This window comes from Bos grunniens, chromosome 17 (genome assembly GCF_055505025.1).
Source record: "Bos grunniens cultivar Pamir isolate PY7600 chromosome 17, Bosgru_T2T1.0, whole genome shotgun sequence".
Taxonomy (NCBI): domain Eukaryota; kingdom Metazoa; phylum Chordata; class Mammalia; order Artiodactyla; family Bovidae; genus Bos; species Bos grunniens.
In genome coordinates, this window is record NC_141181.1 from 51438141 (window position 1) to 51510229 (window position 72089).

Below are 72089 nucleotides of genomic sequence, written 5' to 3' on the forward strand. Positions count from 1 at the left end.
AAAATCCCCTGGAGGAGGGCATGGCAACCTACTCCAGTATTCTTGCCTGGAGAATCCCATGGACAGAGGAGCCTAGTGGACTACAGTCCATAGCGTTGCAAAGAGTCTGACATGACGGAAGCAACATAGCACTCATGCACACGTAGTCACTCCCATAGTTATGTTATATAAAAATCTATCTTATAGTAGCAGATAGTAGTGAGATGAACCCCTCCCTGCTGGCTTTGAGGAATTAAATTGCAGGGTCTCTGAGAGCCAAGAGCCAGCCCCAGCTCACCACCAGCAAGAAAGTGAGGCTTTCAGTCCTAGTGAATTCTGCCAACTGGAGGGGCTTGCAAGAGGAACCAGAGTCTCAGCAACCCTGCTGACACCTGGCTTCCAGCCTGGTGAGACCCTGAGCAGGGGGTCAAGCTAGCCTGGGCTTGCATTCCTGCCCCACAGAAACAATGAGGTAATCACTAGATGTTCTGAGCTCATAAACTTGTGATGATTTGTTACCCAGTCTTCGAAACTAATACATTCTCTGAACTGGGAGAATCCCAGTTTGGAAGGAGCAAGAAGGAATGGCCAACTGGCTTGGAGGGTCCTTTGTCCTCTGACTCTTGACTCTGTCTCATGTAATGGTCTTCTCTTCTATCTAAAGTGTATATCCCTCCAACATCCTTCCCTTTTCCTGGAGAAATTCATAAGGTGAGGGAGCAAAGAAGTTTAGACTTTGCTTGGTGTTTGAGTAGATTTGGCTGTGAGTAGCAGAAAATCATTTAAGAGTTGATTAGATAAAAGAACTTCTTTTCCCATAGGAAGTCTGGGGACTCCCCTGATAGTACAGTGGATAAGAATCTGCCTGCCAGTTCAGGGACACAAGTTCAATCCCTGGTCCAGGAAGATTCCACATCTTTGGAGCAACTAAGCCTGTGTACCACAACTACTGAGCCCATGCTCTAGCCCCCATGAGCCACAACTACTGAGCTAGTGCACTGCAGCTACTGAAGCCTGTGTGTGGGACAGCCTGTGCTCCAAGTCAAGAGAAGCCACCCAGTGAGAAGCCCAGGCACTGTGACAATGAGTAGCCCCTGCTCACTGCAACTAGAGGAAGCCCAAGAGCAACACTGAAGACCCAGTGCAACCAGAAAAATACACAAATAAATAAAAATAAATTATTTAAGAAAAAAAAAGTCTGGAGGCAGGTGGGGCTCAACTGGAAGACAGTTGAATGCTGCTGTCTTCAGGCTCCTCCTACCATTTTATACTACCATTCTTATCATTGTCGCTATTTGTCTCATGGTGACAGAATGGCTGCTGTAGCTCCAGTCATTATATCTATATGAAGACAGGAAGGAGGTGAAAGGGGCAAGGGGAGATTCAATAGGTGAACAGATAAATAAGCTATAATGTATCCATACAACGAAATACTACTTGGTGTTAAATAAGAACAAGACACTCATTCATACAGCAATATGGGTACATCTCAAGTTCATTTTGCTAAATGAAAGAAGATATGTAATTTCATTTACATGACATTCTGGGAAAGGCCACACTACAAGAACAGGGGAAAGATCAGTGGTTGGTATGGACTAGGGTGGGGAAAGGACTGACTAGAAACGAACAGGAGAATTTGGAGGGTGATGATATACATTCTGTATTTTGATCATGATGGATATACAAACTTTAATTGCATTTTTAAGTCAAAGTTTTGGAGTGTAGGGGAAGTAGGGCAGGTAGCTGGAAGCCCTGATGTATAGCGTTTGCCCATTTCCATGGTGTAAATACTCCCACCACTGCAGCTTTCACAAGGCCAACAGTTTAACAGCTGCACAAAATTCCTGAAAATTGGTAGAATGCTACTGAATACAGTATATAAATTATGCTTCAATAAACCTGACTTTAAAAAAAAAGTTTTCTGAGAAGTCTGTCCTAACAACTCCTGCTCACCACTTATGTCCACAAAGGAGGCTGGAAAAGGAATTCTAGCCAGGAACAAGTTCTGCCCCCTCCAGCCCCAATACCCAGGAAAAAATTGTGGTTCTGATACTTGATGCAGCAACTACAGTCAAAGACAGCTTCTTAACTGCTCCACCTGCCTCCAGGGTTTCCAGAAAGAGTAAATTTCCACTAAGAAAGCCCAGAGTCCTTCTGGCCTGATCTGACTTTTAATATCCAGACCCTCCAATCATACCCAGAGCCTCAGAGGGGCACACACACTGCCCCCTAAACTCAGAGGCTTTCCTTTTTTTCCCCTTGGTTAATTTCCCACTTTGGGGCTTTTGTGTTAAATGTACTTTCCACCCGAAACCAGCCTCCCCAAGCTCTTAGCACAGCTGGCTCCTTCTTACCTAGTTTTTGGCTCAGACATCAGCTGCCCAGAGAGGACTGCTCTGGCCTTTTAGGCAGAAGAGTCCAAGACTTTGTCAGGCTCTCGTTGCATCCCAGCATGGAGAAGTGTTATCTAAAATGACCCCACTTGTTTTCTTATATATTGTATCTCTCTTTTTTTGGAGAAAGTAAGCCTGCTAATTGGGGTGAATCTTGTTCTGCTATTTTCTTGGAAACTCCGAGATGCACCAGGCTTGTAGTGGGTTGTTAGTCAATCCTGGCCAAATGAATGAAGGTAGCAGCACATACCTGTTAAGTGCAGTCCACACCCCCTGCAAACACAGACCCACTCCCCCTGTGCACACACAACTGCAGATGTGGACAGACTCTTGTACACAAACCCAGCCGGGCTCCCCTCACCTGGGAGGGGTTGATGAGTCCTGTTGTATGCTGACCTTCCTCTTCAGAGCTGCACTCTGGAATTGCTGAGATGTTTCCCATAGGGAAGTGAAAAAAAAAGAGCTTTGCAAGAGAGAAAGAGGGGACTGACTGAGTGCCAGCAGCTGGCTGGGCTGAGATCTGTGCCAAGGAGGATTTGAACTGCCACCCAGCCCAGCTCCCAGTTCCACTCCAGATGTCTCAGTGGGGCATGGAGAGAGGGGGCTCTGGACCCTCATTCAGAAAACCTCATGAGTGGGCTCTTGTAACTCAACCCTTGCTTCCAGCTGCGCCACCTGGATCATCCCTCCGTTTTCGCCATGTCACCTTGGATGAATTCTCTCAGGCCAGTGACGTAAACATTCCTAAACTGGCAGCCAGTTCAGTTAAACAGTAATCTGTGAGCCAGGTGGGTCCTGGGGCCAGCAACTGTTCCCCGTTTTACTTTTTCAACAGAGCCTGGATTTTATCTGGGAGATGAGCAACCCTCTCCCGGGAGACCAATCAGATAGGCCTAAGGAAATCCTACTTCTTGTTGATCTTAAGTGGGCATGAGAATCAACTCTAGCCAAGGAGATGTTAGGGCAACTCTGCTGAGGACAGATTTTTCCCCTTAAGAAGAGAGAAGCACATGAGAAAAAAGCTTGTCTTGCTGTCTCATCCTTCTTTCCTGCTTGGTTCACTGTTGTGTGAGGGAGTGTTGCCTGGAGCCACAGCAACCATTTTATGACTGTGAGGCTAACTTGGCTGACCTATTGAGGATAGTAGGGCAGAAAGTTGATAAGCTCCTAGGTTCTTGATTGTAGAACCAAAATCATGCTGAAACTGATGCTCTCCAGGCTTCTTATTTCTTATGAGATAATTAAATTTCTTCATAGCTGTTACTTGCAGCCAAAAAACATTCCAACTCATTCACAGGCAGCCCTCCCCCCACCCCCCAACTCAACTAGGTAGTTCTTCCTCTATGCAGAGCTTAGCTCCAATGTCACTTCCTCAGAGGAGCTTGCCCTGCTTCCCTCCTCCCAAGAGCAGATCATGCTTCCTGGCTTCACACACGCCTGGCATCATGTGCCTTTAAAGCCCCTGTAGTTCAACAATTCCTGGAGGAGGAAATGGCAACCCATTCCAGTTTTCTTGCCTGGAGGATCCCTCGGACAGAAGAGTCTGGTGGGCTATGGTCCATAGGGTCGCACATGAGTGAGACAAAGCATGCAGTTCAATAATTGGTAAATGTCAATCTCATACACAAAACTGAGTATGCCATAAGATTGTGCTTGCTTTCACTAAAAGCTGTGCATAGCACAGGCACAGTGCTTGGGGCTTTGTGAACCCTCAGCAAATATTTGTTGAATGCATGAGTGAATGTTCTGGACCTGAAAGATCGTGTAGTCCAAACTCATGATGAGATACCACTGCACGCCAACTAGAATGACTAAAATTAAAAAGACTGACAGTGTCAAGGGTTGATGAGAACATGGAGGCACTGGAACTCTCATGCTGCTGCTGCTAAGTCGCTTCAGTCGTGTCCGACTCTGTGCGACCCCATAGATGGCAGCCCACCAGGCTCCCCCATCCCTGGGATTCTCCGGGCAAGAACACTGGAGTGGGTTGCCGTTTCCTTCTCCAATGCATGAAAATGAAAAGTGAAAGTGAAGTCGCTCAGTTGTGTCCGACCTTCCAGGCTCCTCCGTCCATGGGATTTTCCAGGCAACAGTACTGGAGTAGGGTGCCATTGCCTTCTCCGGAACTCTCATACACAGCTGGAAAGAGAGTAAAATGGTGCAGCCACTTTGGAAAACAGTTTGGGAATTTAAAAGATTAAACGTATATCTGCCATTGAACCAAACAATCCTACTCTTAGGTAGTTACCTAGCAGAAATGAAAGCATGTACATGGAGACTTTTACATGAATGTTCAGAGTTACTTTTTTGTGATAACCAAAAACTGGAAATAGACCAATGGTCCATCAATAAGCAAATGGATAAACACACAAAGGTTTATCCACACCACAGAATACTGTTCAGCAAGAATAAAAAATGAACTATTGATACACGTAAGTATATGGACGACTCTCAGCATAACTATGCAGCAGAGAAAGACAAGGAGAGGGGAAACCGGGCTGAGCTGCCCTGGCTAGAGGGCCGCGCACACCACCAGCGAGGGGACTGTGGCTCTCAGAGTAGGAGCCCGAGTCCTTATGGAATCCCACGAGATCCACAAGATTGGCCCCAAGACCCTTCTATTTTCATTTTCTCCCCTGCCTGCCTTTGCCCTGCTGCCCGAACCCACCAGGTGTACTCCTACCTCAGGACCTTTGCACTGCCTGGTTTCCACTCCCCTAGATCCAAACATGGCTCAGACCTTTACCGGCTTCCAGCTTCTTTCCAAAGGTCACCTCCACAGAGAGGCCTGCACAAATCTCTGCTCTGTCTAAAAGAACTCCAGACTCCTCTCTGTCTTGCCTTTTGCTTTATTTCCTTGTTAGTGCTAACCTCCATTTGGTTAAAACTATATGTATATAAGGGCTTCCCTGGTGGCTCAGATGGTAAAGCATCTGCCTGCAGTGTGACAGGCTCACATTCCATCCCTGAGTTGGGAAGATCCCCTGGAGAAGAGAATGGCAAACCCCCTCCAGTATTCTTGCCTGGAGAATTCCATGGACAGAGGAACCTGGCAGGCTACAGTCCATGGGGTCACAAAGAGCTGGACATGACTGAGCAACCAACACTTTCATATGTATATAAACACACAAAGGAGCGACATGGATAACTCTCAAAATATGTTAAGTGAAAGAAGTTAGATACAAAAGGAGGACCTACTGTGTGATTCCATTTACATGAAATGATTCTATTTATATGTATTTTAATGTCTCTCTCCAGCCTTGCCCCCCAGTAATAGCTGCACGTGGCTACTGGAACACCTGAATTGCAGCTGGTGAAACTGCAGAACTGAAATTTCAATTTAATTAATTTTAATCCATTTAAATTTTAAATGAAAAAATCCAGCTGGTTTCAACAAATGTGGTCACAAATATTAAAGCAAAAGGGCTTTTGAATACTCAGTGCTTGAAAGACTAAAGTCTCTGCAGGACAACCTGGGTGGGTCCATCCACCTTTCTAACTGTCCGTTTTATGAAACTGAAATACAGATCAAGTATTTCCAATGGGAACTGATGGTCTACAGTGAGATGGGCTGCAAATGTAGAACATAGAGGGCATTCCAAAGAGTTCATATGAAAAATAAAATAATGTAAAGATCTCACTGATAATTTTTCATGTGGCTTGGATGCTGATATATTTTGGGGACTTCCCTGGCAGTCTAGTGGTTAGGACTCCCTGCTTCCAGAGCACGGTGTGTGGGTTCGATCCCTGGCCAGGGAACTAAGATCCCACATGCTGCGTAGTATGGGACCGGGGGGGGGGTCCTCCCCTCCAAAATAAAAAAAAAAGAAATATTTTGGATCCATTAAGTTAAATAAAACATTACACTTAATTTCATCAGTTTTATTTTTATAATTTAATTTCATTGGTATATAGTCGGTGGGGCCACACAGAGTCGGACGCGACTGAAGCGACTTGGCACGCATGCACAGTTGATGCACAATGTTGTGTTAGTTTCAGGTGTACAACAAAGTGATTCATATGTTCGTTCTTTTTTAGATTCTCATATGCATGCCTGCATGCATCCTTAGTCGCTCAGTTCAGTTCAGTTCAGTCGCTCAGTCATGTCCGACTCTTTGTGACCCCATGAATCGCAGCACGCCAGGCTTCCCTGTCCATCACCAACTCCCGGAGTTCACTTAAACTCATGTCCATCAAGTCAGTGATGCCATCCAGCCATCTCATCCTCTGTCGTCCCCTTCTTCTCCTGCCCCCAATCCCTCCCGGCATCAGAGTCTTTTCCAATGAGTCAACTCTTTGCATGAGGTGGCCAAAGTACTGGAGTTTCAGCTTCAGCATCATTCCTTCCAAAGAAATCCCAGGGCTGATCTTTAGAATCGACTGGTTGGATCTCCTTGCAGTCCAAGAGACTCTCAAGAGTATTCTCCAACACCACAGTTCAAAAGCATCAATTCTTCGGCACTCAGCTTTCTTCACAGTTCAACTCTCACATCCATACGTGACCACTGGAAAAACCATAGCCTTGACTAGACGGACCTTTGTTGGCAAAGTAATGTCTCTGCTTTTTAATATGTTATCTAGGTTGGTCACAACATTCCTTCCAAGGAGTAAGTGTCTTTTAATTTCATGGCTGCAATCACCATCTGCAGTGATTTTGGAGCCCAGAAAAATAAAGTCTGACACTGTTTCCACTGTTTCCCCATCTACTTCTCATGAAGTGATGGGACCAGATGCCATGATCTTAGTTTTCTAAATATTGAGCTTTAAGCCAACCTTTTCACTCTCTTCTTTCACTTTCATCAAGAGGCTCTTTAGCTCCTCTTCACTTTCTGCCATAAGGGTGGTGTCATCTGCATATCTGAGGTTATTGACATTTCTCCTGGCAATCTTGATTCCAGCTTGTGTTTCTTCCAGTCCAGCATTTCTCATGATGTACTCTGCATAGAAGTTAAATAAGCAGGGTGACAATATACTGCCTTGACATACTCCTTTTCCTATTTGGAACCAGTCTGTTGTTCCACGTCCAGTTCTAACTGTTGCTTCCTGACCTGCATACAGATTTCTCAAGAGGCAGGTCAGGTAGTCTGGTATTCCCATCTCTTTCAGAATTTTCCACAGTTTATTGTGATCCACACAGTCAAAGTCTTTGGCATAGTCAATAAAGCAGAAATAGATGTTTTTCTGGAACTCTCTTGCTTTTTCGATGATCCAGAGGATGTTGGCAACTTGATCTCTGGTTCCTCTGCCTTTTCTAAAACCAGCTTGAACATTTGCAAGTTCACGGTTCACGTATTGCTGAAGCCTGGCTTGGAGAATTTTGAGCATTACTTTACTAGCGTGTGAGATGAGTGCAATTGTGCGGTAGTTTGAGCATTCTTTGGCATTGCCTTTCTTTGGGATTGGAATGAAAACTGACCTTTTCCCGTGGCCGCTGCTGAGTTTTCCAAATTTGCTGGCATATTGAGTGCAGCATTTTCACAGCATCATCTTTCAGGATTTGAAACAGCTCAACTGGAATTCCATCACCTCCACTAGCTTTGTTCATAGTGATGCTTTCTAAGGCCCACTTTACTTCACATTCCAGGATGTCTGGCTCTAGGTGGGTGATTACACCATCATGATTATTTGGGTCGTGAAGATCTTTTTTGTAGTCATGCCCAAATCTCTGGGACCCTTTGGACCCTGCCAGGCTCTTCAGTCCATGGGATTCTCCAGGCAAGACTACTGGAATGAGTTGCCATTCCTTTCTCCAGGAGATCTTCCTGACCCAGGGATCGAACCTGGGTCTCCTGTGTCTCCTGCACTGCAGGTGAATTCTGTTCAGCAGAGCTCCCTGTGCTATACAATTTCATGTTTCTTTTTCCTTTTTAACGTGGCTACAGGGAGTTTTTAATTGTACATGTGGCTCACTGCCTTTTCCCAGCTGCTCTGGAATGCCAGCTGGGTGAAGCCAGCCACTAGTCTCCGGGCTCACTTACTTATCAGGGACGTCTCGGGTCTGGGCTGCCCTGTGCTCTGGGTCCCCATCTCTCTCAGCGGAAGGACCATCATTGATTTGCTGACCGTGGGCGTGTGTCCTCAGAAACAGGGCATTCCCAGCCCACAGGAGGAAGAGCAGCTGCTGGAGGGCGCGGGCAGGGTGACTCAGTTCCTGCGCTGGGAAGGGGAACTTGGGCGTCTGCTGAGACCTTGTCACCATGGCTCCTTCCCAAGTCGCGGTTGCCAAACGCGTTTCTCCCTGCCCGCCGCCCCCGGACAGCCACGACCGAGCCGGTGGGACGCCTCCCACTTGGCTGCGGAAACGGTTTGCATCATTTTGTACCCGAGGCGTGGGGGCATCTGAAGTTCAGATCCACTGGAAGGAAATCAGCCTGTGCCTTGTTCTCTGCACAAAACAAGAATCAATACGGCATTGATTCCGAGAAGACCGCCTCCCTCATCAAGTGCCTCGGAGTAGGACTTCTCCAGCACCCAACCTCGGGGGCGGGGGGGGGGGGGGTCAGAAATGGGCCACTGGGTGGAGAAGGCTCTGTGTGTATTGGCTTTTTTTTCTCCCTAAGCATTTAAACAAATTATGGTAAAACAGAACATAAAATTTACCATTTCCCCCAAATTTACGCGTACAGCTCAGTGGCATTAAGTTACATTCACACTGGTTCACCATCAGCCTCCAGAACTTTTTGGTCTTCCCCAACTCACTGGCTTTTCAGATTTGGGGGAAGGTCAGGTGGGGATGGGGTGCCTGGGGGCAGGGCCTGTGCAAGAGGATCATGGGAGAAGCCAGGTGTCCCAGCCGGGATTGGATTACTTCTCGGCATCTCTCTTGGAGCCAGGCTTCAGGAAATGTAGGCGCAGTCACAGAAGGGTAATTCCAAGACAGCTGGATAAAGGGGCTATTTGCAAGGGCGTGGGCAGACCTAGGGGAAATCCTGGGCTAGACGTGGAGGAGCTGTTATCACCGGGGGCTGGAAGGGAGGAGGGAGGGAAAATTCCAGAAACCAGCAGGAGAGAGGATGTAACATCTCCTGCCTGCAGAGGCGTGGTGTCCTTCAGTGGAAGCAAACAGCCAGCCCTGGGGAGCGCCTGACCTCGGTCTCCTCCAGAGTCCTGCAGGGGCTCCGAATCGGCCAAGCCTATCCATACCACGGAGAGCAGCGGGCTGCGGGTGGTGTGGGTCAGCCTCCAGGCAGAGAGCCCGGGGCAGGAAGGAAGAGAGTGAGGCAGGCAAACAGAAGATGCCGGCACAAAGGGTCTGATTCGTTTCTTAGTCTAGTGAAAACCTGTGTCTGTCTTCACAGCACCTGTTCCTCCTCCTTCTGGCAGTAGCCAGATTTGTCTTCGGGGAGCCAGGCTTCCACCCACAGGCCAAAGATGGTGCACCTCCAACTCAAGGGAGGAGGAGCCTGGTTTAAGCCAACCAGCTTATTGCATTCCTCTGGCCTCTGTGATTGGTCCAGGATGCCCAATTAGAGCCGATTGTGGCGACTTGCCTGTGAGGGCAGACTGTCTTTCCTGTTAGACCCCAAGCCGGGGAATGTGGCATAAGACTCCTGCAGCCATTTTGCCACCATGTGGCATCTGTGAATGAAGCCGACATATAGACAGACAGACACTCATAGCTAATGACATTATCTAAGCCCCTGGATCCATCTCTGCCTGAAGCTGAAACTATTCCTGGAATCTTAGTTACTTGAACCAATGCATTCCCCTTTTGCTGAAGCTGGTTTGATTTGCATTGGCTTGCAAGAAAGATTCCTGACATTATCAGTTTTTTCTTTTCTTTTCATTTTAAGCAAGCAACAGCTCTGCTTCTGGCATTCTTAAGGATTTTTTTTTTTTTTTTTTTTTGAGTTCAGCAAAAATGCTGAGCAAGCAGCAGATGTGGAGAGCACCAAGCCATCGTCTGCCTGTGATCTTTTGGGTTAGCATTATTTAAGCAGATAGTGGTGATGGGCCTAGACAAGGTGGGGTCCATCAGGACCTGTCCAGCCAAGCTGGATGTGGCACTGGGAAGGTGAAACCCACCTCAGGCCTGGCATCAGGTGCTGCAGGGAAGTGATAGGGGTGCCTGGTGGTTAGAACACTGGCTCTGGGTGAGATAGGTATCAGGTCTCCTTCCAAGTAGTTGGGTGGTCATGTGCAACCTGCATCACCTTGCAGAGCCTCAGTTTCTGCCTCTACAAAATGGGCCAGCAGGGGAAAGAAAGGAAATAAGGCCCAGAGAGGCGGTGGAGCACAAGGCTAAGGGCACAGGGCTCTGGGCTGGCGTCCCAGCTCTGCACTTTGTAGCCGCAGAACCTTAGGCATGGCACTCCACTTTTCTGTGCCTTAGTTTCATCATCAGGAAAATGGGGAGGATGATAACACGTCTTCCCTTCTTGGATTCATGGGAACTCAACAACTGCAGCTAGACAAAGCCTTGAAAACAGGACCAGGCACGTGGTAAAAACAGCTGTTGTTGCTAACCAAGGCCCGGTAGTCAATGTTATTATAATATTGGCAGAGATCATGATCTCTCATACTCTTGGCAGCTCTCTATAAAATCTCACGGATGTCCCTCCCGCTGTGTCTGAAGGCCATTTGCCTCTTGTTTCTAGCCCAGTATTTCCTCATCTGCAAAATGAAATATGAATACCCCTCACTTCACAGGGTTCTTGTCGGGGTTAAGTAAGACACTGCTGTCCCATGCTTAGCACAGCATGCACCCCACGCACGTACGAGAGCTCAATAGCTATGAGCCATTACTAATAATGGTATGACTATTCCCAGCAAAACCTCCAGAGGAAAAAGCACATGTTAGTCTAATAGGCACCAGAGTCCAGACGAGTTCCTTCATTTCATCTCATTTTAGAGAAAATAAAAAATTTTAAAATATAGATGAATTTGTGGTTCTTAAAGAGGAGATGGTTGGAATTTCACCCAGAGGACGTTTTCAGCCGACAAAACATCCGACTTGGCCCCCAAGTCAGTCCCTGCTCTTGTTCCAGCAAATTTTTTGGCAGAGAGTGACATGTGGAATCTTAGTTCCCCAACTAAGGATCAAACCCACGCCCCCTGCATTGGAAGGCAAAGTCTTAACTACTGGACTGCCAGGAAAGTCCCTGTTCCAGCAAATTCTTGACCTTTGCCACCCCCTTAAGCTCCACCAAAGCCTTATTCAATTCGTTGAGTGGCTTAAGAAGTCATATGGGACCAGGCTTTGGTGTACCCAGGCTGGGTCTGACTCCCAGCCTGACTATATTAACTGGGGGACGTTGGGCAAGGCACTAGAATAAGCCTCGATGTTCTTATCTGTAAAGTAGGCATAATTTTACCTACCCTGCAAGGTCACCATGTGCAACACAGCCACATTCGTCTAAAGGCATTGAAGTGCTTTCTTCCTGTGCTGGGCTTATCAGTGCCTTTGATATACCCGAAGTGCATCTCTAAGCAGTGCTGAGAACATTCGGTTGTCCATGAAATCCGCTTTTCAAAGAGCGTCTTTGTGCTCCAACAGGGTTGCTGCAGAGCACTCTGGATTAGTGACGTGAAAGGTACCCAGAGGATGGAGTCTATTGCACTGATTACATCACCTCTCTGACCTTCACCTTCCCAGCTGCATTTAGGAGGCAACAGCTATCTTGTGTGACTGGAGAGATGATAAAAACCCAACAAGCAAAAACGGATTGATTAACAAAGCATACAAAAGCACTTTGATAAAAACAAAATTCCGTCCCTTCAGCGAAGGATTAGGAGCCCAGTGGGATGAGTTATCAGGTTAAACAGAAGAGGAGCCTGAAGAATAAGTACTTGAAGTCCTTCCAGAAGAACATCTTGAGAATATGGGAATAGAGGCTTTTGTGCTGGGCATCAGCAGAAAGCAACGACGTTGGACAAGGGTGCTGATATGACTCAGTGTTTTCATTGTGTACTGCTGCATTTCAAATCACCACAAAGTGAGCAGCTTAAAATGACCCACACTGCTTATCTCACAGTTTCTATGGGTCAGGAGCTTGGACATGGCTTAGTTGGTTCCTCTGCAAGGCTGCAGTCCCATGTTGGCTGGACAGAGTCTCATCTGGAGGCCCAATTGGGGAAGGATAACTTGTATTAGGGGTCTTCAACCTCAGGGATCTAATGTCTGATGATCTGAGATGGAGCTGATGTAATAATAATAAATAAAGTGCACAATCAATATAAAGACTTGAATCATCCCCAAACCGTCCCCACCCCACTGACCATGGACAAAACTGTCTTCCACAAAACCTGTCCCTGGTACCAAAAAGGTTGGGGACAATTGGCTTATATGCTTACATAGTTGTTGGCAGGGTTTCAGTTCCTTGTGGGCTGTTAGGTAGGGTAACCAACCACCATGAGCTGAATTGTGTCTCTTCCAAAATCCGTATGTTGAAAACCCGTCAATATCTCAGGATGTGACTGTATTTGGAAACAGGGTCTTTGAAAAGGTAATTAAGTTAAAATGAGGTCATTAGTGTGGCCCTAATCCCACAGGACTGCTGTCCTTAAAGGAGAGGAAATGATTACACTGAGTGAAATAAATCAGACAGAGAAAGACAAATATATGATATCCCTTATATGTGGAAAGGGCTTCCCAGGTGGCTCAGTGGGGAAAGAATCTACCTGCAATGCAGGAGACGCAGGAGATGCAGGTTTGATTCCTGAGTCGGGGAGATCCCCTGGAGGAGGGCACAGCAACCCACTCCAGTATGCTTGCCTGGAGAATCCTGTGGACAGAGGAGCCCGGCAGGCTACAGTCCAGAGGGTCGCAAAGAGTCAGACACGACTGAGGGACTGAGCACACCCACACATATGTGGAATCTAAAAAAATGATACATATAAACTTATTTACAAAACAGAAATAAACTCACAGACACAGAAAACACATTTATGGTTACCAAAGGGGAAGGGGAGAGGGATAAATTAGGAGTTTGGGATTAACAGATACATACTACTGTATATAAAATAGATAACCAGCAAGGACCTACTGTATAGCACAGGGAACTATACTCAATATATTGTAGTAACCTATAATGGAAAAGACTGAAAAGAGATACATATACATATATATATATATATTCTTGAGCAGCTGTCTCTTGGTAAACAGAGTATTTGAAGGGACATGAATGCAGTGAATCATGCTGTACTGTGCATGGGCTCTTAAAGCAATACTATCAATCTATTCATATTTCATAGGTGGAAGCATGTCACATGACTTCACCTAAATTCAAGGGGTAGGGAAATGCAATCTTACTGTGTGCTGGGCAGGAGAACCAGAAAGACAACAAATGGTTTAGGGATGAATGGCTCACACATCCTTCCCAGCTGTGTTTCGAAGTAGGTCCAGTTATTATCTACATTTTTCAGATGAGAAAACCGAGGCTCAGGGAGGTCAGATAACTTGCTCAAGGACACACAGCTTTAAAGTCTCTAAGCAAAGAAATCCTCTGATGTTCTCAAGAAAACCTTCACATTTCTCATTCACGCTGAGTCTGTTGATGGCCTACCCTGGGGTACACACACACACATATACAAACACGTGCACACACACAGCAGGGTGATGAGTTGAAGGATGCGGGGACTGCGAGGGTCCCTCCACCCTCTGCTTATTCTTTCTGCAGCTCAGCTGAGATCACTGTGATTTCCTGTTACTTTATAATAATTTGTGGTAAATCTAATGTGCCTGCTGCTGCGTGAGCTCAGGCGAATCCCCTTCTATTGTCTGAGCTTCATACCAGCAGGTGTCCTGTGAAGGCCCTGGTATCATCACTCGGTGATTTATGGCACCAGCTTCCCCGCCGATGCAGGCCGACCCAGTTGGAGGCTCGCCGCGCTCAGGAGAGACGGCAGAGAAAGATCTGGTCGGTTTGTTTTATCCCCAGAGGAGAACAAATCTGACGAGCAAAGATTTTTTAGAAGCTTCAACCAGACAGTGCATTACATTTGCTGCTGCTGTGTCCTTAGAGGAAAACTTGGCTGGCTGCAGATGCCTCGCGGGCAGCTCAAGCTGATGGTGTTAAAATCGACCTCAGACCCGCTCCTGCTGCTGTCTCCTCATCTCCCTGGATGCTAACTTCATCTTCTGGTTGTTGGACTAACATCCTCGGAATCATTCCGACCCCTCTTTTTTGCTGAGTGCCAACCTGAGCCTGTCATCCTCAGTCTCCAATTTATTACGAAATCCAGTTGTTTCTCTGGTCACAGTAGATCTAGAGTCTGATCGCGTTTCCTCACCACCACTGCTCCTACCCAGGTCCCAACCTGGGCTTTTGCCGTGGCCACTTTCCTGGAATCCTGGCTGCCACCCTGGCCCCATCCCTGAACCTATTCCTCACATGGCAGCCAGAGGGATTCTCCTGAAGCCTACTCCTGGGCTTCTCTGGTGGTCCAGTGGTTAAGAATTCACCTGCCAATGCAGGGGACGTGGGTTCTATCCCTGGTCCGGGAAGATCCTGCATGCCACAAGACAACTAAGCCCGTGAGCCACAACTACTGAGAGCATGAGCTGCAACTGCTGAAGCCGGCATGCCTAGAACCTGTGCTGCACAAGAGAAGCACCACAGTGAGAAGCCTGTACACCGTAACTAAGAGTATAGCCCCCAGTCAGTGCAACTAGAGACAGCCCTTGAGCAGCAAAGAGGACCCAGTGCAGCCAAAGATAAATAAAGTAAAAACAAACAAACAAACCCCACTCCTCTGCTCTAAAGCCTTCCATGGCTCCCACCTCCCTCAGAGTAAAAATCAAAGTTCTCAATGTGGCCTCAAAGCTCACATGCTCTCACCTCCTGTGATGAGAAAAACAACTTTTTTTTCTGAGCTGTTGCCCAGAAAATTTATGGTATGATAACCCTGCTCACAAAGTGGTAAAGAACCTGCCTGCCAATGCAAGAGTCATAAGGGATGTGGGTTGCATCCCTGGGTCGGGAAGATCCCCTGGAGGAGGGCATGGCAACCCTTCTCATGGCACTCTTGCCTGGAGAATCTCATGGACAGAGGACTCTGGCGGGCAATGGTCCATAGGGTTGCAAAGAACTGGACATGACTGAAGCGATGTAGCACACACACAACCCTACTCACACCCAGAGCCTGGACATTTAGATAAGGGCTTGAATTTAGGCTGCCCACCACCAGTTCCCATTTTGATGTTTCTCGGAGCATCTTCCAACCACCGTGTAAGTAATCAGTGCTGGCTACCCTGTTCTCTGTCTCTTTGCCTGGTGATCTGGGACAGAGGCCCACCCTGCTCTCCCCCATCCATCGCACCCCCTTGTTTCTGGGATGTGTGGAAGAAATCTTATGATTCTGCTTCCTCTGTGGGGGTGTATTGAAACTGAATCTTCCATCAGAACAACCCTGTGGGTTTCACTTAACCCAAATGGGAGCTTAGGTGCTGAGAGGGCCACCTGTCTCTGACCCTGGGATCTTAGTTCCCTGACTAGGGATTGAACACGAACCCATGCAGTGAAAGCACAGAGTCTTAACCACTGAACTGCCAGGGTATTCCCAACCCTCACATTCATTCCCTCCCCCCTCAATATTTATTTGTTTAGCTGTGCTGGCAATGGCACCCCACTCCAGTACTCTTGCCTGGAAAATCCCATGGACGGAGGAGCCTGGTAGGCTGCAGTCCATGGGGTCGCTAGGAGTCAGACACAACTGAGCAACTTCACTTTCACTTTTCACTTTCATGCATTGGAGAAGGAAATGGCAACCCACTCCAGTGTTCTTGCCTAGAGAGTCCCAGGGACGGGGGAGCCTGGTGGGCTGCCGTCTATGGGGTTGCACAGAGTCGGACACGACTGAAGTGACTTAGCAGTAGCAGCCAGGTCTTAGTTGCACCATGCGCAATCTTCGATCCTTATTGTGGCTCACAGGATCTTTAGTTGCGGCATGTGGGATCACGTTCCCTGACCAGGGATTGAACCCCGGGCCCCCTTGCATTGGGAGTGTGGAGTCTTAGCCACTGGACCACCAGGAAACTTCCCTAGTCTGCATATTCTTAATGCAATACACCAGCTCAGGTTTCTCAGCATACCTCCCATGCCCTTTCTGCCATCATTTCCCAATACTGACCCCTTCACCGACTCAGCATCAGTCACACTGGCTTCCTACCAGTTCCTGAAACTTGCCAGCCTTGGGCTTTTGCACTGGCTGTGCCCTCGTCCTCTTTCAGGTGAATTGACACCTTCTTGGTGGCAAGGCCTCTGCTACTCTATTTAAAATTGTACGTCCCAGGGACTTCTCCGGTGGTCCAGTGGTTAAGACTGTGAGCTGCCAATGCAGAAGGTAGTTCCATCCCTGGTTTTGGAACTAAGATTCACATGTGGTGTGGTCAAAAAAAAAAAAAGATACACCTCCTAGGTTCCCTGCCCTTCTTTAATTTTTGTCCTTAACACTTAACGACATCTGACTTAGTACGTGGGGGAGGTTCATGAGATTAATATAATGGGCCTTCATAGAGCACTTGACACAGCAGCTGCACCTGAAAAGACTAAATAAGTATAAGCCAGCACTGTGTTCTTTAGTTATATGCAGTAGGAAGAAGGGGCTTCCCTGGGGGCTCAGATGGTCAAGAGTCCGCCTGCAATGCAGGAGACCTGGGTTCGATCCCTGGGTCGGGAAGATCCCCTGGAGAAGGGAAGGGCCACCCACTCCAGTATTCTTGCCTGGAAAATTCCATGGACAGAGGAGCCTTACGGGCTACAGTCCATGGGGTTGCAAAGAGTTAGACACGACTGAGTGACTAACACACACACACACACACACACACACACACACACACGGTAGGAGGAAGACAGGTGAAGTATATCTGGAAGCACCAGTCCTACCAATATCGTGCTTTAAAAGCAGCAACCTCAAAGAGCTCTTTTGAGTTGTATTTGACTTGTTGCCGTTGTTAACAGAATGATAAGTCCTGTCACGATCCAAGTCGACAGTTATTAACTTGGATTCTGCCATTGTCTTTTCTATTTTAGAGGCAGCACATGCTCTGTTTAACGTCCTCGGACATCGTCACCAGCCCTTAGAGCTGTCGGGCTTAGAGTGCTGTGCCCCAGGGCTCAGCAGCCGCCATGCCCTGGGGACTGGTGTTCATAGCAAGTCATCTGCCCTCGTGCATCCCCCACCGGCCTCCCCACCCTTCTTTGCCTCTGCAGGCAAAGTTCTCCTTGCAAGACCTCTGCACCTGCTGAGAGCCCAGCCTAGGATGTTTTCCCCTTCCCTCTTCACAAGGGCATTACGACATATCTCTCAAGTTTCAGCGCCATCATCTTTTTCTTGGGAGAGCGTTCCCTCAGCCCCCAAGGCTGGGTCAGGTCCCTTATTATAGAGGCGCCCCTAGCACAAGCGCCTCTTGTTTAGAATGCTAATCACAGCCAACCGTCAGGCACCAGGCGCATTGTTTCCTGACCTCCTCCCCCTACACACCCTGTGAAGTCCACCAGGGCAGTGACTTATCAGTTTTTGTTGACAAGTGTTTCTCCAACACTCCACCGTGCTGGTTCCACAGTGCTGGCTGGCAGGCACTCAGTAAATATTTGCGGAATGTATGAATAAGTGGCCCACATTCAGTGTCTAATAAACAATGGCCTCCTCAAGCAAACGGTACAGAGTCTGGCAGAGAGGATGTGCAAGCGCCCTATTATGACTTTGGCTCCCATTCCTTGCCCTCCTTGTTGTCATGCCTCTCCAGCTCCTCCCACTCACCTGGCCCCTCCCACTATAGGGGCAGAAAGTGAAAGTCGCTCAATCATGTCAACTCTTTGAGACTATACAGTCCATGGAATTCTCCAGGCCATAGTACTGGAGTGGGTAGCCTTTCCTTTCTCCAGGGCATCTTCCCAACCCAGAGATCGAACCAGGGTCTCCTGCCTTGCAGGTGGATTCTTTACCAGCTGAGCCACAAGAAAAGACCAAGAATACTGGAGCCAGTAGCCTATCCCTTCTCCAGGGGATCTTCCCAACCCAGGAATCAAACCGGGGTCTCCTGCATTGCAGGCGGATTCTTTACCAACTGAGCTATCAGGAAAGCCCATTTTTGCTTTTCTGCCGCTTGATTTTGGCTTTAAACTAGTGCCAGGTCCTAGCTTATCCTTGCCGGATTTTGCACGCAATTTTGCCCATCTTCATCTCCATGAGGAGAGGATGCTGGTCCCAGAGGGAGGAGAAGAGCTGAGCCTCTGAGCCGCTCCATTAGGCGAGCTGCAGAGGCAAGAGCCTGTCCGGGTGACACATCCAGAGCCTGCCAGGTGAGCTAGCCTAGAGCAGCTGGTCCTGACCACCCTTGTGGTTGTTGTTCAGTCGCTAAGTCGTGTCAGACTCTTTGTGACCTCATGGACTCCAGCACGCCAGGCTCCTGTGTCCTCCACTATCTCCCAGAGCTTGCTCAATTTCATGTCCATTGAGTGGGTGATGCTATCTCTCTCCTCCTCTGCCACCCCCCTTCTTCTTTTGCCTTCAGTCTTTCCCAGCATCAGGGTCATTTCCAATGAGTTGGGCCTTTGCAACAAGTGGCCCAAGTATTGGAGCTTCAGCTTCAGCAGCAGTCCTTCCAATGAATATCCAGGGTTGATTTCCTATAGGATTGACTGGTTTGATCTCCTTGCAGTCCAAGGGACTCTCAGGAGTCTTCCCCAGCACAATTTGAAAGCATCAGTTGTTTGGCGCTCAGCGTTTTTTATGATCTAATGCTCATATCCGTACATGACTACTGGAAAAACCATAGCTTTGACTATAGGGACCTTTGTCAGCAAAGTAATGTCTCTGCTTTTTAATATGCTGTCTAGGTTGGTCATAGCTTTCCTTCCAAGGAGCAAGTGCCTTTTCATTTCACGGCTGCAGTCACTGTCCATAGTGATTTTGGAGTTCAAGAAAATAAAATCTGTCACTGCTTCCAATTTTCCCCTTTTCTGTTTGTCATGGAATGATAGGATTGGATGCTGTGATTTTAATTTTTTTAATGTTGAGTTTTAAGCCAGCATATTCATTCTTCTTTCACCCTCATCAAGAGATACTTTAGTTCCTCTTCACTTTCTGTCATTGAAGTGGCATCATCTGCATATCTGAGACTGTTGATATTTCTCCTGGAAATCTTGATTCCAGAATATGATTCCAGTCTGGCACTTCTCGTGATGTACTCTCCATATAAGTTAAATAAGCAGGGTGACAACATATAGGCCTACTTGAAATCCTTTCCCCATTTTGAACCGATCAGTTGTTCCATGTCCAGTTCTAGCTGTTGCTTCTTGGCCTGCATATAGGTTTCTCAGGAGACAGGTAAGATGGTCTGGTATTCCCATCTCTTTAAGAATTTTCCATAGTTTGTTGTGATCTACACAGTCAAGGGGGTTGGCATAGTCAATGAAACAGAAGTAGATGTTTTTCTGGAACTGCCTTGCTTTCTCCATGACCCAGTGAATGTTGGCAGTTTGATCTCTGGTTCCTCTGCCTGTTCAAAACCCAGCTTGTACGTCTGGAAGTTCTTGGTTCGTGTACTGCTGAAGCCTGCCCTAGCTTTAGTACCCAGGTAAGTTGATGTTAATTGTGTTCTGCGCTGAGCTCCTATGATTGTTTGCTCTGCAGCTTATAGTAGGTGTTCACTAAAGATTTACTGAACATACAACCACAGGCAATAAAAGGCATCCTGATAAATCACCCAATATAGACATAGTAGGCAATGGCACCCCACTCCAGTACTCTTGCCTGAAAATCCCATGTACGGAGGGGCCTGGTGGGCTGCAGTCCATGGGGTCGCTGGGAGTCAGACACAACTGAGCGACTTCACTTTCACTTTTCACTTTCATGCATTGGAGAAGGAAATGGCAACCCACTCCAGTGTTCTTGCCTGGAGAATCCCGGGGACGGGGGAGCCTGGGGGGCTGCCGTCTCTGGGGTCGCACAGAGTCGGACACGACTGAAGCGACTTGGCAGCGGCAGCAGCAGGTGCTTAACACGCGGTCTTCCCTTCTCCCCATGCGCTCTTCTCTCAGCACCAGTAGGTTATGGAGGACTGTATTTAGAATATCTTTGCAACCTTTACAGTGTCCACACTTGACTACGATGGAAGGAGACCCAGATTCCACTAGCCAGCTTAGGGCTGCCCTTGGTCAAATAAAGCCGGCCGATCTTTCTCAAATTCTTGTCCGGCAAGGTCTGTTTCCCCCATGGCTAAGAAGCTGGGGTCTGGCCATAAATCACTTCACAGCTCTAACCAGGAGTGGCCAGCCTCCTCTCTGTTAAAAAAAAAAAAACCGGCATGCTTTCTCTTTATCCAACTTACCTCCTGCTATTTACTGTGTGTGTTAGTCACTCAGTTGTGTCCGGCTCTTTGCGACCCGATGGACTGTAGCCTGCCAGGCTCCTCTGTCCATGGAATTCTCCAGCCCATTCCCTTCTCCGGGGGATCTTCCTGACCCAGGAATGGAACCCTGGTCTCCTGCATTGCAGGTAGATTCTTTACCATCTGAGCTACAAATCCCATGTATAGAGGAGTCTGGTGGGCTACAGTCCATGGGGTCACAATGAGTCAGACACAACTTAGCAACTAAACAACAGCGACAATTTCTTGCTGTCTGCCACCCAGAAATGAAACTTCCCACTGCAGGTCCTGGGTCCTTTGCTTCCCTCACCCTTCCCCTGCTTGTGCTCTGTGGCCCTGGCTTCAGCTGGTAACCCGTGGGCGAGGTCAAGGGGCCGTGCTCCTGAGGTCAGAGTCTGGGGCAAACGTGCCGACTGTGGATTTAATAAGACAAGGTTCGCTTCCATCAAGCGGGGCCCTGGGGCAGGTCCCGGGGAGTAGGAGCCTGTCGTTCCTGGCCGTTCCTGGCCATTAGCTCTCAAACCAGATTTTCACAGGCTTGTGAAGGACTTCTGGCCCTCTGGGGACAGGCTGATGTTGCACCAGCTTTATACCTAAATGGCCAAGCCGAACCTGCCGCAAGTAAAGAAGGTTATGGAGAGTCAGGATGCCAAGAGCTGTGGGTCTGAGCCCTGTGTAGTCTCCTGCTCCTGCAGAATCTTGGCCAAGTCAAGGCTCTTCTCTGGTCCTCTGTCCCCTTTTCTCTGAAACGAGAGATTTCAACTCCTCCTTCTCAAAGTTTCCGATGCTGATGGGCTCATGCAAGGCCTTTCTGGATCACCTTGTAATTGCAACCCAAGAGAGAGATTCTTACAGGAGTGATATATAGAGGGATAAGGTGGAAAAGGGAGGCAGGATGGAGCACATGAAAAATACAGGGAAAATAAGCATGTGGTCTCAGCCTGCTTGCACACAGGGCTCTGGGCTCTGGAGCATAAATTGCACCAAGGTCATTCCTGTCTTCAGCCAGACAGGTCAGGGTTTATGCATGTGTGTGTTTTATTATACAGTGTGGGTTTTTGTTGTTTTTTTTTTTTTTGCTCTATTTTTTTCATTGTACTAAAATATACCATGCTGAGATTCCCAGGTGGCTCAGTGATAAAGAATCTGCCTGGATTCGATCTAGGTGAGGTGGGTTCAATCCCTAGGTCAGGAAGATCCCTTGGAGAAGGAAATGGCAACCCATGACAGTATTCTTGCCTGAGAAATCCCATAGACAGAAGATCCTGGCGGGCTACAGTCCATGGGGTCACAAAGATTCAGACACCACTGAGCACGGAGAGCTTATATGCTGTCGACTGAATGTTTGCTTCCCCCACAAAAGTCATACTTGGAATCAGGAAATGTTTGTCCTTTTGCCTCAGCATCGTATTTTCGACATCCATCTATGCCATAGCACGTATCTGTACTTTATTCCTTTCCTCCCGCCTCATATACACTCTCTCTCTATATATATATATATATTTTTTTTTTAAATAGACTTTATTTTTCAGGTTCACAACAACTTTATTACTTTTTATGGCCGAACAATATTCTGTTCGTCCACTGGAGGCCCCTTGGGTTGTTTTCACCTTTTGGCTATTGTGACTACTGCTGCTGTGAACGTGGGTATGTAAGCCTTTGTTCACATCTCTGCTTGTGGAGATGGAGGGTGAGAGGCCAACTTTGGTATCCACCCCCCGACTATGTCACCCATTGGCTATATTGTTATGCTAAAAGAGAACTTCATGTTCAAAGTGAAGATTTTTTAAACACGTTCAATTCAGTTTAGTTCAGTTGCTCAGTTGTGTCTGCCTCTGCATGCCAGGCTTCCCTGTCCATTACCAACTCCAGGAGTTTACTCAAACTCATATCCATTGAGTTGGTGGTGCCGTCCAACCATCTCATCCTCTGTCCTCTCCTTCTCCTCCTGCCTTCAATCTTTCCCAGAATCAGAGTCTATTTTAATGAGTCAGTTCTTCGCATCAGGTGGCCAAAGTATTGGAGTTTCAGCTTCAGCATCAGTCCTTCCAATGAATATTCAGGACTGATTTCCTTTAGGATGGACTGGTTGGATCTTCTTGCACTCCAAAGAACTCTCAAAAGTCTTCTCCAACACCACAGTTCAAAAGCATCAATTCTTTGGCGCTCAGCTTTCTTCACAGTCCAACTCTCACATCCATACATGACTATCAGAAAAATCGTAGCTTTGACTAGAAGAATAATACACAGGAAGGTGCACAGATCTTAAGTGCGCAGTTGGATGGATTTTACATCTTTACACCAATGTCATTAGCATCCTCATCAAGATGTGGAAGATTTCAATCACCCAGAGTTTGCTCAACAGAGCCACCCCTCCCCTCCAGAGGTCGCCCTTACTGGGACCCTCACCACCATAGATAACTTGCACCCATTCCCAAATGTCACTGCAGTGAAACGACAGAGTATGAGCTCTTAAAGCCACAATGTCTGGCTTCTGCTTTCCGTTGGCAATGACAGTCACTCATGCTGATATGTAAACCGACTCTTTGATCTCGTAAATTTTTGTGCAGTTTTCACTTGTGTGAATAGATCAAAATTTATTTTTCATTTTAATGCTGATGGACATTGGGTTGTTTTCAGTGCGGGGCAATTTCAGAGAATGCCTCTGTGGATGTTTTTGTTTATGTCTTTGGATGGCCATTTGTTCTCTTTTTTCTTGGGTGCATGTCTGGAATGGGGATTGCTGAATCATAGACTGGGCGTGGGCTTGCTCTAGTAGCTACTGACAGTTTGGCAAAGTAACTCTTCCAATTTTCACTGCCATCTGTCGTATCTGGGAGTTCCAGTTGCTCCACTTGTCTATACTTGGCATGCCATCCAAAGGCACATATTTTCGATATGATTGGCCCTCAGACATTGTTCAGTGTGTGTCCGTCAGGGTCCAATCAGGAAAGCAGAAGCCATTCTAGGTGTTTTAACAAAAGGAGTTTAATGCAAGGATTTGGTCACACAGGTGATGGAAAAGCCGAGAAGCCCAGCGGTCAGTAACAAGAGGAAGCCACTGCCATTGCTAAACTAGAGAGATGGAGGAGATGGTGGTACCCAAATTAGGAGCTTGGGTCACCCAGTGGAACTACAGTCTTGGCAGGGCCATCTGGCAAGAGCTAGAGACACAATAGAGATGTAGCTGCTGCTGGAGAAAACCACCAAAGGAAGGAATTCCCTGGCAGTCTAGAGGTTAGGATACCATGCTTCCATTGCAAAGGCAGGGGTTCAATCCCTGGTTGGGGAACTAAGATCCCAGAAGCTGCAAAGCCAAAAAACACCAAATAAGAAAGATGGGGAGAAATACTCTGGATGCGTCCTTCCTTTGGCCCTCCAGTTCCAACCAATGCATCCCATTGGCTGACCCTGGGAGGAAGCCAGCTGATTGAAATCTCAGCAAATAAAGGTTGTAGCTCTCTAGGGTAGAGCAAGCAGGCAATGACCCACACCACAGCAGAGGAATCACTTACTGTGCTATACTTCCCATGACATGGTCTACTGCTTATCTTATGGGTGATTTAAGGATAACTTTGATTATATTAATTTTTAATTAATATTCACTGGTTCACTTTATTTTTCAAAACTTTATTTATCTATTAGTTTTGGATGCACTGGGTCTTTGTTGCTGCACTCAGTCTTTCTCTAGTTCCCGCAAACAAGGGGTTACTCTCCAGTTGAGGTGAGTGGGCTTCTCATTGTGGAGCACCAGCTCTAGGGCACAGAGACTTCTGTAATTGTGGTGCACGGGATTAGTTGCCCTGTAGCATGTGGGATCCTCCTGGACTAGGGATCAAACCCATGTCCCGTGCGTTGGAAGGTGGATTCTTAACCATGGACCACCAGGGAAGTCTCTTATTGGCTCACTTTAGAATGTAATCTACAGTTAAAGATTCTTTATAGTATTTAAGTTTGATTTGTTATGGGTGCCCCCTCTCTCAGACCAAATGTTGGCTGGTCTCACGTCATATCCTTTCCCAACATGCCTTAGAAAACAGTGCATGCTCGATCACTCAGTCGTGTCTGACTCTCTGCGACCCTACGGACTACACCCATCAGCCCTTGGACAGCTCTGTGACCTTGATCTTTTCTCAACCTCTCTGAACTTCAGTTGTGAATAAGGATAACAATAATACCACCTCTTGGGCTGTTGTGAGGATTAAATAAATTAGTCTGAGGAGAGCAGCTTAGAATAGGCTTGGAACACAGTAAGCATTTGATAAATGCTTATTTTTGTTCCTCAAGCACCTGGGGTTGGAGGAGTGCCCTCCACACTGGTCACAACTGCAGCGTGAATAAGCCTGGGCTAGCGACTTTAAGATGAAGGTAACAGGGATTAACTGAAGTAACCCTCACGAAATGGACAAGTGGCTTAAACATCTCCCTGCAGAGAAGCGGCAGATGGAGGCTAATTCTAGTAACACAGGTAAGTGGTAAGAAAACAGCCGAGTAATACAAGATGCATAAATTACAAGTTAAGAAATATTCGTTATCACGGAGGTTGGTGCTCAACTTTTATTTTTATTGTCACAAGGTACAATCAGAATTGCCTGGAACGTTCTAGTTTGGCTGACCTTCAGAGGAGACTGGGATCACAGAAGTTAGCTCTCATGGGACTGGTTAGACTGTGTTCCCAATTGATAGTGTACTGTTGGTGGTGCACAGGATATTTTTAGCTGGTATACAGTTCAGCTGTTTCTTTTCATTTGAATAACTTACACATTTACTGTAACATGGACTAGAGAAAAATGAAATAGCACATATGTCTTTGGGTAATATTTGTGGAATAAAACTTCCCCAAAGACCTATATCCTCCCAATGGGCCCAGTAGTCTTACATAAATTGTCATAAAATGATGGCTTCAACTATGTATGAGCAAATGACTTTAACTAGCTGGAGTAAGAAAGTGGTTTTTACCACAGCCTGTGGTTTATGGAGACGTTATGTGTAGGAGAAGTATTGAGACACACAGGAGTGTCATCTGCCACCTCGGGGTTTGGAGGCTGGTGGCGTTCACGGGGTAGGGGTGGTGTAGGAGGAGAGGATGCTCTGTGTGCTTGTGGGAGGAGGAAGGTTTTAGCTGGATCTGCAACCTTTTAATTCTGTAAAGAGAGAGATATGAAGCAAATTTGGCAAAATGTTAATATCTGTTTAACTTGAGTGGTTGGGGTTATACAATCTGTTACTGTTAATAACATTACCCTATGTTGGAAATAGTTTGCAATTTACAAGATATTGAGAAAGTGAATTTGGAATAGGGATGATGTAATAGCTGCTGGAGAAGGCAATGGCAACCCACTCCAGTACTCTTGCCTGGAAAATCCCATGGACGGAGGAGCCTGGTAGGCTGCAGTCCATGGGGTTGCTAAGAGTCGGGTACGACTGAGCGACTTCACTTTCACTTTTCACTTTCATGCACTGAAGAAGGAAATGGCAACCCACTCCAGTATTCTTGCCTGGAGAATCCCAGGGACGGGGGAGCCTGGTGGGCTGCCTTCTATGGGGTTGCACAGAGTCAGATACGACTGAAGCAACTTAGCAGCAGCAATAGCTGCTGGAGTCTAGTTTGCTATTTGAACTATTTTCCCCCAAGGTGGAAAACATTTGTTGTGTTAGAAAAATTTAAATCACATTGCCTGTACAAATGAGTTCATATACAAGCATGGTGGGGTCTTCTGTCATTCCAAGTGCCACCTCTGTGATCAGTGCTAAGGCCTCAGAAATACCCTCAAAAAAAAAAAAAATTTCCTTTCAACCAAAACAAGGCTACTTGGAGGCTATCTCCAAAACCTTGGAACCCTGTGACTGCTTGGACACTTTATTGTCATTATGAGTTAGAGAAGCATTTGACAAAGAACTCCTAGACGAGACAGAAGTTTACTTCTCAGAAGAAAACAAAATTAGGAGGGAGTCGTGGCTTGCATCTCATGGACTACAAGGGCTGCTGCAGCTCCAGTTGTCACATCTGAATTCCAGCCAGCAGAAAGGAAAAATCTGGAAGATAACCATTTATCCTTTAAGGCTCCTCCCCAGACATCAAAGCTATAACTTCCAGTTACATCTTGGTAGCCAGTACTGAAATGGAACAAAGGGCTTGTGTACCTGCAGTGTAGGAAGCCAGACTCTGACAGTGGCAGTTTGCAGCAATGTAAAGATTATCAGAGAGCACCAAGCAAGGGAGTGGGAGACAAGCCTCAGATCCACTCCACCTTGGTCTTTGAGTTAGGGTTTTTTGTTGTTTTTTTTTTAAGGGGAAGAGGCTGAGATTAATCATCATCTTGTGACATTTCTTAATCACAGTTTCAGGAGTCAGAATGTCTCTACTCTATGATTTTCTGGCCAAGTGATCCATGGCTTGGGGATTTGTGAGCTCATCTTGCCCTGGAGAAAAAACCCGAGTTTGTACATTAATGATGAGATCTATAAGAGCAGTTTTTAGTACATTAATGATATTAACAACTGCAATTTTAGCATCTGATTTTGAGTGATTAGTGTTCAATTAGAGCACAAGACTGAGGTCAGAGGGGACAAGAAAGGGAATAAAGTTTGGGATAGAGATATTAATCATAAACTCAGTAAGGGAACTCAGTTTTAGGGGGACTCTGTTTCAGGACTGAGTTGTTCCAGCACACCTAGCTGCAAGGGAGGCTGGAGAAGGTTGTCTTTATTCCTGCCAGCTGTGCACCCAGCTAAAATTCAGAGTTTCTACTACTAAGGAAGAAGGGGCCACTGGATTTGGGAGGACAACTAGAACACTCTCTGCGGCAGTGCTGCCAGAGTGGGGAGCCCTCCTTTAAGGAAGGGTCCCGACTCGTTGCCCTCCAATCACCTCCTTTTCTCCTGGAGTTCAGGGGAGGATTTGGGGGCCATGGCCATGAAGCTTCATCAGAGCGACTCCACACAGCTCTTGGTGAGGATTAGGGCAGTATTTGGAAGGATTCATAGTGTGAAATCCCTATGGTTTTTCCAGTAGTCCTGTATGAATGTGAGGGTTGGACCATAAAGAAGGCTGACTGCCAAAGAATCAATGCTTTTGAACTGTGGTGCTGGAGAAGACTTTTGAGAGTCCCTTGGACTCAAGGAGATCAAACGAGTCAAAATCCTAAAGGAAATCAGTCCTGAATATTCATTGGAAGGACGGATGCTGAAACTGAAGCTCCAATACTTTGGCCACCTGGTGGGAAGAGCCAACTCACTGGAAAAGACCCTGATGCTGGGAAAGATTGAGGGCAGGAGGAGAAGGGGGCGACAGAGGACAAGACAGTTGGATGGCATCACTGACTCGATGGACGTAAGTTTGAGCAAATTCCGGGTGATAGTGGAGGACAGGACAGCCTAGACTGCCACAGACCATGGGGTTGCAAAAAGTCAGCTATGACTTAACAACTGAACAATAACAAAATAGTGTAGAAAGTATGTGGTACTTGGAGGAAACCCTGGATTAGGGACAAAAGGTCACAGGCTTGGAGCCCATCTGCCAGATTCCACCTGCAGATCCTTGGAGGCACTGCCTCATTGTAAAGTGGGAATAAAATTTGCCCCAGCCCCAGAAGATTGTCAATCCATTTTATAGGATGTAACACATAGAACATTAGTGACCGAAAATTAACAGCCTTCCTTCCTTCCAACAAAATGTACATACCTGTGCATTTACATGTATGCAAAAGCAGCTAACCTGCTGGGGCAGCTTGATGAATTTCCTATGTGTTTATTATATACCCAAGTAACTGCCACCCAGCTCAAGATAGAGACCATTTCCAGCCCCCAGAAGGCTCCTTCATGTCCTTGCTGTTTCGATGGCACACACCCTGCTGAGTGAAACATTATTCTGACTTTCTCCCCATAGATGAGTTTCATTGCAGAATTTAATACTAAAGGCATCATCCATGGACTTCCCTGTGGTCCAGTAGTTAAGAATCCACCTGCCAATGCAGAGGACAGGGGTTTGATCCCTGGTCTGGGAAGATCCCAAGTGCTGCAGAAGCAACTAGGCCCGAGTACCACAACTACTGAGCCTGCGAACCCTAGGGCCCACGCTCCCTAACAAGCGAAGCTGCCACAATGAGAAGCCCAGGCACCACAACTGGAAAAAGCCTCCAGTTGCTGAAACTAGAAAAAGCCTACATGCAGCAATGAAGACCCAGTGTAGTCAAAAATAAACAAATAAAAATGTTTTAAAATGACCTCATCCAGAAGATGCTTTTATGTGTGTTTAGCCTCTTCCACTCAACATGATGTCTGTGGGAGCATCCACCTTATGTGTATCCATGGCCCCATTTCACAGAGGAAGAAACAAAGGCTTGGACAGGCTAAGGGAGGTGGGATCAGAGGGAAGCCCCTGGTCTTCGAGGAGGTCCCATTCTCTGTGTGAGCACTGTCCCTGAGGGTCCATGCTGATGGCCAGCCCAAGCATTCCTTCCATGCACAGTCGCTCGGGGATTATCCCATCAGCAAAGGCTCTGACTTGCTAAATCTCATCCGACCCAGTCAGCAACACCTCATCCATCAATCTGGCCATACTTCTTCCAGCTGGGCTGGTAACGTGATCATGTGATCATGCAGTGGAGGCTCGGATCCCAGGGCTCGTTCATCATCGCTTCACACACACTTTCTGTGGACTCGGGTCAAATCCTGTGTCTCAGCATCATGGGCACCCTATTGCACGCACAGGTGACCCTGAAGAAGTTCTTGACCGCATCTGTATGCACAGATGCCAGTCTACTTGCACACACGCCTCTCTCTCTGGCAGAAATTCTTTAAGATGGAGCCTGACTCAGGGACTTCCCTGGTGGCCCAGTGGCTAAGACTCCACACTTCCAGTGCAGGGGCCCTGGGTTCGACCCCTGGTCAGGGAACTAGATCCCACATGCTGCAACTAAGAGTTCATATCCTGCAACTAAAGATCCTGCATGCTGCAACCAAGATCAAAAATCCTGCGTGCTGCAACCAAGATTCAGTGCGGCCAAAAACAAACAAACCAAACCCTGACTCTACAACTTACAGACTGTGCAACTTTGCACTAGTTACTTACCCTCTCTTTGCCTCAGTTTCCCATCTGTAAATAGGGATGATGACAGAACCCACTGCTTGGAATGTAGTCATCTCTGGGGTGCCACATCAAAGTGCCATGGACTTAGTGGCTTCAAACAGCTGAAATCTAATCATTTACGGTTGTAGAGGTTAGAAATCTGAAATCAAGGTTGGGTTCTTCTGGCATCAGTGAGGGAGAATCTGTTCCATGCCCCTTCCCACCTTCTGGGGGTGGCCAGCCATCCTTGACATTCCGTGGCTTGCTGAGGCATTCTTTGAATCTCTGCCTCTGTCAACACATGACGGTCTTACCTGTGTTTCTGTGATCAACGTTCTCTCTTCTTATGAGGACACCGGTCATTGGCTCAGGGCCCACCCCAACTGGTATGATGTCATCTGAGCTTGATTACATCTGCAAACTCTCATTTTCCAAATGAGGTCACATTCACGGGTTTCAGGTGGATGTGAATTTAGAGGATGTTCATCCCGGGACATGTTTTACTGTGAGTTAACCTCACAACATGCTGAGAACCGCCCTGGGCACCTGCGTAGGTCACGTTCCATAGTACCATTTGTTACCATCGCTGGTACACTAAAGAAAATATAAATCCCACACTGCTTAAGTGGCTGTCGGGGCAGGAGTTCCCTGGCGATCCAGTGGTTAGTAGTTGGTGCTTACACTACCAGGGTCCTGGGTTCAATCCTTGACTGGGGATCAAGCCTCGAGTCACAGCCAAAAAAAAGCAGTCTTTGAGGAGAGGGTTCTGTTCCGTGCAGGCAAATAGAACCCTGACAGGGTTGGGAATCTCATGGTGCCTGAGGTTGCCTAGGTTCTGCCCCTTCCCAAGGACCCTCCTCTGTGTTCGGGCTTCTCCCCCACCCCTCAGCGTTCAGCTGCATCATTCAGCTGGGGAGGATGCAGGCAAGCAATGAAACAGAGGACGCTTGCTCCACTTCTGGCTTTCCAACAAGGAGGGCTTAATGAGGCAATTAGGCAGAACTATTCCCTCTTTATCTCCCTCTCCATCTTCCCCAGCAATGTCAGTGTGTGGAGCTGGAGGGCCCTTGAAGATGAGAAGAGCCTGTCCTTCCCCCTTGGTTGCAAGAACAGGCTAGCGGGACTCAGAAAGGGGCATTGGCTGGGCCAAGGTCACACATCAAGTCAGTGGGATCACCAGACTGGCAAGCCCCCAGGGCCCGCTAGCATGGGTGGGTGTTGGGGGGACTGTGGCCGGCTGGGACACTCGGTCACTGTGAAGGGGCACTGCCCACGTAGGGGACATGGTCTCTGTGTGCCAGGTCAGCTGAGTTTTCAAGGGAAGCTAAAGCTAAAATTCTCCTTCGTAAAAGGTGTGTGTGTGCGTGCATGCGTGCATGCTAAGTCGTTTCAGTCATGTCTGACTCTTTGTGACCCTGTGGACTGTAGCCCACCAGGCTCCTCTGTCCATGAGATTCTCCAGGCGAGAACACTAGAGTGGGTTGCCATTCCTTCTCCATTGTAAAGGGTGCCATCTAGCAATTCAAAGTTCTCAAAAACCCAGCGTAGGGTGGTCCTTGCTGAGAACAGTGTCTGCACTCAGCTACTGAGTGCCCATAGTGGGCACAGCCCAGGAGGTGGGCAGGGATAAGTGTTTGGTCCTGTGTGTGTGTGTAGAGGGTGCCTGGGCTTCTCCTGCTCCCTTGAGTAGTGAGATGGGAGCTTCCTGGACTGCCTGTGTTAGTGTTCCCTCCAAAATCCCCTTACAGCCAAGCGATCTGCAGCAGCCTGCCATGCACAGTGTATATGCCGTGCACTGCACAAAGGTGCCCACTGGAGAGGTGACTGGGGTGCTCTCAGTCTGTGCCTGGCTTGCTCGCTCAGCTGCTTATCCTGTAAGAAGCACCTGGTTTTATAATTCATCCACCAGGGGCTCTCTTTCTAATGCCTACAGTGCTGGGTCAGTTTGGGTCCTTTAAGAAGATGCCAAGAGAATTCCCTGAAAGTCCAGTGGTTAGGACTCTGGGATTTTAGCTGAGGGTGTGGGTTCCATCCCAGCTTGGGGAACTAAGATCCTGCCAGCCACGTGGCATGGCAAGCAAAAAAAAAAAAAGAAGGATGTCAAGGGTGAGATTTGATGTGCAAGATGGTGACTGGGAAAAACAGCTCCAAGAGGAAAAGAGGAGGTGGGAGAGGCTTCAGGCTGAGATGTGGGTCTGGGCTCTGTGTAGGAGTGAGGTGAGCAAGAAGGGTCAGGCAGGAGTGGGCTCAGGCCTCAGCACAGTTCTGGGGAAGTTTTTTGTGCAGGCTGATGGGAACTGGAGCCAAGGTTACCATTGGAGGCATCCCATATCTTACCGGGATGGGCCTACCTTCATTTCCCTCCCATGCTGGGTCATTGGCTGGCACATCCATGGGGAACAGGGTGGGTTCGGGGCACAATGTGGGTTCAGAGCACAGCAGTGGGCTGTCAATCAGTCAGTCATGTGCCCTGCAGTAGGAGACCCCAGGGGATGACGGTCAAAGCCATGACAGTGCTGTGGCTGCTAGTGGGTGCCCTGATCTGCGAAGGCATGGTTAAAAATGGCCTGCATAGTAAGTCAGAGAAAGACATATCATGTGATATCACTTATATGGGGGATCTAAAAAAAGAGTGCCAATGAACTTATCTACAAAACAGAAATAGAGTTACAGGTGTAAAAACAAGCTTATGGTTGCCAGGGGGTGGGCGGGGGAGGAGGGATAAATTGGGAGATTGAGATTGGCATATACACACTACTATATATGTTCGATAACTAATAAGGGCCTATTGTACAGCACAGGGAACACTATCGATGCTTCATAACGGCCTAAATGGGAAGAGAAGCTAACAACGAGCGGCTATGTGTCTATGTATAACTGATTCACTTTGCTGTACGCCGAAATTGACACAGCACTGCAAATCAACTACACTCCAATGAAAGACCTGTGCCAGGTCTTAGCTGTGGTACATGGGGTGTGCTAGTTGCAGGATGCAGCATGCAGGATGGAGGAACTAGTTCCCTGACCAGGGATCAAACCGTGGGCCCCCTGCATTGTGAGCATCTGGAGTCTTAGCCACTGGACCACCAGGGAAGCCCCAGCCTGGATGTCCTTGACGGCTTATATATTAAGGTGACCATTCAAGCAAATTTTGCATTCCGGACCCTAGTAGATCTGAAACTGTTGCAACCTAAAGTATTTTCTCTCTATGGCCTTTGAAGTCTCCTCTCCTTTGTAGTGGGTTTGATGTCTCATGCTCAGGGGAGTGCATATTCTTACACAAATGTGTTAGTTTCGTCTCACTGCTGTGACTAGCCACCAAAACTCAGTGACTTAACAAAGTCTGTTTGTTCTCTTACGGTTCTGGTGGTCAGAAGTCCAAAGTGAGTCTACACTTCCCTGGTGCTCCAGTGGTTAAGAATCTGCCTGCCAACGCAGGGGGCCGGAGTTCCATCCCTGATCCCAGAAGATCTCACACGCCATAGAGCAACTAAGCCTGAGCGCCACAACTTTGAGCCTGGGCTTTCTAAAGCCTGGGAACTGCAACTGCTGAGCCACAACTACTGAAGCCTGCACACCCCAGAGCCTGTGGTCTACAACACGAGAAGCCACGGCGATGAGGAGCCCGTGCACTGCAACGAGAGAGCAGCCCCCCCAGTTGCCACAACTGGGGAAAGCCTGTGCGCAGCAATGAAGATCCAGCGCAGGCAAAAATAAATAAATGAAAATTTAAAAATTTCTCTATGAAATGAACCTTCCTGACTAGTATCATGGTGTCAGCAGGGCTGGTTCCTCCTGGAGGCTCTGGGGAGAATTTGTTCCTTGCCTCTTTCAGCTTCTGGAGGAGGCCTGCGTTCTAGAAGGACCATTGCTGTTTCTTCCATATTCAAAACTGGTAACTGCCCCTCTGTTCCTTCTCTTTGGGGAACTGCCCCTCACCTGCTCTTCGTCCACCTGACCCACATGGATCTGACCATCCTCTTCTCCTCTCTAGCTCAAGGATGAGTGAGGGGCCCAAGTCTAGCCCATCAGAATGGTTCATGTCCTTGGCCAGGCCAATGAGAGCTTTATCTGGGACTTGGGGGGTGGGGTGAGCTCTCTGCAAGATGGCTAAGCCAGTAGAACAAAAATCTGGAGCTGCTGATGGTTATCTTGATGGAGAGTAGAGTCTCCAGAGAAGAAAACAGACTAAGAAACAGAAGGATCAGTTCCTATTGACCCTGAGCACCTGGATTCAGCTGTACCTGAAGCTTCACAAGCCCTGAAATTTTCAGATATTGAGATAATAAATCCCCTTTCTGGCTTAAGCTGGCTTGAATTGAGTTTGTGATTCTTGCTACTGGGAGTCCCAGCTGGGACCCCCTTCTCCAGGTTTGAACACCCAGCCCAAAACTGCAGAAGCGACACGCTATTTTGTGTGCAGGCACCAAGCTCATGTCGGCCTTGCTTCTTTTCCTTCCTTGCCCTTCTCTCCCCCTGCCAGCTATGCTACTGGGTGATACATCCTAATGTATATTTAACAGGGGCTCAAAATCGAATTAATTTAGATTGGTTAATAAACTGTAACATCCGTTTCTAAATCAAGCTACATTTTCCTCTTGAGCAACTAAATTCATGCCTGTTGGTTTAATTTGTTGCTATTGTAATCCTTTAACGCTGATGAAATTATGGAAAGGTTTCTAGTGAAATTATCCAGATTTGATTACGGTGGAACATATTAATATTTTCCCTTCCCAGTGGTCGTTGAAGGGAGATGGGCTGAGGGTGCGCATGTTGCCCATGCTGTGGAGTGTGGTCAAAGAAAGCAGATGCGTTCTGTCCCTTTTCAGGTCATTTATTGAGCACTGAGTGTGCATTTATTGAGCACTGACTGTATGCCCAGCCCTGGCTGCTAACATTCTTTGGGTGTGCATTTATTGAGCACTGATTTTGCGCCCAGCTCTGGCTGTTCACATTCTCAGTGTAGTATTTGTGGGAAGAAGAGGTTCTAGTTTCTACGCGACAGTTGTAAGGGATTTAGGGGCGCTAAGAGTCCCTTCAACTTCGCCTCCAAAACGGCCCTGCCCCCAAGTGTGGTGAAGCCTTTGCTGTCTTCCCTAGTGGTTCAGATGGTAAAGAATCTGCCTGCAATGTGGGAGACCTGGGTTCGATCCCTGGGTTGAGAAGATCCTCTGGAGGAGGGCATGGCAACCCACTCCAGTATTCTTGCCTGGAGAAGCCCCTGGACAGAGGAGCCTGGTGGGCTACAGTCCGTGGGATCACAAAGAGTCAGACAGGACTGACATTTTTTTCCCACTGTAAGTAAACCCAGTCCTGGCCTGGAGCAGGCGCACGCATGTTAAGTCACTTCAGTCGTATTCCACCCGAAGCAGGTGCTCACATGCAAATCAGTATGACCTTGAGCCTGACCCTGAAGAAATTCCTGCTGACACATAGCACCTCTCCAAGACCCCATGTCGAGCTGGAACAGGTTGAGGCCAGAGCAAGAAAAAAAGTGAAGTTCAAAACTGGATCCAGACCCAGCAGAGAAGAGTGAGACCCAGGTCGGTGGTCTCCATCTGCTTCCTCTGCTCGTGGTCCCCTAATCCCTGCTGAAGTTGTACCAACTCCCCACCCCCCCACCCGCTAACTCCATTTGTTCTGGAATGTGCCAGGCCTCGCCCTAGATGCCCCAAACAGCGCATAATTGCAAAGGAATCTGAAGTGTGTCCAGGCTCCCTCCTGCAGGAACAAGAGGGCTGGGGCAGGGCTCCTGGGAGCTAAGACCTGGGGGGATGAGATCAGGCCCAGAGAGGCCCAAAGGAGGCTCCCGCATTTCAGATTTCCAGCCAATCCATGGGGAGAGGGTCTCCAGGGTAGCCTGACCCTCCACTCACTGGCATTCAGGTTAGTGCTTCCTGAGCTTGGCACCGAATTCTCTAGAAGGCTTACCTCTTTTTTCCCACTAGGGTGAGAGATGTAACAAGCACCTCTTGTGTTGGCAAGGGAGCTGTATTGTGCTGGGCGCCTTTCAGTTTCCTGGACGGGCAGGTTAACGTCCGATGCTGACTTTGCCGATGCTGTTCCCTCCACTGGGCCTGCCCTTCCCCTGCCTCCTGCCCATCCCCCATCACTCCACAAGCTCAGCCTTCAGGTCGCAGCTGAACCATGACTTCTTCAAGATGCTTCCCCTTTCTCCCCAGAATACATTCTCCCAGCTCTCAGTGCTTCCCCTTTAGAGAATTATCACAAATGGTAAATCCAGAATTGTGAAATTATTTCCTTGTAGCCAGCTTCCCCACCCTGCACTCCCCAGGCTGCAAAGTCAATGAGAGCAGAAATCCTGTGTTTCTAACCCATATATTGCCCATGGGTGGTCCACAAATGGGTTTAGTTGCCCTTGTTTATCAGTTTTAACAAATTAGCATCATTAAATACATACATATATATGTATGTACTTGGCTGTGCTGGGTCTTAGTTGCAACATGTGAAGTGTTTTTTTTTAGTTGCGACATGCGAACTCTTATTTGTGGCATGTGAGATCTAGTTCCCTGACCAGGGATTGAACCCGGGCCCCCTTCCTTGGCAGCCTGGAATCTTAGCCACTGGACCACCAGGGCAGTCCCATTGGCATCATTTTAAAGTTAGAGATTTCACATTAAAACTCTAGATTTTTGGCCTTTGTTTAAAAAAAAATCAGAAGATTTGGTGACCTTGGGCCCTACATTCTGACACAATGACAACTGGCTGGAAATGGCTTTTAAACAAGGCAGGTGCTCATCTGTTCACTTCACTCCACTCCCCACCAATCCCTATTGCCCCACACCTGAGCTGTTTTGCTCATATGCATTACCTGTCTGATCTCTATAGATTTTGGGTTTCAATCACTTGCCTAGTCCTCTGTGCCCCTTGCCCTTGACTCTACCTGGCGCATAGAAGACCTTTTTGTGTTAATTCATTCCTTGCAATAGTCTAGTGGGACACAGCTTCCCATTTTCAAGATGAAAAAACTGAAGTTCCCAAGATCACACAGTCAATGGATGGCAGAGCCAGGATTTTGAACCACTGATTATCTGGTTCCCAGTCCTGTGTTTGCTTCACCCCATTCCATGCCTGCACCAACCAGGGTGGAGAAAGCTTCTTATCACTTAAAATGCCACCTATAGGAACTTCCCTGGTGGTCTAGTGGCTAAGACGCCACGCTCCCAGTGTAGGGGAGGGTTCCATCCCTGGTCAGGGAACTAGACCCTGCGCGCCACAACAGACCATCTCCACGTGCCACAACTAAGACCCAGCGCAGTCATACGAAGAAAAAAAGCCACCTATAACCTCATCAAAACTCCTGCCCGCTCTATAGAGAGATGGGATTGCAAACGCAGGTGTCATCAGAGGCTGTGTGGCCACATAAAGGAGAGGTCAGGAGTGACCTGGAGGGCAGAGGCCTCAGCTCAGAACAGCCAGGCAGGAATTCGCCCCAATGTGACTAAATTTCTGATGTTTTAACAGAAGCCAAGCATTTGGGGGTATGCTTGAAATACCCCAATCTGTCAGCAGGCTGGGTTCCCCACCATGTTGCTAGGTTGTGCCCTTGACTTTAAAGCTAGATTTTCATCACTGGCTGCAGAAGTCAGGCTGCATGGGGTGGGGGGGTCACTGTTGTCAGGGTGGTGTGGTCAGCGTTGTCTCAGCTGGGCTGAGGATTCTTCATGGGGACCCCGAGATCACCACAGTGGCTGCAACCTCCAGACCCAGAGTTGCCGACGCCCCTCCTCCTGCACACATTATCCCCAGGCCCTTCTCTCCTGGGAATGGTAGTTTACCATCCATTTCATGACAACAAAGAAAAAGAGAAGTATTGATCTAAGTACGAGGTACTCCCCAAAGCCCTGTGTAACTTCTAAAATGAAATCAGAAACGACTCCAAGAGTTTGAAACGGAGAAGTTCTCCCACCTTCTAGAACATCAGCTCCATGAGGGCAGGGATACTGTCTGTCTTGTTCCCCCACTGTCTCCCTGGTGGCTAGAACAGAATCTGGCACATAGGAGGTGCTTGGCAAATGTTTGTTGAATGGCTAAATGACAGTGCATTAGCAGCCAGCACTTCTGTGCATTTGTGAATGGCAGTTCTGCAACAGGAGCTCCTAGGATTAGCCTTCCTTTGCGGGTGAGGCATCTAAGATGCTGACAGGAGAAGAAATTGGCCAGCATTCGCCCAGCTGTTCAGGGTGGAGCCGGCATCAGGGTTTGGGCCTCTGCTAGCGGCAGCCAAGGAACAAAACCCTCTCTCTCTGCACTCCATCACTCCAACTTGAGCTTTTATACACAGTGGATTTTCAGAGTCTGTGGTTGACATCCAAGGAATAAATAGATGGGTGGAGAATAAATACCTCTTGTAACAATGTCAGCAAAGCTCTTCAAAGCCACGCTGGGGGGCTTACTTCTCGGAAAGGGGCCTCGCCTCTTCTTTCAAAAAGAGCTTCGTTCTGGAATCTAGGCAGCCTGAAGGACTTGCTCCTGGAAGGGTATTTCAACATTCATCAAACGTAATTATTTCCCCAAGTAAAATATTTAAACAGGGCTTTAAGGAATCCAACAAAAGAAAATGAGTTTTAGGGGAAACATACACACATGCGCGTGTGCGCACACACACACACACACACACACACACACCCAGACACACAAACCAAATTCTTTCCTCAAAACATAAGCTGGAAGGATTTTATCTGCTCTCAGAGGGAAAACTCACAAGGTTTAATTTAAAACTTGGGCGGGCTCATGGCTTTTCAATGGGGTGATTGTTCCATAGTCAGGGAATGAGATAATAAGAAAACGTTTTTGGGCCCAGTGTTTGGTTTGGCTTCAGAAATTCAAACTGGCGTTCTTCTGAATGCTCTCTGGGCCCTGTGCATGGCTCAGCTGGTATCTCTGCAGGTCAGAGACCAGATTTGCAATAACATTTATGCAATCAGAAACTTCCAAGGGAATGCAAGCCAAGTGATTGCCTTGTGCACATGCGCAGAGTTGGGACAAGGACGTGGTTACCTACTCTAGGAGGTGGTCACCCAGCCCCCAGGCGCCCAGAACCTCTGTATATTGGTGTGAAACCTGGGCTAAGCAAGATTTAAGAAGCATCTGCCCTTATCTGGGGGCCGCTGGGGCACGATAGCATGTTTTGACTTGTCAGGGTTCATTCTCCTCCTGCTGTCTTTGTCAAACCACTGGCTGAGAACTCCAAAACTATCGTCTCAGAAATTCAGCCCGCATCATCCCAGCCTCCCTGGGGTTCTTTCAGTGTGGATTTTATCGGGTGGAAATGGGCAAAGCCATAGCATGACTGCTGATGGCCATTTTCCCCCGTGGCTTTGCTTCTTCCCTTCTGCTCTGGGCTCTCTTGGGAAAATGCTCATTTTCTGTGAGAATGGGGTTTCCCAGAGTCGAAGGTGCAGGGAACCGGGCTACAACCTTTTGGTGGCTGTTGTTCTGGAAGTAGTCGGCACTTTGGGGAGAGTCTCTGAGTCATGGGTGGCTGGGTGAGAAGGCAGTTTTGGGGTTGATCCCCAATGCCCCAGGGGATCCCCTGACATCATCTCCTATTTTGGGATGTCAACATTCCTCTGGAGGACTTGGTTAATCTACGTCCTGGGGTCCTGCTTCTGCCATGATAGAAACAGACATAGGTGTGGAGGGACTTCCCTGGTGGTCCAGTGGTTAAGATTCCACCTTCCAATGCAGGGGGTGAAAGTTCGATCCCTGGATGGGGAGCTAAGATGCCACGTGCTGCAGGATGCGGCCAAAAATTTAAAATAAACAGCACTGTAAATCAATTATATTCAATTAAAAACAGACCAGAGGATAAATTCCAGTGGGGGTCAGAGCAGAGAGCACTCCTCTAAGAAGCCCCTTGTTTTTCCATTCTGCAGTACCCTTCCAGGGCTTTCTCTAGTCATGAATTCTACCCCCAAGCCGACCCCTCAACTCACCCTAGGACTGGCCCTCATGTAGCCTCCAGCCTTGACCCACTAAAACACATCCTTGACCCTGACCTTACCCTCCTGGGAGGCCTGGACAGCTGGAGGTTAAGTCTGACTCTTAGTTTCTTAGCCTTCTCTAATCTATAGAAATTGACTAGAGGCCAGACAAGAAATTCAGGCAAGGCTTTACTGGGGCTCCCCACTGCACAGCAGGGAGGCAGAACAAGAAACAGATTCCCTTGCTTGCTCAATCCCCCAGATAGGAGAGCAAGCTGGTTCCTTATATATACTCTGGAGAGAGGATAGGGGTGTGTCCAGGGGTCAAGTCAGAGGGGTGGTTTAGGTGGTTTGCTCAACCCTCTAGTGGGGTTGAGTGCAGGAAGCATGCACAGTACCCTGTTTTTCCTCTCTTCTCTTCAGAAATGGCAGTTGAGATTTTTGGTCTTTTTGTATCTTTTGTCCAGAATTTGTCCCAACTGCCAGGGGTTCATGCAGTTATTTTTAGTCCCTTATAGTTACTTTGTATTTTATTGCTGGACGAGAGGTGTGTCCAGGTGCATGCATTGCAGAAAAGGGTCCCAGGTCCTAGCCCATCTCAGGATGGCTGCCAGAGAGTTTCCTTAGCCCCTTGCGTCCCCTGACCCACCTGCCCTCCTGAATGAATCCTGTATCAGCCAGCAGAAATCACAGAGACTTCCACCTGCCAAACCGTCCCTGAACTAGTTTCCTCAGGCTGGCGTAACTCATTAGACCACAAAGTAGGTGGTTTAACACAACAGAAATGTAGAAGGCTCTTGACGGTCCCTTGGATAGCAAGGACAACAAACCAGTCAAGCCTAAAGGAAATCAATCCTGAATATTCGTTGGAAGGACTGATGCTGAAGATGAAGCTCCAATACTTTGGCCACCTGATGCAAAGAGCCGACTCACTGGAAAAGACCCTGATGCTGGGAAAGATGCTGATGCAGGAGGAGAAGAGGGCAAGAGAGGATGAGACGGTTGGATGGCATCACTGACTCAATGGACATGAGTTTGAGCACACTCCAGAAAAAAATGAAGGACAGGGAAGCCCGGCGTTCTGCAGTCCATGGGATCGCAAAGAGCTGGACACAACTGAGTGACTGAACAACAAAAACAACAGTTCTGGAGGCCAGGAGTCCAAAATCAAGGTGATAATAGGTTTGCACTCTCTCTGGAGGCTCTAGGGGAGGGTCCTTTCTTGCTTTTTTTCTAGTGTGTGGCAGCTGCTGACAACTCTTGTCATTCCCCGGCTTGCAGCTGCCTTGCTGGCTGTGTTTTCTCTGGATCCTTGTGTCTTCACACGAGTTGTTGGATTCTGGATCCACCTTAATCCAACATGACTTCACCTTAACTTGACTCCATTTGCAAAGACCTTATTTCCAAACAAGATCTCATCCCACTGTGTGGATGAGAAAAATGAGGCTCAAAGCGTGACATAGCAAGTGCCCAAGGTCACATGGCTGGTGGGGGAAGGAGTATAAGAAAACTGAGGTCAACTGGAAGGCAGAATGCTGAAGCTGATCTGCTTTTCTTGTTTTGGCTGCTGGTCAGTCCAGCTCATCCCTGTCCTCACTCCATCAATTGTTAAGGCCACGGCCCCACCCACCGGGACAGCTGGAGTCCCTGAACCACCAGCCCTAGGAGCACAGCTTCCTGTGTATTTGCTGAAAGGCCTGATACAGCAATACCTCAATTTTATTGATCATGTCAAAAGCAGTAATTCAAGAAAGCTATTTAAATTCACGGGAGGAAGCCGGAGCAATTATCCGCGTCTGCATCAGATTCTTCATCATTTTTGTTATTGGCTACTGAGCGTGGAGACAGACATTCTGTGTAAGGTTGATGTGACAGCAGAGGGGCTGGTGAGGGCTGGGGGAAAAAAAACCATAATCAACAATTTGCCGGATATAAATCTATATGCATAAGTTTACAGGGTGTTGCCATGGGAGGCGTGTGGGCACCCAGTGGTTTAAATCCATTTTGCCCCTTATCCCAACCAAATTCCACCCCACCCCCAGCTCAGTATATTCCCACGGCCCCTATTTCAGCACATAATAACATTGTGATTTGTGATGGAGTAGGTGATTTTTTTTGCAGGCTTTCCCCTGTAGTTAAACTTTAATGAAAGCCTAAATCACACCGGAATTCTTGTGGGTGACAAGTGAATGAGATCAGGGGCAGGCACAGTGAGTCTGGCTGGGTGGGCTGTGGCAGCAGAGAGGCGGGGGGAAAAGGACTCCACCCACCCTCCACTACGGTACTTTGACCCTAGCACACAGCAGCCTCTCTGGGCAGGAGTCATGGTTAATTTAGTCCTAAATCCCGGGCACTGGGTACATTGCCTGGTTCACAGCAGGTGCTCAATGAATAATTGAATGAATGAATGAATGAGCTGGGTGAACTGCTTACTTTAAACTGAGATTTGCCAAACTCAGTTGCTCCTGTATATCATGATGTCATGATATTTTCACTGTCTGTGCTGGACATCTTCCGTTTTCCTCTGCAGGTCTACTCTCCACCCCTTTTCCATTCTGTTCTGTATAGGCTGACCCATGTGGGCTCCATTCTCTTGAGCTCCCAGCCCTCTGGTATCCACCATCCAATAGCAATATGGGGAGTTGTCACTGTATATGAAAGGGACAAGGGTGAGAACCTTACTAGAACCTGAAGCCAGGAGCTATCACAGAGGACCACTCAATAGGACCCTTATCTTTTTTTCACTGCCCCACATGGCATGTAGGATCTTAGTTCCTCAAACAGAGATGGAACCCGTACCCTGCAATGGGAGGTGGTGTCTTAGCCACTGGATGGCCAGATAAGTCCCAGGAGCTTTATGCTTTATTGAAGGGACACAGCCAACCTGAAGCAAGGCAGAGAGAGAGCTGGGGAATAAACACCCTGGCTTCCTTTTCCACCCGCCTCTAGCTTCCAGCTGATGCCTCCCATTGGCTGGATCATGATATACAGGAGGAACTGAGTTTGGCAAACCACAGTTTAAGCAGTTCACCCAGCTCATTCATTCATTCATTCAATTATTCATTGAGCACCTGCTGTGAACCAGGCAATGTACCATCATATATTTTTATCTGAGTACTGACTTTGCCTGGCCGTCAGCAATTCTCAAAGTGTGGTGTCAGACCAGCAGCCTAGAATCAGCTGGGAGCTCATTAGAAAGGCAAATGCTTGGGCCCTGCCTCAGATCTACTGAGTCAGACACTCTGGGGGTGGGCCCAGCTACCTGTGTTTTCACAAGCCCTCCAGGGAAATTTTGACACATGTTCAAACATGAGAACTGCTGTTCTAAGTAATAATTCCTGCGAATAGGTTTGGTGTGTGTGGTCCACGCTACAGATTGCTTTCACAATATCTGTTCTTCTTTTCTTCAGTTCAGTTCAGTTCAGTCGCTCAGTCGTGTCCAACTCTTTGCAACCCCATGAATCGCAGCATGCCAGGCCTCCCTGTCCATCACCAGCTCCCAGAGTTCACTCAGACTCAAGTCCATCGAGTTGGTGATACCATCCAGCCATCTCATCCTCTGTCTTCCCCTTTTCCTCCTGCCCCATCAGAGTCTTTTCCAATGAGTCAACTCTTTGCATGAGGTGGCCAAAGTACTGGAGTTTCAGCTTTAGCATCATTCCTCCCAAAGAACACCCTGGACTGATCTCCTTTAGAATGGACTGGTTGGATCTCCTTGCAGTCCAAGGGACTTTCAAGAGTCTTCTCCAACACCACAGTTCAAAAGCATCAATTCTTCGGCGCTCAGCTTTCTTCACAGTCCAACTCTCACATCCATACATGACTACTGGAAAAACCAAAGCCTTGACTAGATGGACCTTTGTTGGCAAAGTAATGTCTCTGCTTTTCTTACTTCCTATTAAAACCCTAGTTGTGTTTGGGACAACACTGTATCCAGTGTAAACTCCACCTTTCCAAGCTTCCTTTGCAAGTAGGAGTTGCTCATTAACGGTGATGCTCATGACCCACACCTAGCCAAGTGAGATTTAAGTTAGATGTGATTAGGTGGGACTTCTGTCAAAGTTCTTTAAAAAGTGAAGGGTCGGGGTGGGGAACAGAAGGAACTAAAACTGATCTTTCTCTCTTTGTTCTTTCCCTTCTTCCTGCCTGGAATTTAGATGCAATGCTGGAGGTAGAGCAGCCATCTTGTGACCATAAGGTGAGCATTAGGATAAAAGGCTTAGAAAGGGGCTGGAGTTTTAATGGCAAGGTGGAGGTGTCTCTTAACAAAGAGAAAGAAGTTCCTTATTTGAGTAAGCTTCTCTGATTTGGATTTTCAGTTACATGTAGCCAAATGCAATTCCTAATTAAAATAAACACATAACTAGGACAATAAAAAGTGTTCATCTTTGTGCACCACTCCAAGTAATCTTGCAGACCATGAAACTCTGTTTGCATGAAAGCCTCATCATTAAAGGCAAAGACACCTCTTGAGACTGGCAGAAAGGCTGGCCTGGGAGAACGCTGGGTACAGAGAACGCTGGATATAGCAGATGCTTGGTTTTATGTGTTTGTTTATACCTACATCCTTGCAAACGTGGATTTGAAAAGATTTCTGGAATCAAGTTAAACTGAAATTAAATTGGAAAAAGAATTAAGGAGGCCTGGGAGGTCTCAAACGACATTTTTGCCCATCATCATTATCATTTTCATCATCATCAATCTCAAAATCTCTACAATACCCACTGTTTATAGCACCACATGCCAGATAAACTAGGGACTCCAAAGGCACTGATCTGAACTTCCAAGAAGTCAGTGTGTAGGCAAGAGGAGAGGCCAAGAGGGCATCAGAGATATGTAATCGCAAAACACTGCTTGGAAGAGGTGGCATTTGGACTGGCAGCCAGGAGTAGAAGAGAATGTCCGTTGAGTGAATATCTGTGCTTCCTTCTGTGGACTTCTCACTGCATTGTCTTCTTTTGTTGTGGAGCATGGGCTCTAGGTGCTTGGACCTCAGTAGGTGTAGCACATGGGTTTAGTTGCTCCATGGCATGTGAAATCGTCCCGGACCAGGGGTCAAACCCGTGTCTCCTGCATTGGCAGGCGGATTCTTAGTTGCTCCACTGTACCACCAGGGAAGTCTTGTTCTTGATTATTGAGTCATTTCTCTTTTTTCTTATTCTACAGGCACCCTGGGGCTTCCCTTGTAGCTCAGTTGGTGAACAATCTGCCTGCAGTGCAGAAGACCCAGGTTTGATCCCTCGGTTGGAAAGATCTCCTGGAGAAGGAAATGGCAACCCACTCCAGTATCCTTGCCTGGAAAATCTCGTGGACACAGGAGCCTGGTGGGCTGCAGGCCATGGGATCGCAAAGAGTTGGGCACGACTGAACAACTAACACTTACTGTACCTGGGGCACGATTTCTATGCAATTCCAGGAGGGACCAGACAACCGGGTCTGTGTTTTGATCACTCGAGGCTTCTCTCTTAACCCCCTAGTCTCACTAGTGGATGCCGTCCTACAGCTTTTCTCTTCCCCCTCCTCTTCACCTCATGGCCCCACAGTGGATGTCTGTGGCCCTCCTGTCTAGGTCCTCTTCTTTTGGAAGAAAATTTCTCCCTCTCATGTCCCACCGAGGAACCACCCCTCCATTATTATCCACCCATGTGGTTTGAGTGAGTCAAACTCTGTCCCATCACCACAGCCATTGGGTCAGGGATGGTCATGTGGTGCAGCCATGTGATTCAGGCTGGTCCAATGAGAACTCTCCCCGGGACTTTTGTTGAAACCACTTGGGGAAAAGATCTCTTTTTCCATTGAGTTGTCGAGCCGGTGGGATGTAACTGAACCTGTCTGGGAAAGAAATCAGCCTAGAGAAAAGAAGCACCGGGAAGGAGAGACAAGTGATGACATTATTAGCACCCCTGAATCCAGCCATGCCTGAAATCCACCCTAGACTTTTCAGTTACATGAAACTAGAAATCTGAGAGTTGGATGTCTGTCTCTGGCTATGCAAATGCCCTGATCATGACATTATCATGCTTCCCTTTCCCCATCCCCCAGCCTGCAGTGCAGAAGACCCAGGTTCATTTCTGGTTGCAGCAGACGTTGCTAAGGTTTGGAGAGCAAGGAAGAGGTCTGGCAGCACTATGCTGTTCAGGCTCCGTTTTTTCTTAAGACTCCCTGCTTTTCTGTTTTCAAGTCCTTTCCTTCTCTGACTCCCCAGGAAACTCTATTATCTAAACATTCTTATGCAGCCTCCTACCAAGGTCAAGCTCCAAACCTTCATCATTTTGTCCTAAGAAGGAAATGGCCATCCATACTTTCCCCATACCCCAGCCTCACAGTCACAGACAAGTGAGCTTTGGCCTTTGTCATATCCACTTTCCCTTCCTTTAGTGAGTAGGTTAACAGCACCAAAAAATCTAAACTCAAGTCCCAAACCCTCTGTTCAGTGGCTGTGTGACCTTAGGCGATTCCATAACCTGGTCTGTAGAAGGGGAATATGGATAATGGACTTTACTTAGGGTTGCTCAGAGGATTAATTAAGTAAATTTACAGAAAACACTCTGAGCTGTGCCTAGCATATAGCGATTGCTCTATAAGCATTTGTTATATTATTATTAAGAGGGGATGGTGCAGGAATCAAATATTTTGTACCCCCTCCCACAGGAGGCAGAAGTAGTTACCCATGTGTTTTAAAGTATTCATTCTCCTAAGCTTAGTGCACCTGGAGGACTTTGAAAAAAAACTGTTTCCTGCCCAAATAGAAAGGAGGAAGCAGGGGTTAGGAAACCTTCAGCATAGGTGGAGGGGTGGGATTGGACTTGATTTCTGGGTAGGAATGAGAAGCTATTTCTAGTTTTTTAATAGGGAGATGAGGTGTCTCGAGGGTCTGGTGTCTGGGGTGGTATGCAGTGGTGCCACATTCTTGCTATATGTTAAGGGCTCCACCCACCCCACTCCAGGGCTGGATAATAAAAGGAGCAGGCGCCCTGTGTGAGCTAAGCTGCCTACTAGCTGACATGGAGATGAAAAAAGGACCCAATCAAGCTAACAGCCCTTCCTGGCTGCCCTGCAATGATTGCACTTTGTGCTGAGCTGGGGAAAATATTGGCCAGTTAAGCTTTCATGCTCTCTGGGGAGCAGCTGCAAGAGGAGGGGCGACTGCTGGGTCAGACTGGAGACAGTTTGAGCTGCTGTGGGCTGTGGAGAGGAGAGTTTTATTCCAGGCAAGCCCAATGCCCTTCTGTGTTGGAAGTAACCTCACACTCATGTTCATGGAGACAGCAGGCAGTGCCCCATTTTACAGATGGGGAAACTGAGGCTCAAAATGAGAAGTCAGCCACCCAAGTTCAGACAGCTGGAAGGTTTCAAATGTAGACAAGGTCTGTCTGACTCCAAATTCCATGTAATTTTTGTTATTCAGGTGGCCTCACAGATCTGGTAGGAACAAGATGGAGGAGGTGGTATAGGGGTGGAGAAGCCAATTTGGGAAGCAGACCAGAGAGGGCTGAATCTGGGGACTTTGCATGTGAGCGTGAGGGCAACGTAGATACAGGCAGTTGGAGGGAAAAGTGCATGCTTCTTGGTTCAGCCTCTTTCTTGGTTTTTCAGAATTCTCTGATATCCCAGATCATTTCCACAGCTGTGAAATATCCACTCACTTCTTCATTTGACATAAACCATAAACATATATCTAACTGAGCACCTAATACAGAGCAGGTCCCATGTTAAACTCTAGGAAATCTAGCAGAGGACAAGATAGACAAAAATCTGATGCTTCATGGAGGATATATTCTAGTAGAGAATCCAAAAAGGTAGAGAGATCCAAAAAGGAAAATGGTTAACCAAGAAGGGACAAACAAAGGTAAGTTAAAAGCAGAGTGTCAGGCAGTTAGGCAGGGGGGATAGGACTGAAACTCTCGGCATGGGCAGGGAGGAGCTGCTTTCTAAAAGCTGATCTCAGAAGGCTTCTTGGAGGAGGTGATGTTTAAATTGGGATCGGTGTGTTGGGAAAAAGTCAAGGACTGGGTGTCTGCAGGTTGAGACTGGATGAGCTGACCTCTGACACCCTTCTTCACCTTCACCTGAAGAGAGATTGAACAGAAATCCCTCTGAAGATGGCAACCACCAGTGATGTCTTGACTGCAACTTCCTGAGACACCCTGGACCAGAATCACCCTCAGTCACTTCTAGATTTTTGACCCACAGGAACTGAAGTAATATTTAATTGTTGTTTAAAGCTGCTAAGTTTAGGGGCATTCTGTTGTGAGCAACAGATCACTAATACAAGGGTCATCTTGGATGAAGTTTTGCGTTTTGAGGGTGAGGAAAAAAAAAACTTTCCTAGAAACTTGCCTGCCATTGGCCAGATTATGTCACGTGACATGAGCAGCCCAATCCCTGGCCAGGGGCATGAACATCTTGGACCAATCAGGACTCAGGCTCTGGGACTGAGGCTGGGTGTGACTCTCTAGTACTACTGAGGATGCAGATGCTGGAACAAAGACTCAGAAAAGGACTTAGAAACAATTCCTCTAGTTCTCTAAAGCCTCCCATGGTTTAACCTCCAAGATACTCTTTCCAATGACCATTTATTTTTTAGTCCCTAAATTGTGTCCAACTCTTTTGAGACCCCATGGACTGTAGCCCACCAGGTTCCTCTGTCCATGGGATTTCCCAGGCAAGAATGCTGGAGTGGGTAGCCATTTCCTTCTCCAGGGGATCTTACCGACCCAGGGATCAAACCCTCCTCTCCTGCATTGGCAGGTGGATTCTTTACCACGGAGCCGCCTGGGAAGCCCACAATGACCATTTATGGAGCACCAATTGTTATGTCTGCTTTTTTACCCATACCAAGTTCTGGCTCCACAGTTTTCTCCCAATCTGTTTTCTTTTCTCTTAGCCTTTGAACATGCCCATCCCATTATTTGACATGCCTTTCATGCCCAAGTTCCCAGTTAGTTCCCAGTTAAAATCTCACCCTTCCTTCAAGGAGGACCCCAGACTCCATTTCATCTTAGAAGCCTTCCACGTGCTCTCTTCCTGCCACCAGATTCATCGGATATGGGTGATTTAATCAATTACTGTCACCATCCAGAGTTATTTCATCATTTATTGATTTGTTTATAGTCTATTTCTCCTCTCCCAGCCCTATTAGAATGAAAGGTCTTATTACTTCTTTATTGCTTAGCAGCATTGGTTCAGGGGTCTGGGCACTTGGGCTAGGATCCTGGCTCCTCCAGTTATTAGCTGTGTGACCTAGGGCAAGCTGCTTAACCTTTCTGTGCCTCGTTTTCCTCACCTTCAAGATAAAGATGATAATAGTACTTTCATAAGAGGGATGTGATGAGGTTTCAATGAAGCTTGTGTATCCAAATGCTTGGCAGTGAATACGTTGTCATTAAAGGATTAATTAATTAAGCAGAGCCCTCTCCCCTCCCTTGTTGGAGGCTGACTCCATTTGCTGTGGCCTGGGGCTCAGCAAGGAGATGTCTCCTCTCTCTTTCTCCCTATCTCCCTGCCTCCCCCTTGCCCTCCCTCTTGCCGCAGCTGGCAGCCACCCTGGCCTTGAGCCAAAGGGTGAATTCCAAGCCCTGTGCACTGACCAGCCCTGCCAGTGATGCTAACAGCCAGCCCCTGAGCCCCTGAGCCCCTGGCAGGAGACAGGCTTCCTTGACTGTGTGCTCCTTTCCAGACAGGGTGTTTGGCAGGAGCCTTCTTCCTCAGGCAGCTCTGCACAAAAAGCCTTCCAAGATCTCACCCAAGGGTGCACGTGCTCCCAGGCTGGGGGAGCATGAAATCACGTCAAACTCAATAGACATCAGGCCCCAGTTTCTCTCAGCTTCTTCTTTCCATTCATTGCTGCTCTGGGATATCGCTCTTGGGGACAGGACTCTAGGTATTTAATAATAGTGATGATAATAATAACTCTGTCTGTTGAGAGTTCCCCAGGTACCAGCCCCCATGCCAAGTGGATTATTCCACTGAACTGGCACAGCAACCCTGTGAGTGAGTCCTAGTATCATCCCCACTTTACAGATGAGAACCCTGAGGCACTGAGGGTGAGGTACTAGTCCCGAGGGGACAGGAGGGAACAGAGGCCTGGAGTCTGATGAGTTGGAGAAACTCTTAAGGGGTGGAGTGATCTCTGCTGAGAACAGGGAGACCCTGGGCTTGAGGTCCGACTGGCCTGGGTGAATCTGCTGCCTACCCACTGGGCAAGTTCTTAAGGCCCAGTACCTCAGTGTCCTTGTCTGTAGAATGGAGCTGAATATGGCCTCCCTCCTAGGATGTAAGAGTGTTGGGGGAAAATAACCTGGAGCCTATGATACACATGCAATACAGTACATGCTCAGTAAATGGCATGTCTGCAGGAGAGTTTAATTTATGTCAAATATCTTCAGGAAGAAGCTTACCACTGTCCCTCACTCTTTCTAAGATGCTGGCTTTTAAAAAGTAGTTACTTTCAAGTGGGATTAAGAGAGAGATGGAAAGGGAGAAAAGAATATTAGATGTGATTTTTAGCTGCAAGTAAAGAAAACCTAGCTCAGTGATGTGAACAAACAGGGTTTAATTTTCCCATACAAAAAGATGTCTGAAGGGTAGGAAAGTCAATTCCAAAGCTCAGGCTATTCCAGGTCACTGTGCTTCTCTTGACCTGTCCCTCAGCTCACAAAGTGGTTGCCATGATTCCAGGCATCACATCCACTTCCAAGGCAGGAATTAAGGGCACAGGGGCATCTTCTACCTTTGCTCTTTTTATTAGGGAAAGCAAAGCCATTCCCACAGTTATTACAGTTGGCCTCTGCCTCCATCTCATTGGCCAGAACTTTAAAGAATCCTGGGAAAGTAAATAGTCTTTCCGGACCTGGTAGTTGATACAGGGATGGAGAAAAGGCTGGGAATGGTTGATAGGTCAATCATGGTGTCTGTCACAGACAGTCCATTTATTTTAAGTGTCTTTAGACCTGATACAGTCACATAATGCTCCATAGGATTAAGAGCACAAATCATCGAGGCAGGTCTGGGTTCAAATTCCAGCTTGACCATTTTCTAGCTGTTTGACATTGAGCAAGTTACTTAATCTCTTTGTACCCCAGATTCCTTATCTGTGAAAGGATGATCATATAAGTACCTGTCTTGTTGGTCATTATCTGAGTTAAATGTTGATTCATGCAAAGTGCTTAGATAGTGTCCAGCCCATACAAAACTCTTAAAAAAAAAGTTAGTTGGCTGCACCAGGTCTTAGTTGGGGCACACAGGATGTTTAGTTGCAGCATGTGATCTCTTATTTGTGCATGCAGGATCTAGTTCCCTGACCAGGGATTGAACCCTGGGAGTACAGAGTCTTAGTCTCTGGACCCCCAGGGAAGTCCCACAAAGTTCTTTATAGGTGTTAACTATTATCCTTCTGTTTCTTGTTCCAGTCCCCATCAAGGCTGAAAACTAACATAGGTCACATTATCCTGGTTTTTATATAACTCATTACGGACTAACATATGCACCAAAAATATATTCAGTAGGACAATGGAGATCAAGCCAACCCCACAAGGCAAACTGTAGTGTTCTGAGATTATCTTGTGAATTCCCTTATATAAATAAAACCAGGAGATAGAAATGCTCAGCCTTTTCCCCATCTACAAACCGGCCAGTTTCCTCCTCCTCTATGGAGGGCACAGGGCTGCAGAGAATATTACTTAGAATAGAAAAGGCATTCCAGAATCCAGTGCTAATAGAATTACTCCAAAAGCATTTCTCCCCTGTTTGAAGTTAACTCCCTCCAAATGATGATAAACTCTCCCTGCCGCTGGCTGGTCCTTCCAGGGCTGAGGAGGCCAGAGGATTCTTCAATGGAGTACATTTCAGCCCCCAGCTGGGGTCCTGGTTTTCTGCATCCTTCGGGTGCTAACAGCACCAGTTTGGTCCCTGGCAAGAGGCAATCACTGGGAGGCATGTAGAAACTGGCTGAAGGCTGTCCTGGGTAAGGAAATGGCCACCCTGCTGTCCCCTGACCTCCTGGGGTCCTCTTTATGAGCTTTCAAAAACAAAAGCCACAGGGAGAAGGCAATGCAGCGTTCACAGGTACTGGAGGAAGATGCTGAAATGTTTGGTTCATTGAAGCTGGATGAGACCCAAATCCTGGAGGGAGTTCTGCAGATTTTGACACTTGGAACAATAAATACTCTGGTTTTCACTGGGTGAGTCACTCTTGGGAGACAGAGAACCCATGTTATTGGCAGTTTCATTTTGACTTTATGACAGCTTATGCCCTTCACTTTCCCTCTCTTTGGTGGTGGTAGTTTAGTCGCTAAGTCTTGTCCGACTCTTGGGACCCCTGAACTGTAGCCTGCCAGGCTCCTCTGTGCATGGAATTTCTCAGGAAGAACACTGGAGCAGGTTGCTATTTCCTTCTCCAGGGGATCTTCCTGACCCAGGGATCGAACTGAATTCTCCTGTGTTGCAGGCAGATTCTTTACCTCCTGAGCCATCAGGGAAGCCCACTCTTTAGGCTAGTCCCCTGAAAGCATCCAGTGTCTGAAGTGGAAAGAGGCTTGGTTTCTCTTGATCTGCTCAGGGGAGACTCTGAGTAGGACTTTGTTTGGAGATGCAGACAAAGTGTGATGTGATGAGGGCTGCTTTGTGAATTACCAGGCATTGTTGTTCAGCAAATGAGTCACCACACTTTGAAGGCTTGACCTGCTGGAGCCCTTAGACATGTAGCTTATCAGCAAAAGGGATGTTTCATCCTTCTTTGGGGCTAGGAAATTCTGGCTCATGGAGCATTTACTTTCTCTACCAACATCATCTCTCAGACTTAGCCTAGAGTCTATGGATGACAGGGAAACTCAGACCTTCTCCTGCCCAGTAAGTACAGATCTTATTGATTTTCCCCTGAAGTGCTCACTGTATCGCATATTTACTATAGTTCACATTCAAATAAATTATGCACTGAGAATTTAAGATGATTACAAATGGACCATTTTGAACCAAACAATATTAATAGTCCTATGCTGTGTATCGGGAGCTTGGGATACAACAGAGACATTAAAAAAGATGGGGTGACCTCTGTGTGTCTGCCATGGATTGATGTTCCAGACATGGAAGTATTACATGAGAAAAGCAAGTCAAAGAACAACATGGAACAGAAAAGGGGAAAAAAAGTTAAAAACCAAACCAAGAACTTTTCTGCCAAGAGGTGGTATGACATAGAGATCAAAGCGAGGATCAAAGCCAGACAGACCGTCTGAGTTCACTGCTGCCCACCATTGGCTAGCTGAGTCCCTCTCTGAGCCTCACTTTCTCCATCTGTAAAATGGGAGTAAAAATATAACAACCCTAGAGGATTTGCTAGGGGCTCCATACAAGAACATGTTAAATAAAAGAATCCAGGCCTTCCCAAGGGCACCCATCACCTTTGAATGTGGTTTTCATCTTTGCCCTAGGGGTTGGAATCTGGAGAGTGATGATCTGCTTTGCACAAAACTTTAGAAATATTGGCATTTTTTCATTGTCAGCACATGTGGATTACATGTGTAATTTTTTTTAACTTTTTGTCTAATATTGGAGTACAGCCAATTAACAATGTTGTGATAGTTTCAGCCGGACAGCAAAGGGACTCAGCCGTACATATACATGTATCCGTTCTCCCCCAAACTCCCCTCCCATCCAGGCTGCCACATAACAGTGAGCAGAGTTCCCTGTGCTAAATAGTAGGTCCTTGTTGGAGAAGGCAATGGCACCCCACTCCAGTACTCTTGCCTGGAAAATCCCATGGATGGAAGAGCCTGGTAGGCTGCAGTCCATGGGGTCGCTGAGAGTCGGGCGACTTCACTTTCACTTTTCACTTTCATGCATTGGAGAAGGAAATGGCAGTTGGTTATCCATTTTAAATGCAACAATGTATACATGTTGATCCCACCATTGGCTAGCTGTGTCCCTCTCTGAACCTCACTTTCTCCATCTGTAAGATGGGGGTAAGAATATAACAGCTCTAGAGGACTAGACTCCCTAACTATCCCTTCCCACCTAAACTTCCCCCCTGGCTAACATGAGTTCCTTCTCCAAGTCTGTGAGTCTGTTTTGTAAATAAGTTAGTTTGTATCATTTCTTTTTATATTCTGCATATAAGGGATGTCATATGACATTTCTCTTTGTCTGACTTACCTCACCCAGTATAACAAACTCTAGGTCCATCCATGTTGCTGCAAATGGCACGATTTCATCCTTTTTAATGGCTGAGTAATATTCCTTTGTGTGTGTATACACACACACACACACACTACATCTTTATTCATCTGCAGTATGTGTGTGATATCTGCAGCATGCCCTCATCTTAATTCAACTTGATCTGCACAGATCCTATTTCCAAATAAAGTCACCTTCACAAGTGGACATGAATTTTGTGTGTGTGTGGGGTGGGGGGCGGTGGTGGATAAGACACTATTCAACCCAGAATGGAGACTCCAGGCAATTACCCTGGGACCTGGTGTGTATAAACCTGTGCTACCCAGGCCGTGAGCTGAGGAGCTCAGGGTTCAAATCCCTGCTTCACTACTCACTGGCTGTGTGACATTTGGTACATTACTTAACCTCTCTGGGTCCCATGTGAGGATGATTATGGCACCTACTTCTACCTTATAGGGTTGTTGAGGATTAAATGAGAGAGTGCGCTGAAGATCCTGGAGTTGCCTCAAGCCCGCAGCAAGCTCTGCTCCAGCGTTCACCATCCTCACCATCTACAGTGTCTCCCCAGCTGTTGGGAGGACCTGGGAGGGATGCAGACACAGCATTGCTGCTGCTGCTGCTAAGTCGTTTCAGTCGTGTCCGACTCTGTGACCCCATAGACGGCAGCCCACCAGGCTCCCCCATCCCTGGGATTCTCCAGGCAAGAATACTTGAGTGGGTTGCCATTTCCTTCTCCAGTGCATGAAAGTGAGAAGCATTAAATAACCCTCAATGGCGTGAAAGTCACTCCCTTTTTACTGCTTTCCACTGTGTTCTAGAAATTTTTCATTGTCAGTACATGTAGATTACATGTGTAAATTTTTAACATGGGGAGGGAAAGAAAAAGAAAGTGAGTAATGCTAATTTTAAAGGGCTATTATACAGGAAGTTTTAAAGACCTCTTGACCCAGTGAAGGGCCTTCCAGCAGTCTGTGGGCCGGGAGCGGGCACAGGGGTGCTCAGCCTGTGGTCAGGTCTGTGGGTGGAAAAGGCGAGGGGGACACTGGATGCTTATCAGGGGTGGGGGTGGCGAGTGGTGCTTTCCTCTTGAGAAGGCCCCCTTACGTTACCTGACAGCTTTTGTCCTTTAGCAAAGCAGGTTCCTTCCTGCCCAGCGATGGGTTGAGATTAAACGCCTGGTTGACAAACAAAAGGAACAGCTTCATCTGGAAAATTCCACCTCAGGGTGAGGCTTGTCAGGCCTTGAGTGCAGGGGCCTGGGGTTGCCTGAGTGTTCCCTGAGGTCCACTGGATTCGGGTGGAAAAGGGGTTCATTCAGTCAAGTAGCAAATTTTTCCTGAGCACCCACTATGTGCTGCCACTGTTCTAGGCACTGAGGATGTGGCCAGTGGATAAATAAATGCCTGTGAGAATACCACACTCCAGCTGTGCGTTCTATCAAGACAATAAAGTAGTTTGATGGGATAGAATATGACTGAGTATTGGCTGGGTTGGGGGAGGGGTCATGGAGGTGCAGGAGGGGGCGGTGCGTGTTGAGTGGCGGGGAATGCTTCTCCAAGGACGTGACATTTGCACAGAAATCTGAATAAAATAAGAGAGCCAGGGGACTTCCCTGGTGGTCCAGTGGCTAAGACTCTGTACTCCCAATGCTGGGGGCCTGGGTTCGATCCCTGATCAGGGAACTAGGACCTCGCATACCACAGGGTGTGGCCAAAAATAAAAATAAAATTTTAAAAGTAGGCATTCCTGTTATTAAAAAGAGAAAGAGAGAGAGAGAGAATCAGACATGGGCATCTGGAGAAAAGCATTCTGGCCGAGGACACAGCAAATGCAAAGGCCCTGAGGTTGAAGGCGGTTTGGCATGTTTTGGGAAGAGCTTGGAGGGAAGTGTAGTTGGAACCCAGTGGTTTGGGGGGGAAATGGTGGGAATGAGGCCAGTGAAGTGAGTAAGACCAGACCACGCTGGGCCTTGTGGGTCATGGTGAGGAATGTGGATTTGGGAATTTATTTCCTTGTTCACTTAACGTATGTGGTTTTCAAATACCAGTTAGGTGCTCAGGGTACACTTCTGGATGTTTTCAGTTTATCTGTGAAGTTAAACAGACTTTTATCTTCTCACACAGTAGAGGTTGGGGCAGAGCCCACTGGTTTCCCAACCACAGTTGAGAACAGAGGAGCGGAACTGAGGACCCGCGCTGGATGGGGTGAGGTGAACAAGGCACTCGGTGCCAAGTTGAAAGCGGTGCGCCCTTCTTGACCACCCCTGAGAACAAAGGAAAGCTTTCGCTGCCTCACTTGCCTCATTCTCATCCGGGAGACTGCTGAGGATTTTCAGGCCTGGTTTCTACAGACTCAGGAGGTCCCCGAAGCATCTCGGCCCATAGCAGTCGAGGGAGTAAAGATGGTCCCCTTGAGGCCCCCTTGGACCAGCGACCTTCAAGAAGCTTCCAGCCAGCTGGCCAGCTGTCCCTCCTTCAGCCCTGTCGTCTCCCTAGACGTAAGCACGTGTGTCCCATTCACCTGTGTGGCATATGTGAGCAGTGCCACCCCCATGTCCAGTCGTGTCCCCCATAAACATGTGTTGAAGTCCTAATGCCCAGAACCTGTGAACGTCATTTGACTTGGAAATGAAGTTTTTACAAATGTAATCAAGTTGAGATGGGATCATTCAAGGGGACTTCCCTAGTGGTCCAGTGGTTAGGACTCCACACTCCCAATGCAGGGGGCCAGCCAGGGTTCCATCCCTGGTCAGGGAACTAGATCCCACGTGTTGCAACTAAAGATCCTGCATGATGTAAGGAAGATTGAAGATCCCGTGTGCTGCAACTAAGACTCAGCACAGCCAAATAAATATTTTTAAATTAAGATGGGGTTGTTCAGAGTCCTGGCTTCCCAGAGGTAAGAATCTGCATGCCAATGCAGGAGATGCAAGAGATGCAGGTTCGATCCATGGGTGGGGAAGATCCCCTGGAGGAGGAAATGGCAACCCACTCTCCAGTATTCTTGCCTGGAGAATCCCATGGACAGAGGAGCCTCGTGGGCTATAGTCCATGGGGTCGCTAAAAGTTGGACACGATTGAGCAGATTCAGGGTCCTAATCCAATATGATTAGTGTCCTTAAGAAGAGGAGAGATACAGAGGGAGAAAGTCACGGAAGGATGGAGGCAGAGATGGGAGGGATTAGTCACAGCCGATGAACACTGGGTTTCAGGAAGCTGGAAGAAGCCAGGCAGGAACCTCCACGGGAGCCTTTGGAGAGAGTGCAGCCTTGCTGAGACCTTGATGTCCGACTCAGGGTCTCCAGAACTGTTATTCTAAGCCGAGACTTTGGGGAACTCTATGGTGGCAGCCCAGGATGCCAACTGGTGGCATTTTAACAGGTATGGGTGCTAAGATCCTAAGAGGTGGCAAGACCTGCCCGCCACCTCACACCTGGTCAAGATCACAGTCAGGACTTGAACTCAGGCTGCTTTAGTTCAATCTGGTGCAGTTCCCATATCCCCACCCCACCTGTCCCTTCACCTGTCTCCAGGGCTAAGGCGTTTTACATGTACGCAGACCCTCCTGGGAATTTGGTCAAGCGTGGGTCCTGGTTTGGTTGGTCTGGGGTGAAGGATGGGAGGAGTGTCCAGGCTCTGCTCCCATGTGAGGCTGCTGCTGCTGCTGGTCTGTGGACAGTGCTTTGAGTAGCAAAGCAGAGGATGACTTAACTGCCAGCCCAGACACCGTCCTATGTCACTCATGGAGCATCATTTTGTTCCATATTCATCCCTCGGAGACAATGACTCAGTCCAGCGTGGGATGAATCCCAATTAGTTTAACCAGAGGTCAAGAAACTGGTTTTCTGTAGAGTAAAATAACAATTCTTTTGGGCTGTGTGGGCCAGACTGTTTCTATTGCTACTATCTACCTTTGTAGCATCAGTTCAGTTCAGTCACTCAGTCGTGTGCAGCTCTTTGTAATCCCATGGACTGCAGCATGCCAGGCTTCCTTGTTCATCACCAACTTCGGGATCTTGCTCAAACACATGTCCATCAAGCTGTTGATGCCATCCATCCATCTCATTCTCTGTCATCCCCTTCTCCTCCCGCCTTCAATCTTTCCCAGCATCAGAGTCTTTTCCAATGAGTCAGTTCTTCACATCAGATGGCCAAAGTATTGGAGTTTCAGCTTCAGCATCAGTCCTTCAAATTAATATTCAGGATTGATTTCCTTTAGGATTGACTGGTTGGATCTCCTTGCAGTCCAAGGGACTCTCAAGAGTCTTCTCCAACACCACAGTTCAAAAGCATCAATTCTTCGGCACTCAGCTTTCTTTATGGTCCAACTCTCTCATCCATACCTGACTAATGGAAAAACCATAGCTTTAACTAGACAGACCTTTGTCAGCAAAGTAATGTCTCTGCTTTTTAATATGCTATCTAGGTTGGTCATAGCTTTTCTTCCAAGGAGCAAACGTCTTTTAATTTCATGGCTGCAGTCACCATCTGCAGTGATTTTGGAGCCCAAGAAAATAAAGTCTGTCACTGTTTCCATTGTTTCCCCATCTATTTGCCGTGAAGTGATGGGACCGGATGCCATGATCTTCATTTTTTGAATGTTGAGTTTTAAGCCAGCTTTTTTCTCCTCTTTCACTTTCATCAAGAGGCTCTTTAGTTCCTCTTCACTTTCTGCCAAAGTGTGGTGTCATCTGCATATCTGAGGTTATTGATATTTCTCCCAGAAATCTTAATTCCCAATCGTGCTTCATCCGTCCTGGTGTTTCGCATGATGTGCTCTGCATATAAGTTAAATAAGCAGGGTGACAACATACAGCCTTGACAGACTCCTTTCCCAATTTGGAACCCATCTGTTGTTCCATGTCCAGTTCTAATTATTGCTTCTTGACCTGCATACAGATTTCTCAGGAGGCAGGTCAGGTGGTCTGGTATTTCCATCTCTTGAAGAATTTTCCACAGTTTGTTGTGATTCACGCAGTCAAAGGCTTTGGCATAGTCAATAAAGCAGAAGTAGATGTTTTTCTGGAACTCTCTTGCTTTTTCCATGATCCAATGGATGTTGGCAATTTGATCTCTGCTTTTTCTAAATCCAGCTTGAACATCTGGGAGTTCTTGGTTCACATACTGTTGAAGCCTCACTTGGAGAATTTTGAGTATTACTTTGCTAGCATGTGAGATGTGTACAATTGTGCGGTAGTTTGAACATTCTTTGGCATTGCCTTTCTTTGGGATTGGGATGAAAACAGATCTTTTCCAGTCCTGTGGCCACTGCTGAGTTTTCCAAATTTATTGGCATATTCAGTGCAGCACTTTCACAGCATCAACTTTCAGGATTTGAACTAGCTCAACTGAAATTCCAACTGAAATTCCATTCCAGGATGTCTGGCTCTAGTTAAGTAATCACACCATCATGGTTATCTGGGTCATTAAGATCTCTTCTGTATAGTTTTTCTGTGTATTCTTGCCACCTCTTCATACTATCTTCTGCTTCTGTTAGGTCCACACCATTTCTGTCCTTTATTGTGCCCATCTTTGCATGAAATAAGAGTAAGTCAAGTCTCCCCATAAAGCCCCTACTCGAGTCCCCCTCCCATATCTCATTAGTTACAGTTGGGTTACATGACCCAACCTACAGTTTTTTTTTTTTTTTTTACTCTTTGTAGCATAAAAGTGGCCATATGTTAAAAATATTGGGCATGGTTGTGCACCAATACTCTTTTATTATAGAAGCAGGCTTGAAGCCAGATTTTGCCAATGTGCCATAATGTATAGACCCCTTGTCTAAGCAATCATGGTTCTTATGTCCCTTTGTTGGGTTGGGTCATGTAACCCAACTCTAGCCAATGAGATATGGGAGGGGGGCTTTAGCAGGGGCTTTATGGGGGGATCTTGACTTGGTCTTAAAAAAGAGAAACACAAAAAAGAGCTCACTGGCTCATCTTGGATTGTCCTTTATCCTATTGAGATGTGATGGCTGGATTCTGGGCAGCGGTTCTGGGACCTTGAATGGCATGATCTATATTGAGGATGGCAAAAAAGAGATGAGAGGGAAAGAGCTGGGTCCTGATGCTACCACTGAGTTGAATCAACCAACTTAGGAGATGGGCGGGTCATGGTGGAGAGGTCTGACAGAATGTGGTCCACTGGAGAGGGAATGGCAAACCACTTCAGTATTCTTGCCTTGAGAACCCTGTGAACAGTATGAAAAGGCAAAATGATAGGATACTGAAAGAGGAACTCCCCAGGTCAGTAGGGGCCCAATATGCCACTGGAGATCAGTGGAGAAATAACTCCAGAAAGAATGAAGGGATGGAGCCAAAGCAAAAACAATACCCAATTGTGGATGTGACTGGTGATAGAAGCAAGGTCTGATGCTGTAAAGAGCAATATTGCATAGGAACCTGGAATGTTAAGTCCACGAATCAAGGCAAATTGGAAGTGGTCAAACAGGAGATGGCAAGAGTGAACGTTGACATTCTAGGAATCACCGAACTGAAATGGACTGGAATGGCTGAATTTAACTCAGATGACCATTATATCTACTACTGTGGGCAGGAATCCCTTAGAAGAAATGGAATAGCCATCATGGTCAACAAAAGAGTCCGAAATGCAGTACTTGGATGCAATCTCAAAAACGACAGAATGATCTCTGTTCGTTTCCAAGGCAAACCATTCAATATCACAGTAATCCAAGTCTATGCCCCAACCAGTAACGCTGAAGAAGCCAAAGTTGAATGGTTCTATGAAGACCTACAAGACCTTTTAGAACTAACACCCAAAAAAGATGTCCTTTTCTTTCATTATAGGGGACTGGAATGCAAAAGTAGGAAGTCAAGAAACACCTGGAGTAAACAGGCAAATTTGGCCTTGGAATACGGAATGAAGCAAGGCAAAGACTAATAGAGTTTTGCCAAGAAAATGCACTGGTCATAGCAAACACCCTCTTCCAATGACACAAGAGAAGACTCTACATACAGACATCACCAGATGGTCAACACCGAAATCAGATTGATTATATTCTTTGCAGCCAAAAATGGAGAAGCTCTATACAGTCAGCAAAAACAAGACTGGGAGCTGACTGTGGCTCAGATCACGAGCTCCTTATTGCCAAATTCAGACTTAAATTGAAGAAAGTAGGGAAAACCACAAGACCATTCAGGAATGATCTAAATCAGATCCCGTATGATTATACAGTGGAAGTGAGAAATAGATTTAAGGGACTAGATCTGATAGACAGAGTGCCTGATGAACTATGGACGGAGGTTCGTGACATTGTACAGGAGACAGGGATCAAGACCATCCCCATGGAAAAGAAATGCAAAAAAGCAAAATGGCTGTCTGGGGAGGCCTTACAAATAGCTGTGAAAAGAAGAGAAGTGAAAAGCAAAGGAGAAAAGAAAAGACATAAATATCTGAATGCAGAGTTCCAAAGAATAGCAAGAAGAGATAAGAAAGCCTTCCTCAGCGACCAATGCAAAGAAATAGAGGAAAACAATAGAATGGGAAAGACTCGAGATCTCTTCAAGAAAATTAGAGATACCAAGGGAACATTTCATGCAAAGATGGGCTCGATAAAGGACAGAAATGGTATGGACTTAACATAAGCAGAAGATAGTAAGAAGAGGTGGCAAGAATACACAGAAGAACTGTACAAAAAAGATCTTCATGACCAAGATAATCACGATGGTGTGATCACTGACCTAGAGCCAGACATCCTGGAATGTGAAGTCAAGTGGGCCTTAGAAAGCATCACTACGAACAAAGCTAGTGGAGGTGATGGAATTCCAGTTGAGCTATTTCAAATCCTGAAAGATGATGCTGTGAAAGTGTTGCACTCAATATGCCAGCAAATTTGGAAAACTCAGCAGTGGCCACAGGACTGGAAAAGGTCAGTTTTCATTCCAATCCCAAAGAAAGACAATGCTAAAGAATGCTCAAACTACTGCACAATTGCACTCATCTCACACGCTAGTAAAGTGATGCTCAAAATTCTCCAAGCCAGGCTTCAGTAGTACGTGAACTGTGAATTTCCAGATGTTCAAACTGGTTTTAGAAAAGGCAGAGGAACCAGAGATCAAATGCCAACATCTGCTGGATCATGGAAAAAGCAAGAGAGTTCCAGAAAAACATCTATTTCTGCTTTATTGACTATGCCAAAGCCTTTGACTGTGTGGATCACAATAAACTGTGGAAAATTCTGAAAGAGATGGGAATACCAGACCACCTGACCTACCTCTTGAGAAACCTATATGCAGGTCAGGAAGCAACAGTTAGAACTGGACATGGAACAGACTGGTTCCAAATAGGAAAAGGAGTCCGTTAAGGCTGTATGTTGTCACCCTGCTTATTTAACTTCTATGCAGAGTACATCATGAGAGATGCTGGGCTGGAAGAAGCACAAGCTGGAGTCAAGATTGCCGGGATAAATATTAATAACCTCAGATATGCAGATGACACCACCCTCATGGCAGAAAGTGAAGAGGAGCTAAAGAGCCTCTTGATGAAAGTGAAAGAGGAGAGTGAAAAAGTTGGCTTAAAGCTCAACATTCAGAAAACGAAGATCATGGCATCTGGTCCCATCACTTCATGGGAAATAGATGGAGAAACAGTGGAAACAGTGTCAGACTTTATTTTTGGGGCTCCAAAATCACTGTAGATGGTGACTGCAGCCATGAAATTAAAAGATGCTTACTTCTTGGAAGAAAAGTTATGACTAACCTAGATAGCATATTCAAAAGCAGAGATGTTACTTTGCCAACAAAGGTCCGTCTAGTCAAGGCTATGGTTTTTCCAGTGGTCATGTATGGATGAGAGAGTTGGACTGTGAAGAAAGCTGAGTGCTGAAGAACTGATGCTTTTGAACTGTGGTGTTGGAGAAGACTCTTGAAAGTCCCTTGGACTGCAAGGATATCCAACCAGTCCATTCTAAAGGAGATCAGTCCTGGGTGTTCTTTGGAAGGAATGATGCTAAAGCTGAAACTCCAGTACTTTGGCCACCTCATGGGAAGAGTTGACTCATTGGAAAAGACTCTGATGCTGGGAGGGATTGGGGGCAGGAGAAAAAGGGGACGACAGAGGATGAGATGGCTGGATGGCATCACTGACTTGATGGATGTGAGTCTGAGTGAACTCCGGGAGTTGGTGATGGACAGGGAGGCCTGGCGTGTTGCGATTCATGGGGTCGCAAAGAGTCGGACACGACTGAGCGACTGAACTGAACTGAACTGACTGAACCTCAGGATTTCTTATCATGAAAAATAGAGATCGTCTTCATTATTAAAGCTGTTCAAATTGAGATTTTTCTGTTATTTGGTGCCTAAGACATTTCAACTAGTACAGCCTCTTCCAGGTGCCCCAGGCTTTTGAGCTGCTGACCTTCCCCCTGCAGCATCCTCTTCTGTAGGTGCCACAGGCAGTGGCCCATGCCCAGGCCACAGGGTGCAGTGAAACCTGTACAGAATTGAAATTCTAGAGTTTTGGCTCCCTGCCCCAAATCGGTGTGTCTGTGGCCAAACCAAGTGGCCTTGTACCTGTAAAAACGAGGACAGCTCCACTGGTCAGACAGGTTTGCAGTGAGATCCTAGGAAGATAAATAACAGTAGCTAAGACAGGAGGCAGGGTTCCACCCACAAGTCCTGGTCTCTCCTCAATTCCGCAATTCTGTGATTCTGCAATCCTGTGTGTTTTCCTCCTGACTATTGAACTCTTGCCTCACTTCTGCGCACAGCTCTTGGGCGACTGGAAGTTCTTTGGCCCGGGGCCCAGAAAGCCTGAACTGCCTGGGAGCTGTCATCCCCCCTGGGGCAGCCCTTAGGCAACCTCTGACAGTGTGAGGGTCCCGTCCCCTGACCGGGAGGCAGGGGAAACTGAGGTGTAACTCACGCTCCAGAGCCCTCTGCAGATCAGGGTTGGGACGGTGCCCCAGTGACAACCTCAGCTTAGCATCCTCACTCTGTCCTGTTCCCTGTTGGGCCTCCGTTGGAGGACCTGACCCCAAATCCTCATCTTAGCATCTGTTTCTGGGGGAAGCATAGGTAAGCTCCAGAACATACTCTGTGCCCATTGCTGCTCTAAGTGCTTTGCACGTATTAACTGATCTCATCCTTCCAAAGACTCTCCCAAGCAGGTGCTGTTATCCCATTTTACAGAAAGGGAAACTGAGGCCCAGAGAGGTTCAGTAACTTGTCCAGGATCACACAGCTTGTTTCATTCCAGAGTTGACATCTTTCTTTAAAAAAAAAATATTTTGGTCATACTGCATGGCATGTAGGATCTTAGTTCCCCAACCAGCGATTGAACCTATGCCCCCTGCATTGGGAGCACGGAGTCTTAACCACTGGCCCACCAGGGAAGTCTTCAGAGTCTGCGCCTTAGCCATTGCATTATACTATGCAATCGAACTCTGGGGCCAAAATCCCAGGTTCAAGCCCTGGCTTTGCACTTTGCTAGCCAATGAAATATGGAGGGGGACTCCAATAGAGGCTTTCTGCGGGTGGGAGGTCTTGACTTCCTCTTTAAAAAGAGAAACACAAAAAAGAGCTGACTGGCTCATCTTAGACTATACTTCATCATAGTGGGATGTGATGACTGGATCTGGGCAGTCATTTTGCCCCCTTTGAACCTTCTGCATGCTAAGTCACCCCAGTCGTGTCTGATTCTCTGGGACCCCATGGACTGTATGCCACCAGGCTGCTCTGTCCACAGGATTCTCCAGGCAAGAATACTGGAGTGGGGTTGCCATTTTCTACTCCAGGGGATCTTCCTGATGCAGGGATCGAACCCGCGTCACTTACGTTTCCTGCGTTGGCAAGCAGGTTCTTTACCACTAGCACCACCCGGGAAGCCCCTGTGGACCTTAGTCTTTTTGTGTATTGAATGGGTTATCATGAGAATTAAGTGATTAATTCTTGTAAAGGACTAAGTACTCAATACTTGTCAGCTGGTGTTAGTTATTATTAAGAGAGGGATGTCTTAGAGGTGGCTTTACCCGGCTGGGGAAGCGAGTGGGCGGGGAGCCTGGGGACCCCTGGGTGACCCCTGGGGGAGGAGGAGAGAGAGGTAACCAGCTGAGCCCCAGCTCACTCAGTGCCAGGAGAGGCAGGATGGGGCCCACGCAGAGAGAGGGCAGCCAGCATGTTGCCATGGCAGCAGGCTCCAGCAGGTTCCCAGCTGTCCAAGGAGCCTGCGGGGCTTCCACCCACCTCCCTGACTGAGGGCCGCCAGGTGGCTGCGGGGCCTCCGTGCCCATGGGCAGCCTCCTGATTTACAGCCGGAGTGTCTTCTGGTTCAAAGCACACAGCACTCAGTTATGACCTATGCGGGCGGCCACGCAGGGAAACGTCAGGGCCACCCCTGAGGCCAGATTAGCATAAAGAGCCTCCTGCGGTCTGAGGAGGGTGGGGGTAGGGTAATAGGAGTGGGAGGTGGGATGGGCTGAGGCCAGCCCTTTCCCACCGGGAACCTCACCCCCTTTCCTATGCCATTTATCTGTCCAGAAGGTTGGAATAGAGGTTTCTAATCTAGCTGTGAGGACCACATGTCTGCCAGGAGCTCTGCTTGGATCAGTCTCTCCTAGTAGCTCTGAATACTTGCTGCGTGCCAAGTGCTGTCTTTTTTTTTTTAATTTAATTTTTATTTTTTGGCCATATTTCGAGGGTTTCGAGATGTTATTTCTTCAACCAGGGATTGAAGAATGTGCCCCCTGCAGTGCAAGCCCAGAATCTTAAGCACTGGCCTGCCAGGGAAACCCCAGGTGCCGTCTCAAACACTTTGGGAACCCGTTCCTGAATCCTCACTAGTCTGTGATGTTGGTCTAACATTTTTGCTTCTATTTTATGTATGGGAAAACTGAGGCACAAAGAGGCTAAGTCACCCATCCCAGCAAGGCCTCTGCCCAACCCCACCTCATCCCTGTCCTCTCTATGTCCTTGAAGATGGTCCTCAGATAATGCCCAGGACACATGAGCAGACATTTATTGAGCCCCTACTAAATGCATAAAGAAAGCTGAGCGCCAAAGAATTGAGGCTTTTCAACTGTGGTGTTGGAGAAGACTCTTGAGAGTCCCTTGGACTGCAAGGAGATCCAACCAGTCCATTCTGAAGGAGATCAGTCCTGAATATTCATTTGAAGGACTGATACTGAAGCTGAAACTCCAATACTTTGGTCACCTGATACGAAGAACTGACTCATTGGAAAAGACCCTGATGCTGGGAAAGATTGAAGGCGGGAGGAGAAGGGGATGACAGAGGATGAGATGGTTGGATGGCAACACTGACTCGATGGACATGTGCTTGAGCAAGCTCCCGGACTTGGTGATGGACAGGGAAGCCTGGAGTGCTGCAGTCCATGGGGTCGCAAAGAGTCCGACATGACTGAGCGACTGAACTGAGCTGAATGCAGGCATGGTTCTGGCCGCTGTGGTGAGTGGAGATGAATAAAGACACAGTTGGGACCCCTAGAAAGAAGTGTGCAGACAGCCCAGAAATCCCGAGTTCTCTGCCTCCACTGGAATGTCTCAGATCTGGCCTGGAGGAGGGGAGTCAAGTATGGCCTGCAAGCTTTTTTTCCCTCTGAAGGTAGGAACAAAGACAGTCTCACTTGGCAATTATAGAAACTCCAGTCTCCAGCTGACTCTTCTGCCTGATGGGATTTCTTTGAGGGTAAATATGAAATCAAATCAAACTTCAAGTTCCCTAAAGCGCTGTTCTGTGTCCCCCACCACCTCACTCCTCACTCTAACAAGATCTCCCTCCCACCTGGGGGATGGGGGACACACAGACCCTCAGGGCAGTAGAGGGGAGAGGCTCAGATTCAAGGGAGCCCAGGGGATCCCAGAGCTGGGGCTTGTCCTGCCAGAGATGAGAACCTTTGGGGTAGAGGCCCCAGGGGCACCCCCTCCCCATTCTTTCAACAGTTTTTGCTCCTGCATTGCTGCCAGGCTGTGGAGTCTGGATGCCTGCTGCACATCTCTGAGGCTGTCTCCTCATCTATAAAATGGGGCTGCAACCCTTGCTCTGCTCTGAGAAACCACCCTGTTTTGCAGACCTCATGAAAATAACACAGAGAAAGTGCCTTATAAACCAGAACTGTATTGTCGTGACTCATTTCTGTCCCACCTTCCTAACTCACGAGGCATGGAGCCGTTGGAAAGTTTCCTCCTTCCTTCCTGTCTCCTGTTTTTCCTTCTTTCCTTCCTCTTCTTTTCCCCTCCCCCTCCTTCCCCCCTCCCACCCCACAACTAACCTCCCCCTCTTTTTCCTTCCCTCTCTACTCTCCTACTTGAACAGAAAAGACATTCTGAGCTCAGATCATTTTTTTCCCCATGGAGAGGTGTGGGGGGTCAGGGGGTGTTTCCGCACCCCCCCATCATGGGCTGGGGTCCGGGGACCCTGGAAGGTGACAGCTCAGCCACGCAGAGCTGCAGGCGGGCGTGAGGAGGGAACATTATTCTCTGTAATGTCACGGTCATCCTCAGCACTTTTCATGTTCAAAGTGCTTCCTCGGCGCTAAATAATTAATTCTCGCCACACTCCCGTGCAAAGGAATAAATAAATGTCACTTGTGCGGGGTGACTAAGCCCACGGGGAATCGGGGCTGACAGCTTCAGGCGCCAGCAGAGGGGTTAGCTGGGGACGTCGTTTTCAGAGCCCATCCGTGGGGCAGTGCTGACTGGGAGCTGGGCCAGCCTGGAGCCTCTGGGGGTGGCAGGGTAGGGCCCACATGGGCTCAGAGCGCCTCCATTTTGTCTGCTCTGGAAGGATCGGGAGCACCCAATGAGATACGGGCCCCAGACTCGCATTTTTCTCCTGTGCCTCCACCTTCCTGTCTGTGAAATGGGAATCATCCCGGCGCTCATTTCCCAGACTCACTGGGACCCATGCACAAACAGCCCTTGTGCAGGTTGGCCCCGGGGAGAACTTCCTACACAGAATGTTCGCGTCACCTCACAGGCCCACTCTGCCTCCGACCCTGCAAGCCCTGGGGTCTCTTCCCAGGCCCTGCTTTCCCCAGAACCCCACCGTGGTTCACCTACCCCTCATCTCCCACCCTTTCCCCTCCCCAGGCTCACCTGCTCTGGCACAAGGGCCCTGGTTCCCCACAGCTGTCTTGGGCACACAGAGCCTGTTCCTGCTGCGGGACTTCCCCCCTGACTATTCCCTTGGCCCACAACATTCTTCCCCAGGGAGTCTGAGGGCTGGCTCCTCCCATCATCAAGGTCTTTGCTCCATGTCACCTCCTCAGAGAAGGCTTCCCTGACTGTCCGTCTAAAATGACCAAATGGACAGGGACTTCCCTGATGGTCCAGTGGCCCTGCCTCCATGCTCCCAATGCAGGGGCCTTGGGTTTGATCCCCGGTCAGGGAACTAGATCCCACATGCCACAACTAAGACCTGGTGCAGCCAAATATATAAAATATTAAGAAAAAAAAAGATCAAATGGATGAGAATATCACTGTTCTTCCCTCACCCCTTGTTTTTCACTATAGCTTGTCTGTCCTTTTTGCCCCAGAGATTTGCAAGCTCAGTTAGGGCAGAAACCTGTCACCTCTGGGGTGGCCGCTGTCTCCCCAGTGCCCGGCATACAGTAGGTGCTCAATAGTTCGCTCACTGTTGTCTTCAGCTCTATGACTGACACAGAGTAGATGTCTAATATGTATTTGTTTTGTTCGCAACTGTATCCCTGATTCCTAGGAAAGTGCCTGGATTCTGGGGCCAGAGGGAGACACGACTGAGTGATGAGCACGCACAGTCCAGATCCAACATACTCCAGGGAGCCCAGAAGAGACCTAGAAGTCTGAGAGGAGACAGAGACCCCTCACCCACCCTGGCGACCCCACTGGCCCTGCCGAGCAGAGAGGAAGAAGGACAGGTACTCAGCACACACTTGTTTTGTTGGTCATTGTACCTCCAGGACCAGCGTTTAGTAGCCACTTGGTATTTAGGGAATGAATGAACGAATGACTGGATGAAGGGGCTGGATTCTGAAACCCTAGAATCTTCCAGATTAGAAATGCCTGCACCGTGGGATGAGAGGCTGGGCCACAGCAGCCGGGCACAGCAGGCCTGCCCATGCCTGGCTGGTTGTACATTCGGACGCCTCCCTCAAAGGAACATCCCCCCAGCCTGGCAGGCGACACTTGGCTCCAACGTGCTCCGCCAGTTCCAAGGCGGCTTGCCCCGGCACCAGGCCTGGCCACCCCAGAGGAGGAGGGGACTGCAGATGGCTGGCCATCTGGACACGTAGGAGGCTGTCCCGGCAGGCGCCCTCTCCCCTCCTCCTACCAGTCCATGCGGTACATCCTCTTCCTCTCTGCTCAGAATTGCCAGTGGTGGTGGGGGGCAGGGGGTGCTCTAGGGTGGACCTGTCCCCTCCAAGATTTCTCATCTGGGCCTCCTGGAGTGTGTTGGGTCTGCCTCTGTCCCCCCGATCCTGCATGGACTGGACCGTGTAGGGGTCAGGAGCAGCGTGATCAGGGTGACAAGGACCAGGCAGGTGGGCTCTGAGGACTGGGCTGGGGCTGGACACATCCCTCCTCCTAGCACCTACACTGTGCTGCCTGCTACCTCCTAGCCTGGCAGGTGAGGCCAGGCAGCTGACTGTTCTTCCTTCCGACAGGCATCTCAGACGAGAGGGCATTGATACCTGCCTCCAGGCCTTACAGCAGAGATGGAGCCCAGGGTGGGCAGGACGGGGCCTGGGGCCAGAGAACAGGAGCATGCGTGTGTACCCGAGTGTGCATATACATGTCAGGGGTGCATGAAGGGAAGATGAAATTTTGAACACTCCAGTTCACATATTTGTTAGACATTTTTCTGTTCATGAATTTATGTGTGTGTGTGTGTTAGTCACTCAGCATTGAGACCCCACGGACTGTAGCCTACCAGGCTCCTCTGTCCATGGGATTCTCCAGGCAGGAATACTGGAGTTGCCATTTCCTTCTCCAGAGGATCTTCCCGACTCAGGGATTGAACCTGGGTCTCCTGAATTGGCAGGCAGGTTCTTTACTGTCTGAGCCACCAGGGAAGCCTGATTGTATTCATGATACATGTGAATTTTTAGCTGTGTGAAGATACACATGTGCATTTGTGTATGCCTACATGTGCTGCCCCACTGGTGAGTTGTTGTTCAGTCGCTCAGTTGTGTCCGACTCTTTGTGACTCCATGAACTGCAGCATGCCAGGCTTCCTGTAGACTTTCTTCTTAGGTCTAGGCCCCTGTGGAGGGGTTTGTGGGCAGGTGGACTTCCTGCGCGTCTGTGTGTACATACCTGTGGGCTGGTGTATGGGCCAGCATGTGGTTTGTGTGTGTGCAGGGGAACAAGCTTGAGCGAGGGGCAGTGTGTCTGGTCTGTCTGCATGTATATGCATGTGTGCATATATGTGCACACATGCATTCAGTGGTCACACATGTGCAAAAGAATAGGATTGTGTATGTCTGTGTGTTGTGTACGTGAATATGTTTATAGATGTGTGTCTGTGTGTGTGTGGATTGTGTGAGCATGTGCACGTATTTGTTATTACTGTTCAGTCACTCAGTCCCATCCGACCTTTGCGACCCCTTGGACTGCAGCACGCCAGGCTTCCCTGTCCTTCACTATCTCCCGAAGTTTGCTCCTGTGTGTGTATGTGTGCATTTAGGGATGTGTATGTGAGAGCATAGACATTGAAGCCAGATCACCTGAGTTCACATTCCAGATCAGTCACTTAGCAGCCCATGTGACTTTCGGTAGGTCATGTGATAGGACAGCACAGCTTCTGTGGGAGGTCCAGAGATCCTGGGCCCTTTTTGTTGGATCAGAGGTGAGTTCAGAGAGTCACGGACAGTTTCCTTTAAAAAGGGACATTTGAATTGGGTCCTGATGGATGAGTAGGAGTTCAACAACGAGAAAAAAGTTTAGGGGAACTATCCAGGCAGATATCACAGCATTTACGAAGTCAATCCCTGATTCTCTTCTTGGTCCAGGCTACCATCTTCACTCAGATAGCACAGAAAGCTTCTCTGCAGGTTTCTCACACCCTCTTTCTGAAGTGCATTCTGGTCTTTGGGACAGATTCCTCCCCTTCCTCACCACCTTGATTTCAGGTCTGCTCCCTGGCTTGTCTTTGCCTCAATTTTCCTTTTTATTTTTTTGGCTGTACCACGCAGCATCTGGGATCTTAGTTTCCCAACCAGGGATGGAACCCGGGCCCCCTGCGTTGGAAGCGTGGAGTCTTAACCACTGGACCACGGGAAATCCTTCAGTTTTCTTTTCTCTTATGAGGCTGCTGGTAGATGTTTCTCGTGGCTCGTTTCCCTCCTTACCCTTCATCGTACAGATGAGGGCATCAATGCTGAGATGCACAGAGGCTTGCTTAAGGTCACATGGTAGATCTGGGAAAAGAACCATTTCCAGAGGCCTCTCCTGAGCTCTGTTAGAGGCACCACACTCTGTCTCCATTTTGCCAAGGTTAGCTAGGACTTGGAGTTAAAACCCAGCATGTCCTTCAACACATGTTGGAGAGGCAATATTCAAATTTCATCAACTGAACACATTAATTGGGCACCTACTCTGTGCCTGGCTTCCCAGGTAGCACTAGTGGTAAAGAACCTGCTTGCCAATGCAGTAGACATAAGAGATGCAAGTTCGATCCCTGGGTCAGGAAGGTCCTCTGGAGGATGGCAACCCACTCCAGTATTCTCGCCTGGAAAATACCATGCACAGAAGAGCCTGGTGGGCTAGAGTCCATGGGGTCCCACCGAGTCAGACATGACTGAAGCAACTTAGCAAGCATGTGTGCCTGGCTCAGGGGACACATTGGTGTCAGAAGGTCCCGACCTGTGCTGTCCAGGATGGTAATCACGAGCCATGTGAGGTCTGTGTGGGGGGTGCAGAACAGTGCCCCCCAAAGCTGTCCACATCCTAATCCTGGAGCCTGTGAATACGTGACCTGACATGACAAAGAGACTTCGCAGATATGATTCAGTAAAGGATCTCGAAAAAGGGAGATTATCCTGGATTATCTGGGAAGGCCCAGTGTAATCACAGGAGTCCTCAGGAAAGAGAGACAGGAGGGTCAGAATCGGGGAAGACGCAGCAATGGAAGCAGATGTCCAAGTGCTATGGGTCCTTGAGCCTCTAGAAGCTGGAAAATCAAGAAGACAAATTCTGCTCCCCCGACACCTCACCCAAAGTCTCCAGGAAGGAACACAGTCCTGCCAACACCTTGATTGCAGACCAG